This window comes from Mytilus galloprovincialis, chromosome 1 (assembly GCF_965363235.1).
Source record: "Mytilus galloprovincialis chromosome 1, xbMytGall1.hap1.1, whole genome shotgun sequence".
In the NCBI taxonomy this organism is placed as follows: domain Eukaryota; kingdom Metazoa; phylum Mollusca; class Bivalvia; order Mytilida; family Mytilidae; genus Mytilus; species Mytilus galloprovincialis.
Window position 1 is genome coordinate 42,263,143 of NC_134838.1, and position 72,089 is coordinate 42,335,231.

At 31.5% G+C, this 72,089-nt stretch overlaps 2 protein-coding genes across 4 annotated transcripts; one reads left to right on the forward strand and one right to left on the reverse strand.

Annotated features, from left to right (window-relative positions):
* Positions 1–20,016: 20,016 nt before the first annotated feature.
* On the reverse strand, positions 20,017–28,390 carry LOC143075078 (large ribosomal subunit protein eL20-like). Its single transcript, XM_076250365.1, has 5 exons — positions 28,346–28,390; positions 26,424–26,603; positions 25,457–25,586; positions 24,789–24,898; positions 20,017–20,276 (listed from the first exon to the last, which is right to left on the reverse strand). The coding sequence occupies exons 1-5, from the start codon at positions 28,361–28,363 to the stop codon at positions 20,184–20,186; spliced, it is 531 nt and encodes a 176-aa protein (XP_076106480.1). The 5' UTR covers positions 28,364–28,390; the 3' UTR covers positions 20,017–20,183.
* A 129-nt stretch (positions 28,391–28,519) lies between these two features.
* LOC143075068 (exportin-T-like) lies at positions 28,520–54,037 on the forward strand. 3 transcript variants are annotated; one of them, XM_076250351.1, is made up of 27 exons: positions 28,520–28,626; positions 29,638–29,765; positions 31,378–31,463; positions 31,963–32,089; positions 32,647–32,865; positions 36,419–36,502; positions 36,643–36,912; positions 37,369–37,448; positions 37,772–37,967; positions 43,228–43,290; positions 43,990–44,061; positions 44,838–44,966; positions 45,448–45,552; positions 46,030–46,149; positions 46,543–46,637; positions 46,918–47,083; positions 47,770–47,912; positions 48,393–48,523; positions 49,106–49,260; positions 49,668–49,857; positions 50,181–50,248; positions 50,979–51,027; positions 51,492–51,607; positions 51,909–51,956; positions 52,359–52,430; positions 52,838–52,891; positions 53,903–54,037. In XM_076250351.1, the coding sequence occupies exons 2-27, from the start codon at positions 29,706–29,708 to the stop codon at positions 53,927–53,929; spliced, it is 2,925 nt and encodes a 974-aa protein (XP_076106466.1). In that variant the 5' UTR covers positions 28,520–28,626; positions 29,638–29,705; the 3' UTR covers positions 53,930–54,037. The 3 variants fall into 3 exon arrangements, with proteins under 3 accessions (XP_076106466.1, XP_076106455.1, XP_076106446.1); XM_076250340.1 differs by having other exon boundaries at positions 28,622–28,704; positions 45,484–45,552; XM_076250331.1 differs by having other exon boundaries at positions 28,623–28,704.
* Positions 54,038–72,089: the final 18,052 nt, after the last annotated feature.

A 72,089-nucleotide genomic window follows, 5' to 3' on the forward strand; every position in this document is an offset into this window, starting at 1 on the left:
GCTATACTATCGTATGACTGAGGCTGCAAATAATCTTTGCATGTATTCTCTGGTCCGAATTCTTTTTTCATAGTCAGAAAGAAAAAAAAAATGAAGCACGAGCATCAGAGACAACACGGAACAGTACTATACCATGAACAGATCCAATGACAATGGCATAATTGAAAGTTATTAAAATATTTATTGGTAAAAATGAGATTGCTTTGATTATCTTTGGCCATGTATGTGAAAGTTCAATAATGTAGAGTCTTTTTATGATTTCTCCTTTTCTTGTGAAAATAGTTCATCATCATCCAGTCTGTCTATTGTTCCGAAAGAGCTAGCAGATTCGATGACATCTGAAAAATATATATACTAGTGAAAAATTAATAAGCTAAATTCAATGTAACTTGAATTCATAATTAATCCATTCAACTCACCCATAATGCTAAAACTGACAACAGCAAACATATCAATTGGCGTCAAAATAATAAATAAGAATAAGCAAAAAGAATAAAAAAAATTAAAAATAAAAATAAATACAGATTATAGAAAAGTTACAAATTGGAATTCAATTGTTTGTTACAAAAAGAGTGGAAATGGTGTATAGAAAAGAGCGTCCTGCAATAAATCCTTGCTTAAGTTCACTTTTGTTGTTGTTGACGTCTCTACCATTTTATTTGTACGTTTGTTTTCAGTCAATTGTGTAGTATATCGATGGTGTATGTATACAATCTACCAATTATTGTAACATAAAGTTTATGTATGTTTGGGTTGCTCACATAATTTTGTCAATTTTGTCATTATGACAGAATTAGAAACAGCTGTCATTTAAGTGGGAGGTTTAGCTAGCTATTGATCCATTTTCCTCGGACAATGCCTACCAAGAACATTGCATTTTTTTTTCTTTTATTTCTTCCATTGGTAGATATAGTCGAGCATGTGTAGTTTTCAAATTTTATGAACTGCCCTCTTTTTAAAAAAAATACATTTGAGTTCGATATTTTTGTTAATACGTTTTTTTTATTGTGTAGGATGTATATAAATACACAGCCACATCTGATATGCCGTGTAGGATTTGTACCAAACTTTTTTGCAATCACTTATCTTTATTCAAATTCTCTCACGGTTTCGCTTAGACCTGTTAAAAAGCAAAATGTATGCCTATATTCAAGATTTTCCATGGCAGTCCGTTTTCTCGCCCTTCAAACTAGTCGACTATCTTGCAGAAGTAAGTTATTGTATTCATTCGTCCAAAATATGCATGAACAATTTGCCACTGCATGTTGCAAGCAACCATGCAATTGCTTGCTTACGAGGATTTGAAGATTAGAACAGCCTCCTTGTGCCAAATTAAAAAAAAAAAAAAAAGATGAATTATGAAGCAACTAAAAATTTGTATTGCCCTTTTTGAGATCTGATACCACTGATAAAGTAATACTGTCAGGCAATTATAGTAGCACAGTTAGCATTTAAAATATCTTTGTAAAGTACTTAATGATCGAAAGTAATTAATAGTTTACCTTTCATATACATTGCATCAATTTCATCTGTTATATCTTCTCTTTCTTGAAGCTCAGTATAACTTTGTCGACTTTTTTGTCCTTTTGCAGTAGGCGGACTACAACAGCCACAATATTTGTATAGGAATTGCAATATGCATATTTCACAATATTTTATAGTGTAAAACAGAACACATGCGACACCAACTAGAAAACAAACAATTCCAAGGACAGCTGGCAATATCCAAATCAGATCTTTGTGCGAGTCTGGTTGTTCAGTGGTCGAATGGTACCCATATTCTGTAGTTGTGGTCATATTTGCTGAGTAAGATGTATTTGTTGTTTCATTGATTATGTCGTGGAAGGACGTATTTGTTGTCCCATTAAACATGTCATGATAAGACGTATGTGTTGTCCCATTAAACATGTCATGATAAGACGTATTTGTTGTCCCACCAAACAAGTCATTGTATATATCGGTTGTCGCGTTTAAAGCGATGTTTTCTGTTGAATTTCCGAACATTTTTGAAAACTCTAGGTCGAATTAATCATCTGAAAACAAAGAAGGAAAGTTCATAAGGTAATACATTGTCTAAAACAAATATATAACAAGGAATCTGGCATCCAAACACGATCTTTATACATTCTTATATGATAATCACTTATACTATGTTATATGAAATACAGAATAAAAAACATCACAAACTTGTAACACCATATTAACGGGGTTTGCATTTTCATGTTGAAAAAAAGGTTCGTGCATGCTAGTGAATTCCGGATTGGGATACTCCGTTATGTAGCATATTTGAACTATAAGAATTGTGCTGGTCACAGTCATTGTAAAGACCTGTAAGTTGCCCTGTGTCTTTTTCTCTTCGTTTTTATCACATGTATCATGAACACATTACATCCAATTTCTTTCATTTCATTTCGATGTGAAAGCTTTTTTAGTTTGTTTTTGTAAAACTATTCACCTTATATATATTCCTTTTTTGAAGGTTTCCTTGCTCTTATTTACAGTCTTTAATAAAAGTAGATTACGTGTTACAGAGCGATGCCAACGTGGCACTTAAAGTATCACTCTTCTATGCATTTTACCCACGCCTGTAAAAATACATTCTAAGACGCTACCTAAACGATAATTTATGAAAAACATTAAATTAACTTACTTTTCATGGTTTTTATATTCGTTGTTCTACAAAATCCAACTGACAGGAAGGTTTTTCAAATGTTATGGTTCGTCATCAATGAACCGTTTAGATGTCTGCTGCACGTATGAAATTCGATCCATGCATTTTTTGCAAAACAAAACACTTTCACACAGAAAAACCCAAACAAAAATCAGTCATTACTAATTATACATGACGCAATTTGAGTCAAAATATGAGACAAGTGGCGAAGTCAAAAGTACATCTGTTCACCTGCCGATCGCATGCTGATAAAAAAAGATACCCTTGATCATCATCTATCAATAATTAGCTTACTCAGCAATTTATCAATCTTTGGATATTGTTTTCGCTATTAGATAATATATTTGATAACTCATTAATTTATCAAAATTTTGACACGTTTGCTTTTGTGCACATAGGCCTTTCGCAATTTTTTCATATGCGGTCATCAAATATCAGGAGTAATACTTTATACAACGCATGCCTTTCTGTATACAAAACTCACCAGTGACGCTCAAGTTATAAAAAGATTAATTGCTAAATGAGTACAAAGCTGAACATTGAGAATCATTAATTCCGAAAGATTTTGTCACATGCAGCTAAGGTAATCTATTCCTTGAGTAGAAGATCCTTAGTACAAATGTAATTCGAAATATTCGAAGTTTTGTAAATCTATACTATTAAACGAGAAGACCTCATTTTGTGTGTCGCTTCTCTTCTTTCCACAATAAATTAATCATCATCCCTCTATGTCCTATAGGTACATGGCATAGTCGCATTTGTCATTCATTCATATGATTATTCAGATTGAGTTATTTTGGGAGAAAAACCGAGAAAAAAAGCGTCCGGATATTATTCCGACATTGAACGAAATTTTAAGTCAGATTAGACTTCCGGTTTGCGTTTTCTTTATACTTTGAACACACATTTACTACGAATAAAGAGTATTTTCTATCTGATATCATTTTCAAGTTAACTATCCATGGTGGTCACAGAGTTTATTACAGTGAGTTGCTTGTAGGTGTTATGGTAAAATTTTACCTATAGCTCAACCTGTTTTTAAAATTGTCAACACAATAGGGACATTTAAATTGACCAGTTGGGATTGTTAGATTTAAATATACCTTGATTCTACCTGTACAGATTTTTATTCACCTAACCCAAAGTTTCAGCATGCTTTTTTCCTGAAGATTTTCTTACCTAGGATTATTCTATTAAAAATTGATAGGGAAGAAAATAATTTGGTTTTCATTGTTTTAAATCCCTGATATATTTGATTTATCTATTTTTTACCTAAAATTCTAAATCAGTAAAAGATTAAAATAAATATGTATTACTATGTTTGAAAATTTAAACTGTTTTTACACCAAAATGCTTCTTTAAAATTCGAACCCTTATACATAGTATTGTCCAGCTGCCAGTGAAACAAGAAATAGCTGTTCAGGGTGTTTACAGTTTAAATTTTCAGAGGGATATGTTGTTCTTTTCTTCACATGACCCTTCAAGATTCTCATTTTGGATTATTATTTGCAATGTTTTAAATCTTTTGGTGTCATTGTGCATACAATATTGGATTTATTTTATTTGAATTCACTACTCAGACTTTTTATAGCAATTTTGCTTCTTAAAATGTGATGTGTTTCTTTCAAGATTTTATTGTCATGAAGGACATCAAGGAGGAAATAATTCATTCAAACCGTTTTGTGGGGCTTACATATGATGTTGTACATATAAAATTCGAAATAATTTTGGAGTATACCTTGCTTTGTTTTTTCTTTGAAATCTATTATAATATTAGTGGGAGTTTTGTGCATAAAATGCTGTGTTCACTAAAGGAATTCAATTTTTCATACGATGGGATTTAGTTATGTCAAAGATTTAAAGATTTCAAAACTGGAATTCAAGTAGGAGATATAGTGTGAGTTCATCCAACATGTTTCTGTGGCTTTAAATGTGATTTTTGAAATATTCATTATTAATTTTGGGATCTATTACAAATTTAAGATGATTCTCTATTTAAATGGGATCTTGGAAATGAAATAAAATGTTAAAGTAATGCAGTGGATATAGTCTAATCTAGTGATAAAGTGAAAAATAAAAGTAAAATATTCTAAAATATTCCTAACGTGAGGAAATGTTTTTTAAAAGTGAATGTGAAATTGGAAATAGTCATTATAAAATTCTGAATCAAATATTGTTTGATTTGGAAATTATTATAGGAAATGAAATAAAATGTTGAAGTAATGCAGTGGATATAGTCTAATCTAGTGATAAAGTGAAAAATGAAAGTAAAATATTCTAAAATATTCCTAACATGAGGAAATGTTTTAAGTGAATGTGAAATTGGAAATAGTCATTATAAAATTCTGAATCAAATATTGTTTGATTTGGAAATTTATTATAGGAAATGAAATAAAATGTTTACTGTGGATATATTAAAATCAGGTGATATATAGTAAAAATATAAATAAAATATTACAAAATATAAGTGAGGATAACTATTTGGAATATAGTAATGGAAATGATTCTGAATTATGTATAGATTCTGCACCTGTTAAATTAGGATGTATATAATTGGAAGTTAATCAGAATTTATACTATGGATTTAGAAAAAAATCTAGTGAAGTAGTGAAAAATGAATAAAATTGGGAATTATTTAAAATCATTGGAATTCTGGATGAGATGTCAAATATTAGTGTAAATAAATTAATGAAATTGTTTATTCAAATATGATTTTGAGGTTTCATTAAAGTGAGTGAAATATTACGACTGGATTATTTAGGGTATTAAACACTGCTAGTAGTGGCTATGCAAACATTTAGATGAAATGTAGTGCATTTTAGGTCATGCAATTTTAAATTACATGTAACTGCAAGAAAATAAAATATATGATATAGTCATTCTTGTTTGGCTTGATCACTCATAAGATTTTGAATGACAGTAAAATAAAAATTTCTCAATAGAATAATCCTAGGTAAAAAAAAGTTCAGGAAAAAAGCATGCTGAAACTTTTGGTTAGGTGAATAAATTTTTTTACAGGTAGCATCAAGGTAGATTTAAATCTAACAATACCAACTGGTCAATTTAAATGTCCCTATTGTGTTGACAATTTTAAAAACAGGTTGAGCTATAGGTAAAATTTTACCATAACACCTACAAGCAACTCACTGTAATTGAGAGTCTGTATAATATATCAATGACCGCTTGCCCGTGGATCGATTAGTAAAGTGAGAATTAAAAGTAAAAAACAAATCCAATTTATTTATAGTAATCATGGTAATGAATGTACATAATATACAAATAAGCGCTAAAATTATCCATGTGCTATTAAAATTAATAGAAACCAAAGGGGAATTTTTAGGGAAAAAAGAAGGATCCGGGCTAGAAAAACAACTGTCATGTCCCAATGTACCTATGACTTGATACCTTTTCTAAAATTCATTATATCTTTTACAAAAATTTGTTGATTTCAATAAAAGAAGATGTGGTATGTTTGCCAAAGAGACAAAAATGACACAGAAATTAACAACTATAGGTCACCGTACAGCCCTCAACAATGAGCAAAGCCCATACCCCATAGTCAGCTATAAAAAGCCCCGAAATGACAATGTAAAACAATTCAAATGAGAAAACTAACGGCCTTATCTATATGTACAAAATATGAACGAAAAACAAATATGCAATTTATAGTAATGAATGTACATAATATGCATTTAAGCGCTAAAATTATCTATGTGTTATCAAAATTAATAGAAAATAAAAAAGGGGGAATTTTGGGGAAAAAAGGATGAGCTGGGCTAGAAAACAAATGTCCTGTCCCAAGGTACCTTTGACTTTTGATACCTTTTCTGAAATTCTCCAGTCATTAAATCTTTTACAAAATTTCATTAATTACAAAATAAAGAAGATGTGGTAGGATTGCCAAAGAGACAGTTCTCCACAAGAGACAAAAATGAAACAGAAATTAACAACTATATGTCACCATACGGCCTTCAACAATGAGCAAAGCCCATACCGCATAGTCAGCTATAAAAGGCCCCGAAATTACAGTGTAAAACAATTCAAACGAGAAAACTAACGGCCTTGTTTATGTTCAAAATATGAACGAAAAACAAATATGTAATATTTAAACAAACGACAACCACTATTTACAGGCTCCTGACTTACATGTTCATAATATACCAAATATATGTTCACGCTGTAATTAATAGAAAAAAATGGGAATTTGTGAAATAAAGAAGAAGGGATAAAAAAGATATTTTCCTGTCCCCAAGTACCTATTCCGGAAATTTTCAAGTCATTAAATCTTCCTACAACACTTTACATACTTTCAACCACGCTCTGAATGCCCGCGATTTCGCGGGTATGTTCTAGTAGTTATTTATAATTGAGAGTACAAGACCATACATAAGTCAGGTAGCAATGTTAACATGTATATATTCGCGCTAAATTCCCGACATTCTCGGGGCCGGCAAAAGTTTTAATATAAAAAATATCAATTACTTTAAATGTCAATCGAATAGATATAACAGAAAATTAAATAATTAATTGTCTTTCTAAAACAAATTCAAATAATTCACTTATTAATTTTTCACTTTTAACGAAGTCTATTCAAATAAAATTGTCAGCTATCAGTTCACTTTTCTGCTTTTGGCTAGTCCATTTCTTGATGTTCTCTCGAGCTCGGACAGATGCCTCTAGTTTTGGTAGAACTCTTGTCAATCTCTCTGTTGAAGTATCATCATTTTTGTCTTCTAAATTGTTAATGTTTGTTCGGATTACGAGCGGGTACAGTTGTACTATAGGACGTGATCACGGTACGTCCTGCACTAGTTAATTCGTATTATAGCTGCTCGTGTAAAACCATCGTTTCCGCTGATCAATTCATCAACAACGGCAATGTTCCATCGGTTTTTCGGCAATTTATCATCTTGGACTTGCACTACATCTCCAACTTGAATAGTTTGTAAATTGTTTCCTGTTTGGCGATATGAAACTCTCTTAGCGTCGTTATATACTCGGATTTCCACCGGTTCCAAAAATGCTCCATTAAACTCAAATGTTTATGCTGTTCTATTCACGGCAATGTACTCAATATTCGGTTGTGGATACGGCGTTTAAGTTAAAGCTCACCTTGGTCTGTGCATGTGCATATTAAACAAAGGACACAGATGGATTCATGACAAAATTGGGTAGTGGTGTTGATGATATGTTTGTAGATCTTACTTTATTGAACAAACTTGCTTCTTACAATGATCTCTTTCTATAATGAAATTGTCCTAGAAGTGACAGTGTAAAATATTTTGTAAAAATGAACAAAATTTATGAAAATTGTTAAAGATTGACTATAAAGAACCAGGTGCTCCGCAGGGCGCAGCTTTATACGACCGCAGAGGTCGAACCCTGAACAGTTGGTGCAAGTATGGACAAAACATTCAAGCGTGATACAGCTCTGAATTTGGATTGTGATCAAATTTTTGACATTACATGGTTTTTTTTTACACAAAACAAATGTCAAGATTTTACAAATCAATTAAAGATTTCTTCTTCAAACTTTTTAAATCTAAAATTAAATAGTTGACACAGCATAGGTTTCTGACACAGAATGAATGTGGTCTAATGAACTTAAAAGTTTTTTTTTGCCATTGAGCAATTCACTATGCTGTTGAATATTAATCCTCTCAAAAAAATGTTTGAAGAAATTTTCTTTTTATTTATGAAATCTGAAATGAGAAAAATTAACCCCCCCCCCCCATTTTTTTCACATCCCCGTTTCCCTTTTTCCAAAACTGATATCAATTCAAATTTCTAATGGAGTTTGCAACAATAACTACTCTTTTAAATACATTATAAAATATTAAAATGTAAAATAAAGTGCTTGTTATCACTGAATGGTAAAGATTGGTTGGTAGTAAAAGTGAATATACATTGTTTATTGTATAAAACAATAAAAAAAACTTCATCAGCAACATTTTATATTGGCAAATTTCCAATGAAGTTATTTACAGAAAGTTATTGGCAAATAAAAATAGAAAATGACATCATAGTCATGTCTGGCAAATGTCCAACATACATTATCTAAAAACATTTTAGATAAGATAAGGAAAAAAAGCTTCATCAGCAACATTTTATATTGGCAAATTTCCAATGAAGTTATTTACATAAAGTTATTGGCAAATAAAAATAGAAAATGACATCATAGTCATGTCTGGCAAATTTCCAACATATATTATCAACTACTATTCTATACAAAGAAAGATAATTCCAATTGAAAATTAATTGCTATTGCACAATATTGTGCAATTAGATATTTCTTGCTATTGTGCAATACTGTGCAATTGAAAATTTCTTGCTATTGCACAATACTTCATATGGAATCCTGATTTGGACCAACTTGAAAACTGGGCCCATAATCAAAAATCAAAGTACATATTTAGATAAAGCATATCAAATAAGCCAAAGAATTTAATTTTTGTTGAAATCAAACTTAGTTTAATTTTGGACCCTTTGGACCTTAATGTAGACCAATTTGAAAACTGGACCAAAAATTAAGAATCTACATACACAGTTAGATTTGGCATATCAAAGAACCCATTTATTCAATTTTTGATGAAATCAAACAAAATTTAATTTTGGACCCCCATTTGGACCAACTTGAAAACTAGGCCAATAATTAAAAATCTAAGTACATTTTTAAATTCAGCATATCAAAGAACCCCAAGGATTCAATTTTTGTTAAAATCAAACTAAGTTTAATTTTGGACCCTTTGGACCTTAATGTAGACCAATTTGAAAACGGGACCAAAAATTAAGAATCTACATACATAGTTAGATTCGGCATATCAAAGAACCCCAATTATTCAATTTTTGATGAAATCACACAAAGTTCAATTTTGGACCCTTTGGGCCCCTTATTCCTAAACTGTTAAGACCAAAACTCCCAAAATCAAACCCAACCTTCCTTTTATGGTCATAAACCTTGTGTTTAAATTTCATAGATTTCTATTTACTTATACTAAAGTTATGGTGCGAAAACCAAGAATAATATTTATTTGGGCCCTTTTTTGGCCCTTAATTCCTAAACTGTTGGAACCAAAACTCCCAAAATCAATCCCAACCTTCCTTTTGTGGTCGTAAACCTTGTGTTAAAATTTCATAGATTTCTATTCACTTAAACTAAAGTTATAGTGCGAAAACCAAGAAAATGCTTATTTGGGCCCTTTTTGGCCCCTAATTCCTAAAATGTTGGGACCAAAACTCCCAAAATCAATCCCAACCTTCCTTTTGTGGTCATGAACCTTGTGTTAAAATTTCATTGATTTCTATTTACTTTTACTAAAGTTAGAGTGCGAAAACTAAAAGTATTCGGACGACGACGACGCCAACGTGATAGCAATATACGACCAAAAAATTAAAATTTTTGCGGTCGTATAAAAATAACTCCTTCAGGGGTCAATTGACCACTTTGGTCAAGTTTACCAATTTGTAGCTCGTACTTTGCTGTACATTATTGCTATTTACAGTTTATCTCTATCTATAATTATATTCAAGATAATAACCAAAAGCTGCAAAATTTTCTTAAAATTACTAATTCAGGGGTAGCTTTCTAACAAAATGCCCGATTGATCTGAAAATTTCAGGGCAGATAGATCTTGCCCTTCTGAACAATTTTTTCTACAGCCGGTTTTCTCTAAATGCTTTGTGTTCAGAGATATGACCCAAAAACTGCATTTTACCACATGCACTATGTTTAGCCATGTCGGCCATCTTGATTCAGTGGCGGGGTCATCGGACACATTTTTAAACTAGATACCCTTATGATGATTGTGGACAAGTTTGATTAAATTTGTCTTAGTAGCTTCAGGGGAAGATTTTTGTAAAAAGTAAAATCACAAAAATACTGAACTCAGAGGAAAATCAATTCGGAAAGTCCATATAATCACATGGCAAAATCAAATAAATAACAAAACGCATCAAAAACGAATGGACAAGAACTGTCATATATTCCTGACTTGGTACAGGCATTTTCAAATGTAGAAAATGGTGGATTGAACCTGGTTTTATAGCGCTAAAACTCTCACTTTTACGACATTCGCATCAAATTTAATAATATTGATAATGACAAACAGACACAATCGGTAAAAATGTCAAAAATAAAGGTACAAAGTCTTAATTCGGTAGGTTACATTCGTGAAAAGGGAACCGGATTGAAGTTACGACATAAGGAACATATCCGATATCATCTTTATAACAGATATTCCATAACGGTCAAGCATCTCGTGATGGCGTCCGTAAAATTAACGAAGTGGTGATTTCAGCATCCCAACGCTTCACTATTGGGAAGCTGAAATCATCTCTTTTGTCGTAAAATTTTGTTTTCAACCGACCCTCATAGTCAATTTCTAGATATACATCCTAATCAAGTGGCAAAATCAAGAGCTCAAACACATCAAACGAAGGGATAACAACTGCCATATTCCTGACTTGGTACAGGCATTTTCAAATGTAGAAAAATTAAATAGTGGATTAAACCTGGTTTTATAGCGCCAACCCTCTCACTTTGATGACAGTCTCATCAAATTCCGTTATATTTACATTGATGCGTTAACTAAACAGACACAATAATTAAAACAGTCAAAATATGGGTACATCAGTCATCATCGTATAACAATTTTAAAAGGAACAATTTAACAGAACACAACCAGGTGCTCCGCAGGGCGCAGCTTTATACGACCGCAGAGGTCGAACCCTGAACAGTTGGGGCAAGTATGGACAAAACATTCAAGCGTGATACAGCTCTGAATTTGGATTGTGATCAAATTTTTGACATTACATGGTTTTTTTTTACACAAAACAAATGTCAAGATTTTACAAATCAATTAAAGATTTCTTCTTCAAACTTTTTAAATCTAAAATTAAATAGTTGACACAGCATAGGTTTCTGACACAGAATGAATGTGGTCTAATGAACTTAAAAGTTTTTTTTTTGCCTTTGAGCAATTCACTATGCTGTTGAATATTAATCCTCTCAAAAAAATGTTTGAAGAAATTTTCTTTTTATCTATGAAATCTGAAATGAGAAAAATTTAACCCCCCCTTTTTTTCACATCCCCGTTTCCCTTTTTCCAAAACTGATATCAATTCAAATTTCTAATGGAGTTTGCAACAATCACTACTCTTTTAAATACATCATAAAATATTAAAATGTAAAATAAAGTGCTTGTTATCACTGAATGGTAAAGATTGGTTGGTAGTAAAAGTGAATATACATTGTTTATTGTATAAAACAATAAAAAAAAACTTCATCAGCAACATTTTATATTGGCAAATTTCCAATGAAGTTATTTACATAAAGTTATTGGCAAATAAAAATAGAAAATGACATCATAGTCATGTCTGGCAAATGTCCAACATACATTATCTAAAAACATTTTAGATAAGAAAAGGAAAAAAAGCTTTATCAGCAACATTTTATATTATTATACTTCACGTTAAAATGCCATATTTTGATTGGCTAATACGAGGGTGTCATTTTACTCTATCACATAGCTGAGAGGGTGACAATTTTTTTGAATGTTACCCTCTCGTCTCAACCAATCAAAAATCGACAATTTAAAGGACAATGGATTGAATTTACATCAAGTAGTTGAATACAATGCTTAAGTTTGACGTTTTGGATCAAATTTTATTATTTAACTGTCAAAATAAAAAAACCCAACATCTTGTTGTTTACATTTCTAATACTCGTAACGTTGTTATGTACGTGACGTCATAGAAAATCCTTTTGAAATAAAATTTATCTGTAAAAGACAAAAATGGTAGGACGTTTAGTATAATAAATTAAATAACACATAGCTGAGAGGGTGATAGAGCAGATTGGTACCCCTTGAAAAAGCATTGTCAACCTTGGCTTCGCCGCGGTTGACAATGTTTTCTCGGGGTACCAATCTGCTCTATCACCCTCTCAGCTATGTGTTATTTATATATTGGCAAATTTCCAATGAAGTTATTTACATAAAGTTATTGGCAAATAAAAAAAGGAAAATGACATCATAGTCATGTCTGGCAAATTTCCAACATATATTATCAACTACTATTCTATACAAAGAAAGATAACTCCAATTGAAAATTAATTGCTATTGCACAATATTGTGCAATTAGATATTTCTTGCTATTGTGCAATACTGTGCAATTGAAAATTTCTTGCTATTGCACAATACTTGATATGGAATCCTGATTTGGACCAACTTGAAAACTGGGCCCATAATCAAAAATCAAAGTACATATTTAGATAAAGCATATCAAATAAGCCCAAGAATTTAATTTTTGTTAAAATCAAACTTAGTTTAATTTTGGACCCTTTGGACCTTAATGTAGACCAATTTGAAAACTGGACCAAAAATTAAGAATCTACATACACAGTTAGATTTGGCATATCAAAGAACCCATTTATTCAATTTTTGTTAAAATCAAACTATTTGGACCCTTTGGACCTTAATGTAGACCAATTTGAAAACGGGACCAAAAATTAAGAATCTACATACATAGTTAGATTCGGCATATCAAAGAACCCAATTATTCAATTTTTGATGAAATCACACAAAGTTCAATTTTGGACCCTTTGGGCCCCTTATTCCTAAACTGTTAGGACCAAAACTCCCAAAATCAAACCCAACCTTCCTTTTATGGTCATAAACCTTGTGTTTAAATTTCATAGATTTCTATTTACTTATACTAAAGTTATGGTGCAAAAACCAAAAATAATGCTTATTTGGGCCCCTTTTTGGCCCCTAATTCATAAACTGTTGTGACCTCAACTCCAAAAATCAATCCCAACCTTCCTTTTGTGGTCATAAACCTTGTGTTAAAATTTCATTGATTTCTATTTACTTATACTAAAGTTATTGTGCGAAAACCAAGAATAATGCTTATTTGGGCCCTTTTTTGGCCCTTAATTCCTAAACTGTTGGAACCAAAACTCCCAAAATCAATCCCAACCTTTCTTTTGTGGTCGTAAACCTTGTGTCAAAATTTCATAGATTTCTATTCACTTAAACTAAAGTTATAGTGCGAAAACCAAGAAAATGCTTATTTGGGCCTTTTTTGGCCCCTAATTCCTAAAATGTTGGGACCAAAACTCCCAAAATCAATCCCAACCTTCCTTTTGTGGTCATGAACCTTGTGTTAAAATTTCATTGATTTCTATTCACTTTTACTAAAGTTAGAGTGCGAAAACTAAAAGTATTCGGACGACGACGACGCCAACGTGATAGCAATATACGACCAAAAAATTAAAATTTTTGCGGTCGTATAAAAATAACTCCTTCAGGGGTCAATTGACCACTTTGGTCAAGTTTACCAATTTGTAGCTCGTACTTTGCTGTACATTATTGCTATTTACAGTTTATCTCTATCTATAATTATATTCAAGATAATAACCAAAAGCTGCAAAATTTTCTTAAAATTACTAATTCAGGGGTAGCTTTCTAACAAAATGCCCGATTGATCTGAAAATTTCAGGGCAGATAGATCTTGCCCTTCTGAACAATTTTTTCTACAGCCGGTTTTCTCTAAATGCTTTGTGTTCAGAGATATGACCCAAAAACTGCATTTTACCACATGCACTATGTTTAGCCATTTCGGCCATCTTGATTCAGTGGCGGGGTCATCGGACACATTTTTAAACTAGATACCCTTATGATGATTGTGGACAAGTTTGATTAAATTTGTCTTAGTAGCTTCAGGGGAAGATTTTTGTAAAAAGTAAAATCACAAAAATACTGAACTCAGAGGAAAATCAATTCGGAAAGTCCATATAATCACATGGCAAAATCAAATAAATAACAAAACGCATCAAAAACGAATGGACAAGAACTGTCATATATTCCTGACTTGGTACAGGCATTTTCAAATGTAGAAAATGGTGGATTGAACCTGGTTTTATAGCGCTAAAACTCTCACTTTTACGGCAGTCGCATCAAATTTAATAATATTAATAATGACAAACAGACACAATCGGTAAAAATGTCAAAAATAAAGGTACAAAGTCTTAATTCGGTAGGTTACATTCGTGAAAAGGGAACCGGATTGAAGTTACGACATAAGGAACATATCCGATATCATCTTTATAACAGATATTCCATAACGGTCAAGCATCTCGTGATGGCGTCCGTAAAATTAACGAAGTGGTGATTTCAGCATCCCAACGCTTCACTATTGGGAAGCTGAAATCATCTCTTTTGTCGTAAAATTTTGTTTTCAACCGACCCTCATAGTCAATTTCTAGATATACATCCTAATCAAGTGGCAAAATCAAGAGCTCAAACACATCAAACGAAGGGATAACAACTGCCATATTCCTGACTTGGTACAGGCATTTTCAAATGTAGAAAAATTAAATGGTGGATTAAACCTGGTTTTATAGCGCCAACCCTCTCACTTTGATGACAGTCTCATCAAATTCCGTTATATTTACATTGATGCGTTAACTAAACAGACACAATAATTAAAACAGTCAAAATATGGGTACATCAGTCATCATCGTATAACAATTTTAAAAGGAACAATTTAACAGAACACAACCAGGTGCTCCGCAGGGCGCAGCTTTATACGACCGCAGAGGTCGAACCCTGAACAGTTGGGGCAAGTATGGACAAAACATTCAAGCGTGATACAGCTCTGAATTTGGATTGTGATCAAATTTTTGACATTACATGGTTTTTTTTTTACACAAAACAAATGTCAAGATTTTACAAATCAATTAAAGATTTCTTCTTCAAACTTTTTAAATCTAAAATTAAATAGTTGACACAGCATAGGTTTCTGACACAGAATGAATGTGGTCTAATGAACTTAAAAGTTTTTTTTTTGCCTTTGAGCAATTCACTATGCTGTTGAATATTAATCCTCTCAAAAAAATGTTTGAAGAAATTTTCTTTTTATCTATGAAATCTGAAATGAGAAAAATTTAACCCCCCCTTTTTTTTCACATCCCCGTTTCCCTTTTTCCAAAACTGATATCAATTCAAATTTCTAATGGAGTTTGCAACAATCACTACTCTTTTAAATACATCATAAAATATTAAAATGTAAAATAAAGTGCTTGTTATCACTGAATGGTAAAGATTGGTTGGTAGTAAAAGTGAATATACATTGTTTATTGTATAAAACAATAAAAAAAACTTCATCAGCAACATTTTATATTGGCAAATTTCCAATGAAGTTATTTACATAAAGTTATTGGCAAATAAAAAAAGGAAAATGACATCATAGTCATGTCTGGCAAATTTCCAACATATATTATCAACTACTATTCTATACAAAGAAAGATAACTCCAATTGAAAATTAATTGCTATTGCACAATATTGTGCAATTAGATATTTCTTGCTATTGTGCAATACTGTGCAATTGAAAATTTCTTGCTATTGCACAATACTTGATATGGAATCCTGATTTGGACCAACTTGAAAACTGGGCCCATAATCAAAAATCAAAGTACATATTTAGATAAAGCATATCAAATAAGCCCAAGAATTTAATTTTTGTTAAAATCAAACTTAGTTTAATTTTGGACCCTTTGGACCTTAATGTAGACCAATTTGAAAACTGGACCAAAAATTAAGAATCTACATACACAGTTAGATTTGGCATATCAAAGAACCCATTTATTCAATTTTTGATGAAATCAAACAAAGTTTAATTTTGGACCCCCCATTTGGACCAACTTGAAAACTAGGCCAATAATTAAAAATCTAAGTACATTTTTAAATTCAGCATATCAAAGAGCCCCAAGGATTCAATTTTTGTTAAAATCAAACTAAGTTTAATTTTGGACCCTTTGGACCTTAATGTAGACCAATTTGAAAACGGGACCAAAAATTAAGAATCTACATACATAGTTAGATTCGGCATATCAAAGAACCCAATTATTCAATTTTTGATGAAATCACACAAAGTTCAATTTTGGACCCTTTGGGCCCCTTATTCCTAAACTGTTAGGACCAAAACTCCCAAAATCAAACCCAACCTTCCTTTTATGGTCATAAACCTTGTGTTTAAATTTCATAGATTTCTATTTACTTATACTAAAGTTATGGTGCAAAAACCAAAAATAATGCTTATTTGGGCCCCTTTTTGGCCCCTAATTCATAAACTGTTGTGACCTCAACTCCAAAAATCAATCCCAACCTTCCTTTTGTGGTCATAAACCTTGTGTTAAAATTTCATTGATTTCTATTTACTTATACTAAAGTTATTGTGCGAAAACCAAGAATAATGCTTATTTGGGCCCTTTTTTGGCCCTTAATTCCTAAACTGTTGGAACCAAAACTCCCAAAATCAAACCCAACCTTCCTTTTATGGTCATAAACCTTGTGTTTAAATTTCATAGATTTCTATTTACTTATACTAAAGTTATGGTGCAAAAACCAAAAATAATGCTTATTTGGGCCCCTTTTTGGCCCCTACTTCATAAACTGTTGTGACATCAACTCCAAAAATCAATCCCAACCTTCCTTTTGTGGTCATAAACCTTGTGTTAAAAGTTCATTGATTTCTATTTACTTATACTAAAGTTATTGTGCGAAAACCAATGCTTATTTGGCCCTTACTTCCTAAACTGTTGGAACCAAAACTCCCAAAAATCAATCCCAACCTTCCTTTTGTGGTCATAAACCTTGTGTCAAAATTTCATAGATTTCTATTCACTTAAACTAAAGTTATAGTGCGAAAACCAAGAAAATGCTTATTTGGGCCTTTTTTGGCCCCTAATTCCTAAAATGTTGGGACCAAAACTCCCAAAATCAATCCCAACCTTCCTTTTGTGGTCATAAACCTTGTGTTAAAATTTCATTGATTTCTATTCACTTTTACTAAAGTTAGAGTGCGAAAACTAAAAGTATTCGGACGACGACGACGACGCCAACGTGATAGCAATATACGACCAAAAAATTCAAATTTTTGCGGTCGTGTAAAAACACCTATCTCCAAACACATTCATTGATATGTGTGTCTGACATCAGAAAATTTTATACGTCACATAAATTTGTCGTTCAATGTGCATACAAACAATTTTAAAATTTACCTAGGCAATGTTAGCGTATAGGTTAAAAAATCAAAAGTATGTAAGAATAAATTTCAGAAATAGACCAAGATTGAAAATAGTCCAAAAGATTACAAAAAAATGTTAAAAAATGACTTTAAATGGCACTAACTCCTTAAGGGGTCAACTGACCATTTTGGTCATGTTGACTTATTTGTAGATCTTACTTTGTTGAACATTATTGCTGTTTACAGTTTATCTCTATCGATAAATAATAATATTCAAGATAAAAACCAAAAACAGCAAAATTTCCTTAAAATTACCAATTTAGGGGCAGCAACCCAACTGGTTCTCCGAATCATCTGAAAATTTCAGGGCAGATACATCCTGACCTGATTAACAATTTAGTCCCATGTCAGATTTGCCCTTTAATTTCAAAGATATAAGCCAAAATCTACATTTTACCCCCATGTTCTATTTAAGCCATGGCGGCCATCTTGGTTGGTTGGCCGGGTCATCGGACACATTTTTTTAAAAACTAGATACCCCAATGATGATTGTGGCCAAGTAGTTTCAGAGAAGATTTGTGTAAAAGTAAACGACGACGGACGCAGTGATGAGAAAAGATCACTTGGCCCTTTGGGCCAGGTGTTCTAAAAAGGTTCAATAAACTGATTATTGTGTGAATCTCCAAGGACCATATCTCTGCCCAAATCATACTGAAACAAAATTCGAACTAGATATGTTACTGCCTACTGGTCATGATAAAAAAAATTATATAATATCGATTATCAAATCAACATCTTCAAGCATGACGAAAAAAATTGCAGAAAACCGATATATTTTAGTGAATTTTCCAAGACCAAGGATCACAACTCTGCACAAAATCGTCATATGAAACAAATTTAAAACTTAAACTGTAACTTGTCATGATAAGACTTTATACCAATTATCAAATCAATATCTTCCAAAAAAATGTGGAAATGGATTATTTTAGTGAATTTCCCCAAGTCAAAGCACCACAACTCTGCACAAAACTATCAGACCAGAACAAAATTCGAACTCGATCTGTAACTTATGATAAAACAATACATCAACTTTCAAATCAATATCTTCAAGCATGAAAAACCGATTTGCGGGAACACAGTGCAGGCTTTTTTCACATCAACCACTGGATTGGGATATCCTCAGGGAGAAACTCCATCAGCAGTGTCTTTAACCCAGTGCATATGAATAAAAGTTATCAGTCTGGGAACAGTATATCTCATTTATGTACCTGGTCAAGGATAGCAAAGTCAAATGTTGCTAAGCTACGGTTTTGCATTCTGAAGCCCATGCTTTGAAATCAGTTCCTTTGAGCTATTTTCAGAAATCTAATATTTTTTATTGAACAGTGAAGGAATATCCAGTTCATCTTTTGTTGAAATAAGGAGGACAGATAAAAAGTGATGGCATAAACTCACATTGGTCTTTTTTTTATTCTGCAGGGACAAACATATTTGTCATAGAGATAGGACATGTGCCTAGCAACATTTGGGTCACTGACAACAGATGTAGCATGTGAAAAAGATCAGCTTATCCTTTCATGAGCCTCTAACGATGTTTGTGTTGCTAAGTTTTGGTAATCTATTTAGTGTTTTGTGTTCTGTTGTTAATTATTTCTTTTTTTTTGTCATGGTTTGTTTTGAACCTAACATATCCCTTTGGTTTCATTCCTCTCTCTTTTATTGCAATGGAAACAAAACATTTCCCCAGTTGACTAGCTTTACTGACGTGACATATTGTTGGACAATGTTCTCTCCCATTGAAAGAATACAATAGATATTGTTCTTAGTTCAGTTTATACACTAAGGGTTAAACGAATTATTCATCTGTAGAAAAATTATCTCCTGTATAGGTGAAAATGCATGAATCAACTTTCAAAACTGCATGTGAAGTATCAATAATAAATTGTCAAACTGTTCCATATTAAAATTTCTTGACAAAATTTTCAGAAGTTCCTATTGAAATTTGCGTTTTAAACCATGTTAGATAATTAAAAACTTGAAAATAGCAATTTATGAATTAAAGCCTTCCTAATTTGAAATCTAAGTTTAACATCTGTTTAAACACAACAAATTTTGATGGGAACAATGCTAAAAGATTTGTCCAAAATCAAGCTTTAATGAATAAATTGAAAATATATAATTGATATTGAATCAATACAATACATGCAGATTTGTAAGTTGACACACACATCTTCATTTTTTGTACAATTACTTCAACAGACAAGGATAAATCAATATGCCCGCTTCCATCATAATGGCAATTAATTGGTGTTTGACATCCTATTTCAGTAGTTTTATTAATGATGTGCATTCCTTATGTACCATGTATGTGACAATGCAATCTCTCTCCATACATCCTTCACTGTAAATACTCTACACATCAATAACAAATGATTTTTTTTTTAAAGTTTTTTTTTATTTGTGTACAATAGTGCATTGTCCACCTCAGAAAGTTGTATGAGGTCTGCTTGTCGTGAATCTTGGACGATTCAGTCTTCTGTGAATTCTGTGTGTCAGTGGGAATCTAATCTTTGAGTTCTGAAAAAAAAAATACAACCAGCTATTAATATGCATTATTCAACAAGCTATCAAGTTTCACAGCAGAACTGTTATTTTAGACTGACTGATCAATCAAAACTGTGTGAAAAATTTCAGATCCTTGCTAATGACCTTGGGTAAAGTTGCAGTTATGTTGTTACAAATGTATATAGTACATATTCAGTGTTTAACCCATATATTTTTCTGTATCTAGAGCCTGTAACATCCATAATTCACTTCACACTGACATAAGATACTCAGGGAAGGCGACTGGTTTTATTAATGTAGCACATTACTTCTGGCTTTATCTAACAATGTGTCAGCAAGTCAAGGGAACGTGCAAGTACTGTACAGTGAAAATATCAACCTCTCTAAGTGCAAACTGGATGATTTGAATAGTAAGAACAATCTTTATCAAACAAAATGTACAGCGCAATTTCAATAATTGGAATTGATATCATTGTCTTGTCATAGATAACTATCATATAAAGTAGCAGCTGTAGGACTGAAATAATTTCCGATAATTAAACAAATTTCTGTATTTCCACTGATAAGTCAGGAGCCTTTACAGTGTATTGTACATTAAATTACTGATCTGTAACATCCTTAATTCACTTCACACTGACATTAGTTAGACAGGGAAGGCGACTGGTTTTATTAATGTAGCACATTACTTCTGGCTTTATCTAACAATGTGTCAGCAAGTCAAGGGAACGTGCAAATATATTGAAATCCTCTTGTGTGGTTCAATTCCACTTAACATGTCAACTAATTAAAATTGCAATTGAATCTGAAACAATCATTGAATATAAGCTCTTCATGATCAATTCAAAGAACAAAATGTATGGAGTAGAACAAATTTTTCGGTGAAGATGGGAAATGGGAAGTTTTTTGTTATTTTTTACATGACAAAGAACAATATTTTGATAACTGACTTTGTGAAATGGAAACGACATCTAGTAGACTATAAGAACTATTTAAGATCTCAAACTCATTGCAGGACATTTACCTTGTCCAAAATGTGCCCTGCACTGTTGTTTACTGTACAAAACATAGAGAGACAAAAAAAGAAAGACTGTTAACCACTCATTCTTACGTCCATTAAGTTTAACAATAATCGAGGAGATTCTAAACTATTTTGAACCCGTATCTTGTATCAGAGAATAGTATATTTCTTTTTAAAACACCAATCTGCCAGTTATACAACAGAAAATAAATCTGAGGAAAGCAATTTAAAAAAAAAATTTTCTCAATTGTTGTTTGATGGTCTGTATCTTACTGTCCATTATAAGTTATACATTTCACTTCTGATCTGTAACATCCATAATTCACTTCACACTGACATAAGATAGACAGGGAAGGCGACTGGTTTTATTAATGTAGCACATTACTTCTGGCTTTATCTAACAATGTGTCAGCAAGTCAAGGGAACGTGCAAATATATGGAAATATTTTCTTTGCGCTGATAAGGTTCAAGGCCACTGCCAAAATCAAACAATAAACTAAAACTAGGACAATTGACAAATTCTTTACAAAAACAAAACATATTGGATAGGACTTGTGAATTCTTTTCAACAAGGGTGAAAAGGGAGGAAATTATTTTTCAATTTTGATTAGACTTAAAATAATATTTTGGTTTTTAATACATATATATATTCATGAAATCAAAATTCATGTTATAATTGACTTGACTGTCCTGCCATTTAGTGTTTTTGTTACATGAGCAAACAAAAACAACAGACTAAAATTCTAAGACTTGGAAACAATTTATCTATGCAGATTTGAAAATTTAAAATCAATTATACCAAAATTTGAATATCAAAACTTGTACTGTTGATGAACAAAAAGGAAGACAATCCATAACTATTTTTGAACATACCCTCTTGTCATAGAAAACAATCATATTAAGCATTATCTGACTTCAAGCAGCAAGTTATGGAACTTAAAATACTTCTGTTGCGCAAAGGAACTTTTTTAGGGAGTTTCTTTCCACTGTTAAAGGCAGGGGCCTCCAACCAATTATTGTATAGTACAAAGTACTTTATACATTCAACTTCTGTTCTGTAACATCCATAATTCACTTCACACTGACATAAGATAGACAGGGAAGGCGACTGGTTTTATTAATGTAGCACATTACTTCTGGCTTTATCTAACAATGAGTCAGCAAGTCAAGGGAACGTGCAAGTACCGTACAGTGAAAATATCAACCTCTCTAAATGCAAACTGGATGATTTGTATAGTAAGAACAATCTTTTTCAAACAAAACGTACAGCGTAATTTCAATAATTGGAATTGATATCATTGTCTTGTCATAGATAACTATCATATAAAGTAGCAGCAAATTGTAGGACTGAAAATAATTTCTGATAATTTAACAAATTTCTGTATTTCCACTGATAAGTCAGGAGCCTTTACAGTGTACTGTACATTAAATTACTGATCTGTAACATCCATAATTCACTTCACACTGACATTAGGCTCAGACCAACCCAAACATCGTCGGACCGCAGGTCATGACCTGTAAAAAACTTAAAGGTCCGCCACCATCCTGTGAACTACAGGACCTCCTGTCCTGTACATTTTTTGCAGCATGCAATATTAAAATTGGGAAAAATGTGTTGCTTTATCAAACACAAAATATGGTTTTCCTCCCGAGATCAATGAAAAGCATTTGTCTTTATATTAATTAGGATCGCGGAAATACCCTAGTCATATATATAGATATATATGGACAACACAAATAGTAACCCAATCAGAACACAATAATATAAAAAGCAGCCAATAAAATCACGCTTCCTTTGACACGCGGCGAGATTTTCTTGTCAACTATTTTATGCATTCCCTGAAAATCGGCATTTCTAATATGACTTCCTTCTTTTTAAAAACATATTATAAGACAATTTTAAGGCTCACTGGCTTGACCCCTACTGCCTAAACCCTTTCAATTTGAATATTTTGAAAATTTTGTATCTCGATTGTCATGTCCGTAGCGTCAGTTTCCGGCATTTCTTTTTTCCCCGGTTCATTACGCATGCGCCGAAAACACATGTTGTAAACAATAACATGAGTTTCCTCCGTTTTTATGATGGGGCCGCACGTGCCTGGTCAAAAACGGAAGGCCGATGATCCAAGTACAGCACGCCAAAAAAAAAAACCAATATTGAAACAGTCCAACTTTTTTTCCTTTATCATGGATGGTTCCACTGACATCAGCGGTGATGAGCAAGAGTCGGTATATACAGTGTTCTCACAGAGGCAAAGTGACTGAGAGATTTCTTCACATTGGCTCACCACCTAGCACATGCTCAAAGGACTTGTACCAATACCTGATTCAAATTTTTGAATCAAATGGAATAGACAGAAGTATGTTCATGTATGGTATTAGTACTCCATTTTGTTTTAATTTAGCAAACATTAGTCTTTCATAAACATGCAAAAGTGTAGTACAGGATAGTAGTTTTGGTTACTTCATTTATCATAGTCAAAGGCACTCAGAATGCAGGATTTTGCATCTTATTTTTCAAAATTTTTCTGGGGGGCATGCCCCCAGACCCTTCTAACATGTTCGCAGCGCTTTGTGCTGCTCACCGGTGATAATAAGTAGGTCCTGTAACAGAAATGAAGGTCCTGTAAAAAATATTTACTACTGGACCTCATGACCTGTTAAAACATTTTATGTTTGGCTGGGTCTGTCATTAGGTAGACAGGGAAGGCGACTGGTTTTGTATCATTCATACTCATCTGTTTAAGAAATCAAAATCAAAATGGTTTAATCATTGTTAATGTAATGATGCAATTTTACATCATTCCTAGCACACTTGACACAATTAACTAGTCAGATTTAAAACTTAGGAGCCCTTCTTTAAACTTGCTCAAAACTGATCTTTAATAATAATATAAACAATACAACATTAATACTAAAATGGAATGTCCTATTAGAGATTGATGAAGTATCAAAATAAATGAACAGACAGCGTGACAATCAAAACTTGTACAGACCTGTGTGGAACAAATATACTTAATATCTATACCTTAAAAAGGTTTGTAAGACGGACACTCCTAACCTCTTATTAAAACCTATGGTCTATAGGGTTGATTAAGTTTATTACAATAAAAGAAAGAGATTCCAAGCCTATTTTGAACAGTGAACAAACACATTATCTATATATTAAAAACAGCAAACAGAAAGTTATACCAGTGGTTAAACAACAAAATTCATATTTTTTGGGGGGAATTGTGACATCCATTATTCACTTCACACTGATGCTAGATATTCAGGGAAGGTGACTGGTTTTATTAATGTAGCACATTACTTCTGGCTTTATCTAACAATATGTCAGTAAGTCAAGGGAATGTGCAAGGATAGCGTATTTATGATTGATCTGATCAAGATGTTTCACCAGAAAATATGATCGACTGTATATGTAATTATCTCTTTCTGTGACATTTTTTTGTGTTTCATAAACTTTTGGAGAGAGGAAGTAGAATGGACATTGATACTTCACATACATGAAATTGCTTGACATTGTTTCTTCTACATTTGGAAGCAGCTACTTCTTCAACTTTAATGATCTGTATTGTTGAGGCTCTAGCTCTATGTCTGGCTCCCATGTCACGATCTGTAATCAAATGAAGTGTGTTTTATTTACTGTAAATTTAGAAATTATTGCCAGGTTTTTATTATTGCGAATAATACAACAGAGTTGTAAACGCAATAATTAAAACTCGCATTTTGTAATATTTTAACTGAATTAAGCATGACTTTTCCCAAAATGGCAATCATAAATGCACATTATAATTTCTGAATTTACAGTACATCACAATATTGAAGAAAAATATTCTATTGGTTTTTTGTATTCTTTTTACCACAAGATACCTCTAATAAAAAGTGTACAGTATTCAGTATTTACGGTTAAAATAAAATATATCTTGCTTTCTTTTGGCTTTTATAAAATTGTACAAGACCAATTTTAACTAAATTCTCTATGGGCACTTTTTTATGGCATTAACTTATGCCTGTGTCAGTGTGTACTATAATTTTATACTTCTAATTCTGATTTATGAACTCGCCCCAAAGACTACCTTTTGGCATTAAAAAATTCCTACATGAGCAATTTTCAACTTTATCCACTGTGTTTATTGCATCTGATGTTTGGACTTGGAAATTATGGACTTACAACATTGTGTTACTGCACCAGCTGCTGTCAGATCTCTATACTCTCTGTACATGTTATGGATACCACTTCGGGACACATATCTCAACCAGATACCAATGTTCTTTACTTTAACTGGCTTCTTTTCATAAACCTACAAAACAGAATATAAAATTTACTATCACTTTTGATATCATAAATTATTATTTTTTCCTTAGCAAAGTTGATTATCAAACAGTAATAATAGTGACGGATTACAATGCAAAATATACAATTTGTATTTTTCAGATTATAAAATATCAAGATATTAAAGTCAATATTTAGTATAATCTTTTGCGATGTCAGATATTAAGGTATCCTAGCCTTGATTCATCAAACGATCATTTAGATAGGCATGTACCATGATGGATGTTCTATGAAAAGCAAATAACATGACTTCTCTAAACATTTGAAAACATTTAACATTATTCATTTTGTCAAGTTCTAAGGTTCAATATAGATTTTTTTCTTGTTTTTTTTCCACTATAGTATATTGAACTTATCAAGTTATGCTTCAATTAAAGTTCCCTTGTATATCAGAATCTTGATGGCACATTTTCAGATAAATGAACCACTAATTTCTTGTTTGATATTCAACAATGAAGACAATTATTTAATATGTGCAAATTAACAAATGCCACCCAAAATGACTGTTGAGACAGTCAAATTCTTGCTCCAAGATCTGAAAACTTCATAGTTGAAGGTTTCAAGATATTACATGGTTACGTTCAGTTCTCCAATGATGGTGTGTTACATCCATAATTCACTTCACACTGAGATATTCTACAGGGAAGGCGACTGGTTGTATTAATGTTGCATATTTCTTCTAACTTTATCAAACACTTCAGTTTGTAAGCTAAGGGAAATTGCATGTTACAAGCAGAGGTTTGATGATTGGCTCCAATAGGTGGTAAACTTGCAAAGGAGAAACTATAAAACAAGTTTTTCTTACCTGTTGAACAGACAAGATTTCACCACTCATCTTCTTCATTTTTCTCAACTGAGAAACAAAGTACCAAAATCTAGATTTTGCTGTACATTTGTCTTGTGCAAATATTTTCATCTGATAGAGTGGTGGAGCTCTATTTTTGTCAGATGGCAGAGATCTGCCAATGACCTTGTACTCCTTTAACTGTTCGAAAGGAAAAAAAAATAAAATTGTTAAAATGTATGCACATTTGAAAATATTGAATAGGAAGTTTCACTTTGTTCATATCATTTAAGTATTTTGTTATCATGTGTTTGTGCATGTTGGAGTTCATTTCAATTAGATGCTTGTGATGTAAATAGCAGTCTAAATTTGTTCAATCATGGTCTTAATGCTAACTCATATAAGACATCTTAAATTTTTGTAAGCAGTTGGTTTGAAATTCTTAAAAAATATTGCATTCGAATTGAATTATACTTGATACAAAAAATACATGGTGCTATTTTCAGAAAATACTATGCTAATTAGTATGCTAACATCTTAACATTAACAAACATTTGAACATTATAATTGTCATAAATATTCATTCTATAAAATTAGATAAAATTTGCTCTAATAAATACCAAAAAATATATACCTCCAGTCTGCATGGTTATAAATTAGTCACTAGTCCGATGCCCAGACTAGTAAAACTTTGTTTGGACCAATAAGAAATAAAAATGCCCTAAAACTTGAGTTATTGTCCAGAAACCTAATGTGTCTTAAGACATCGAGGACATACCATTATACAAACCAAAAAAAAATTTCCGGCCATTTAAAAAGAAGTCCCTGTATACTGGGATCTTTTAACACCAGAAAATAAGGAATATGTCACTTTACCTGACTTGAGCCCAACCTGTTTATTGTAAAAGCAGTAGTATATAGTTACTGTCTAATGAATAATAAGCAATGAAATGCTAAAGCTTGAAAAGTTTAGAAGATTCCTGAGGGTCACAATACAGTTCTGGTTTCAGACAGGCTGTTTAGCGGTGGTGTTTTCCCCCATGATAAATTCCCATACTGCATTGTCCAATATAAAAGACCCTGAAATGCTGACTGGGACATATTCTGTACTCTGCTTCATACTTTTCTTATATTTTTTTATTCAAAAAAATTAATATAAAATTAATGAAAATAATTGATCGAACAACCATGGCCAAATGGGTGTTTGACCGAATGTTCCACTCTGCATGCTTAACCACAAGTTTGTAAAATTATTCTCTACAAGCCAACAGAATCCAATTAAAATTTAAAAAAAATTGAGCATCTGGCTTGTGGACTGAAAAGGTAAGTGAAGGTAGCGGAACGACCCAAGGCCAAAACTTCTGGAAAACTTTCTGGTTATTTCTTGGAAATATGTGCTCATTGAGTCATTCAAAAATTTTCAGTGGTCTTTTTTGGACTTTAGGATGTCTGATGTTATTCATGGTTTTTTATTGTCCATTTAATATTTAATTATTTTTTCATTTGTGCAGAACAACTTTGTATTCCTGTCTTAAATTGACATGAAACATAATTTTTAGTAAGAAAAAACTATTTTCTGTGGATGTGAGAAAAGTCTGTTGACTGTTTTTTTTTAAATTATCTGTCATATTTTTGACAATGACATTCTTATTTAAACACTTTTGTTGAAAAGAATATGCTTAATATAATATAACACATCCCTTTTGCATTATGATATGTTTGAAAACTATAGTTCTCTCAAAGTGGATATAAATACTTTTACCTGAATACATATGTACCTCCCCCTTTTTTCAAAATGCAACTTTAAGCCGATTGTATGAACAAAATTTTACTAAAAATAAGAGAAAAATGAATGAAAACGAACTAGAGTTTATGATGTTAATACAGTTTATCATTTGAATTTTTGAAATAGTGTTTAATTATGGAAAAGAATCGCTGTATACCTCGCCTAGGACTTTCATGGCGAACACGAGGAAAGAAAAGACAACTCTCGTGCATTTTCACGATGACGAGAAAACTGCAAGGAGTCAAATTATTTGTTTTTATCACAGACATGAAATTTTTTTTTAAAGAGTATCATATTTTGAAAGCTCAAATATAAAATTATATTTTAATTACGAAATATTTTTGAAAACGTTACAACGTGATCTTGGAAATAAATATGGCGACTTTGGGGTGACGAAACGTGGCTCATAGAAATGCAATACCTTACTACATATATCAGGTAATTTGACAACATTACATCACTATTTAAAAAACGACTAAATTGCACAAAACTACATGTATCTTTCAGTGGAAAAAAATAAGTGTAGTTAAGCTAAAGAAAAGAAATATATGGTTCAGTACTAGAACAAATTGCGTATAAATTTGTAAACAAATCAAGCTCTTCAAATAATTTTATGAACGGAATATAAATTTATGAAAATTTATTTCATGAATTAAAGGTAAAGCAAATTTTCTTTCTGAACATGATAGCATTATAAAATAACATATGTTCCAATACAATGATGTTCTGACAACGTGGTAGAAAAATGGAAATTTTTTTATAGTGATAGTGGACTCAGACTTGTGAGTTTTGTAGTCTTACTTTTTGAGTTAGGAAAGTTCTTTTTTGGCTCAATTGGTAGGTATCAGGTTCGTTCGCGCCAAATACACTTTCGCACTTAAAAGAAATGAAATTTCTTAAAGAGATTTTTTTTCTCTTTATAATTTCATACATAATTAAAAAATGGTCATTTGAAAGAGGAAATTAGGTGCCAGGAGATTGCGAGAATGCAGGATTATGCTCTATTTATACCAAAGCTTACAGCTTGGTGGGCGTCTGGTGTCACCGAACGCATGTTACAGCCACGTCCTATAATTGTAATTTAGCCTACTACTTAATTTCAAGAGAAAGCCCTGGCGCAGATGTGGGGATTTGAAAAGTCTGAAAAAAAAGTTAACGATTTTATTATATTTCTCGATTTTTTTTGATTTTTCTACCGTAATTGGGGAATTCATGCCATATTACCTTAACAGTTTTCATGCAGAATGCCTCGAAAAATAACAAAAAAATTATAGGTTCTTGAAAAATGAATATTCTTTAAAAGTATTAGTATGATCCTTAAATTTTTCCTGAAGTCTTCCCTGTTCTTCAATTTGTCAGTCTGAGAAAAGGGAAAAGTCAATCCTCCCTATAAATCTAAAGTGTCTTATTTTTTTTTTTGTTAAATTGAAATTCTATCATTTATTACAGGATGCACATTGTATTTTATAAAACCAAGAGGACATTTGTATGACTGTTACTATTATCCATTTGTTGGAATGGATGAGGAAGCATTAAGGGGTTTAAACCCTGTATCTGATCCACAACTACAAAGGAGAGTAAGAATTATAAACATCTAAAAGTTTAATAATGTTTAACCTTGCAAAAACAGAAATGTATAATTTTTGTCTCTACTTGACAGAGTCAAAAAACGAGACATACTGGTATGTTGTTTACGGCAACGGCGTCAACAATGTATTAGTTTGTGATTTGGTCTAGTTTATGGTGAACCACAAGTGTAGGTCAATCATATTTGGTATGCAGTTGTATAAACATTGGCACATCTCATTTCCATGGAGATTATTTGGCCCTGCCCCCTCAGTCATGGTCTATTGACTTTGAAACTTTTGCTTATTTTACATGTATTAGTTTGTGATTAGGTCAGTTTATGAGGAACCACAAGTGGTAGGTCAATGATATTTAGTATGCAGTTGTATAAGCATTGGCATATCTCATTTCCATGGAGATAATTAGGCTCCACCCCTCTTAGTCATGATCTATTGACTTTGGAAAATTTTCTAAGCTATAATGTATGAGTTTGTGATTAGGTCAGTTCAAGGGGAACCATTAGTGGTAGGCCAATGTTAATTGGTTTTCAGTTGTATAAGCATTGGCACATCTCATTCCATGGAGAATATTTGGCCTTGCCCCTCAGTCACAGTCTAATGACTTTGAAACATCTTTGTTTACATGCATTGGTTTGTGATTAGATCAGTTTAAGGTGAACTGCTAATGTTAAGTCAATGTTATTTGGTATGCAAATTTATTGGCATTTGCAAGAATCTTTTCCATGGAGATTATATAGCCCCACCCCCTCTTCATGGTTCATTGACTGAAACTTTTACATACGTGTAATTTATAAATGTACAAGTTAATGTTTGTATTAGGTTTGGGAACGACTTATAATAAGTCAATGGTATTTGGTATGCAGTTGTATTAGCATTGGTACATCTCATTTACATGGAGATTGTTTAGCCATGTAACTCAGTCATGGTTCATTGACTTTGAATATTTGCATAACTTGTGTAAGATGTTAAAGTATTGTTATTTTGATTTCAACATTTGCATTTCAAAATTACAAAAAGGCAAGACATATCTCTGTGATAATAGTTTATGAACTTTATGTACAATGAATGTGTTTTGCACAATATCAATAGATTTTTCTTGAAAAAAATTGTACATATATATTTTATCTTTATCAAAATATTGTTAAAAATTTAGAAAGGGAAAGTTAAAAAGTAATGATTTGTAGTTTTCTTTGAAATTGCAAACACTTAAAAATAAACCAAAACTATTTAGTGTTTAAGGTCATTATAAAATGAGCCTAGTGGGAACTTTAAGGCTTTGGTTTGAACAAATTGATCTTCCTTGAAAGAATTTAAGATCCATCTACAGCGTTAACAATTTAAAATGGTTTTCTCTGTAAATCTAATAGAATTCTTTTACAACAGTCAATATTTCAATAGCAAGGCCTCTGGATCATTGTACAGGGCAACTTGTTTTCACTGCATTAAATACAGAAATGTTTAAATGGATAGGAATGTCTTGGCCAAAGTCCCCCACTATTGTGTGATTTATGTACTGAAAAAAGAAATAGAAATATAGTTAAAATAGCAGGTTATAAAACCAGTTTTTAAAGCTTTATTTGTTTTATACATTTATTTATCACAGGCATTGCAGTACTTTGAACAATTAAAGTCTTTGGACAGTGGATGGAAGTTGTGTGCAGAAGCGTTTGTTAATGGATCTTATCATGGGTAAGGTTAATTATCAACAGATTCTTATTGCTATGTCTAGCATATAACATACCATATATGATAGGGAGTAGTGGTTTAAGTGTCAGTGAGACAGCTATCCAACAGAGACCAAGTGCTGAAATGGCATTGAGCAAAAACCTATATTGCATAGCAAGCTATTAAAAGGTCCTAAGAAGTAAAATGTTTATGCAGCTTAATAGATATTGTTTAATTATGCTACTTCAGCAAGACTTTAAGGTATTTACCAATTATTAAACAAATTTAATTAAAAACAAAATATGCAGAATTTGATATACCATACTAATTTAATATGGTGAAATTGCAATCATACACATAACAAATAGTAAATTAGCAAGACACACATATTTGTTCCTTTTGAAAAAAAATAATGGCATATGGTATGATTTGCAGGTATGATAAAATGCAACTTTATGAATTTAAATTAAGCATTGATTGAATTTTGATTTATTTGTATTGTATACTATTACTTACTTTTCAGGAATGATCATGTGAAGTTTTTCTGCTTACAAGTGATTGAGAACTATCTAAAAACAGGATACAGTCAGGCTAACCTTGATGACCACCAGAATATTAAGTCTTTTATTGCTAGATGTCTACAGTTACAGGTACTTGAGTTTATGTTTTTTCAACAATAAATAAAAGTTTAAAATATGATGATTGTGTTTGGTGATTTGAAGTTGTCACATTATGGTATGAACTTAGATTGGAATATGGTTGGTCATGCAAAGTTGTCACTTATGATATATAAATATTAATTCTTTTTCATCCTGTTTATGTTTTTTATATTTACCTATGGACTACATGCATATTGCCAATTTGAAATAAGGTAAACTTTTTTTCTTCTTCTAAAAATGAAATATTAAATGAACTGAGTCGAATAGAAATCAATCTTGTGCAAATGAATAACAAAACATTTTTAACTTATTTCAGGTGGAAAAAAATATCTAGGCAAAGTTTGTGACTAATTGAAAATTGAGTTGATATAAAAACCCTACAAAACAGATCAACATTTATCTTTTATTTAGTATTTGAATATTCCAAAATCACCCAAGTACTTAAAAGTGTACATGTATTGTATACATGCACTTGCATAAGGCAGATTTCCATCAGGTGTAGCTCAAATTTTATAATAGATTGTATATGTTGATGTTATATTTTTCAGGGATCTGAAGGCACTCAAGACAGAAGTTTCATCAGGAACAAGATAGGTCAGATTATCTCCCTTGCATTTGTTCAGGATTACCCTCACAGGTGGCCATCTTTCTTCACAGACTTGTTACAGACAGTATCACCAAACCACCATTCAATAGATATTTACTTGAGAGTTCTCCTGGCCATAGACAGTGATGTGGTAGACAGAGAGATTGTACACACAGCAGAGGTAATTTCATACAGTTGATTTACAATATTTATGCTTTAACTCGGTGTAGTAATTTTTGCCATTAACAGATACATTGAAGCAAAGGAAAGATTTGTCTCTCCCTGTACAAGGTTATTGAAAATTAATCTTTTAAATGGTGCATTGAACCAAAGATTAATTTTAGGATTCTAAAAAAAGGGATTCTTATTTAAGGATTCTTTTACAACGTGTATCATCAGTACACAGGGATTAAGCTAGGATTTTGAGGGCTTTAGTCACTTTTGCGCGCTATTAAAATCAACCTTATTTTGTGTAAAAGCAATGGACCAATGATGTATATTACTAGCTTCATCTTTTGACTTAGTCAGATTTTAAGGGATGAGGCACCAGCATGATTGGCAGTTATTGTATGATTTGACTTATTGGCCATTATTATGAAAGATTCTGACATGGAATCCAGAAATTTAGTTCACAATTTCTCTTCAGTTTGTTCCAGGGGTCATTCCTGATAAACAAAAGTTGGATTCTATTTTTTTTAAACAAGGAATCACAGCAGAAATTGATTTGCAATGATTATTTCACTGCATAATCATTATCCTTATAAAACGTCTAAGTCGATATTTGGAAATCATTTCTATCAAGTTGGAAATGTATAAAATCCTTTTTGGAACGATTATAATGACTGAAAGGAGGTTGTAAACAAATCAACAATAGATTTACTTCTTTCGGTTTTAAAATGAAACGAAAACGGGAAGTGACACGTGAATAATAAATTCAAAACGAGTCCGGATTCATCAGGAAATTATCATTTTTCGATTTAAATTCCTTTAGTAAGAGATATATATTTGTCTCTCTTGTTTAATTGATTCTAAATGATTTCGTATTTTACGTTTTTAATGTCTATAAATAGTCAAAAGAACACTTTCACGCATGCGTAGAACACAATACAGGAAGCACCTGTTTAAAACATTTCTCGTGAACTTTTTGAATAAACACATTAAAGTTCTTTATTTTAAATGGAAATTGTCGAAAGTTTTTGATGAAAATTTAAATGAAATATGATGAAAATGCCTTCGAATGACGAATCTACGACAAACTAACTTCAGATTGTGATCGTTTGGGAAATATTGAAATTCAAATGCGAACTGTCTGGGTTGTTACATTTTTGATTAAATGACGAAATTATACTCCTGGTTGTTGAAATGCCGACGGACTGATTTTCCTGGGGAAATAACTATGATGGTCATTCAATTATGGGGTTAATTATTAAATTACGGATAAGTGACCCATCTGATGGCGATAAGCGGATTAGTTAACTTGTAACACCTGTTGAAAATGTTAATTACCTGGAGGTCATAAACTTGTCAAAAACATAAAGACAGGTAGATTTATAGTTTTTATTGCGATTTTTTTTTTTACACTTTCAAAATTAAAGTGACGAAATTGATTTGAAATACTTTCGTCAATGAGAAAACACTTTTGTAAAATACGAAAGTGACAAGCGCTAGCAAAATCACTGCAGAACACCAGATATAGGTACTAACCAAGTGGGCATGATTGATTTTAATCTTACACGGTAACGAAAATCTTTGTTTTGCTTTATCAGTATTCAATGTACATTTCTCAACATTTGAAATTCCTGCTCCCAAATTTTTTGTTTTGTGATTACTCATTCCTTGAAATTTTTTGGGTAATAAACAAGCATGAAAATAATGTTTTTGTGTATGGTGTTTACTATGCACCGTACAGAATGATTTATGTGGTCAGCTAAGCAACGTACACAACGCTTCTTTTCAGTTTAAAGTACAGTGTTCTCCCCAGGATTTTTGGATAGCACCAGGGTAACGCGCGAAATGAATTTTACAATATTTTGTTTCGCGTTGCGTCGCTTATTTTTTTCTTGTTAGTTTTTGTCATTACCTTTTTGCCTTTGTTTTGTTAACTGTGGTACTGTGTTATATAGACTTTGGGTCAGAACATTATTGGTAGAAAAAGTAAATCAATAAAACAGTTTGTAACTTTAATATCTTTGAAAATGTATACTTTAATATCTTTGAAAAAGAAAAGAAAGCACAATTAGTCTTTAAACTTAAGTCACTTCTTATATTTTGATCAAGCCATTTTGTCCCAATACTTGTAGTTACACTACACTTCCCCATGTTAGATTTAACCATAACAATGAACTTTGAACAAGATTAATTTTTGATACAGAACCTAGAGTAAATTATAAACTATTTTCTATTCTTTTTAACATCAAAAAATTTATTTTTCTCATGCATATTATTTATAACTTTAATTTATTTTATAGTTAAAATACTTTGTTTCAAATGTATAAGCAATTTTAATATTTATAGGCATTAAGATTGTCAATCATGAATTTTAGTTAAATCTACCATCTTAATATAAAATGTCTGTGTATCAATAAAGGTATGATTCTCTAAAATAATTTGCAAAACATTTTTGTTGGTATGTTCTAAGAAAGTTTTTATCCTTAATGTAACATTCTAATATAATTTTGCATTCAATTTATACTTTAATTTAATTTTAAATGAGAAATTATATGTCAGGAGCATTTATTTGTAATAAGCAAAATCAGGGGAAGTAACTCCACAATTAATTTCTAACAGGCAAATTATTTTAACTAAAGACTGGCGTAATAGAGTTCATTAACAAATGTCTGCTTGTCCCTATAACAAAATTATGATCTCTTAATTAATTAAATCACAAGAGAATCATGTACATCGATTAAATCCAATCATCAACAAGGTTAACCTCAACAGGTAAATCGATCACGTGGTGTAAACAATCTAGTTGTCAATACTGGATTAAACTGGTTAGAACTGGTCAATTTTCATGTAAAATTTTAACCCTCACTGAAAGTTGAAGTAATCTGAAACTCTACCGATTTTAATACGATTTTTTTACCGAAAACTTTAGCACCACGGAGAAAAATTATACATCGCGGCAAGAACGATACCACCGCGGTAGAAAATTATACATCGCGGGCCCGTGGTCCTTTAAGGGCCTGGGGAGAACACTGAAGTATCGAAAAATAACATATGTATGAGAGTTTTCAGTGCCAATTATTGAAACAGCTATACTTATTACACACACACATTGGCCTTCTATCAGAAAAAGAGTTGCAATGAATAAAGAATCATATCGGATGAGACGAGCGTCAACTTCTTTGACAAGTATTTGCACATGTTTTTAGTAATCTTTCTTGTTTTGGGAAAATAATGAGACATCTCTAATCATCAACCTACGACCAAACCATTTCTTATAACAACAATTATGTTTAGATTGAAGTACACATTGATATTATGTGAACAAAACAAAGATTTTCATTACTGTGTAAGGTCAAAATCGCTCACGCCTGCTTGGTTAGTACCTATATCTGCTGTACGATCATACGCTGTGTTATGAAGGCAGAAAATTGAATTGAACAAAACTGTAATTAAGTGCATTTTAATTTTTTTGTTTAAAAAAGGTGAATTTATTCTTACTGTTCTAATTGAAAAGGACTATTGCTTTAATCAAGTTTAATCATTGCTTTTTTTCTTGTTATTTCCAGGAGTTTCAGAGAAATACATTGATCAAGGATGCTATGCGAGAACAAGCTAATGGACAGTTAGCAGGGACATGGTATGAAATTTTGGTAAGTCTTTTGTTTCTAAATAGAAGTTTGATATAGTTTTAATAATATTTAGTTGGTATTTTATTTTTAATTTCTAAACTAAGGTAGAAAAATAAGTGGATGATGTATTTAATTATATTGTTTGCCATTCTGTATTTCAGACAACTTATGAGACATCCAACCCAGAAGTTGTTTGTATGTGTTTAGACGTCATTGGGAAGTTTATATCATGGATTGACATTAATCTGATTGCCAATGACAAATTTGTGACTGTTCTGTTAAACTTCATGACCTTGACCTTGATAAGAGAGAGTGCTTGTGATTGTATAACAGACATTCTGAACAAAGGAATGGATCCAATCGTCAAAACAAAGCTGGTGGAGTCATTTACTAATGTGCTTGAGGAAAGAGGAATCCTAAATCCAGTAGAGGTAGGTTTATCATAATAGTATTTTTAAAAACTAGATATTTGCAGCAGTGTTATAAACGGTGGGTGGTTGACGGAAATTCAGTTGTGCTACCAAATATAGAAATGCATTTGCAAATTTTGTGTAAAAGGCAGATCATTGAATTACATTGTAGCATGGCAAAAACACTGTCTAGTATAAAATAGTAGTTCTGCGTTCTAGCTTAATCCAAAATGATGAAAGTACTTGTTATTTAAAATAAAGAGATTACTTCACGATTTTGAAGCATCTTTTTCTTGATTTTACTGCATAAGTAACTCTCAAACATCAAGCGATGCACAAATAATTGAAAATTTGTGGAGCTACATGATATGAACTTATTGAAATTTTGAAAGTAAAATCAGTATTAGAAGAGAAAGTGCTTTCTTGAAATGTTAGCCATCACAGCAGATATTGATTTTAAAGTCCTTTTATTTTTAGGATGAAGAAGGTGATTTTCTTGCCAAATTATCAAAGCTGGTAAATGCAATTGGTGTGAACTTAATACTGGCCTGGCAGAAGTAAGTTTAAGACCTATTTATTTGGTACATGCTTCAGCTTAAATGTTTTTGAAGTCAATGTAAACATTTTAAAACATATAGGTGAATATGAACATTTTTTACAGACAGAAACAAATTTTAGGTCAAAGGGTAAAAATGTTGATCATTTTAGGAGGGATGTAAAATCTGGTGTATTGATGAAATAATGTTAAGTGCAAAAACAAATTTAATTGAAAAAACAGTTTCATGGTGAAACATGTTTAATGCAGTGTTTAAATCTTATTATATAAACATGGAAAATATTGACATAATTGTTTATGCATTATCAAACTGCTTTGAACTAGGTTGTTGAAAACAGAGGACAAGGAAAACACTGAAGCAACCTTACAGGCCTTAGAGAGTAAGGTGCCACTGATGTTTCGCTTTCTTAGTGACGAGGATGATGATGTTTCTGGTGCTGTAGCTCAATTCTCACAGGAATATATTGCCTTGTTAAAACAGATGAAACCACTGAGCCAGAAACAGAGAGAAAATATGGAGGTAGGCTTTTTATAAATTAAAAGAGAAACTAGGGAATCCTAGATTTAATTGCAATATTAATTAGCAGTGTTTCAAATAAACACAGAAAAAAAACTTTAAAATAAAGAGATGGAAAAATCTTGCTGTATTTTTTGCCCCATTGCTTGAAGAATTTGTTTTGGGGCATTTCTGAAGAAAAAAGTGCATGTGAGTTTAATGATGTACAGTTATCATTTGTCCATTAAAGATATAGTCATACATTTTTAATCAATGCATTATTGTACAGATTTCAGAGTGTTTGTTTCAAAACTGGTTGTATTGTCCAGATTTGACCTTTATTTTTTATGCCTTGACACTAAATGTCCAAGACATTTAGATTTACCCATGTCACTCATTGTTCTTCTGAAATCCATCTTTAACTTGTGTGGTTTTGGCCATTGGAATTTTGCAGCAGGTAGGAATATGTCTTCAAACATTTTTTGAACAAAAAGGTTCTGATAGAAATTCAGGAGTTGAAATATGAGTTTAAATAACCTACTTTCTTATGTGAAGAAAAATCATTTTACTTTACTTTATTTATTTCCTCAAAGTGGCAGTGAGTGTAATGTCTAAAAACAAGAACTCATTTCTGTGAATACATTGTAAACACATAATTTTAACCAAGTTTAAGTGTGTTGCATTATTTAGAAACTTTAAATACTGAATTTGAGAGGATTATAACTGAATCAATTTATGATATATAAATATACAAAATATATATGTTAGATTAATATCTCACAGTGTATGATAAATATGGAATTCTGTATTCAATTGCGTTCCACAAATACAGTCTCTTTTAAATGTACTTTTTTGGTGGATTTTGTGGACCTTTATACCCTTGGTAATGATTGCCACTTGTACAGTGATTGAACATCTTTAAGTGTCAGATATAGATTGTAACCAATATTTACTTGAAAAAAAGATGAACAAAAGTTGGTATAAGTTTAAAAAAATGGTACTGCAGAATTGTGATTTCCATAGCAAATATATAGAACAGCTGGAATGTAAACTGGAAAATGTATTGCATTCTGATTTATTAAAGAAATGTCATGAAGATGATTTTCCAGCTTTTAACCTTGAGCACAAAATTTTAACTTATTTAAAACAGTTATTACATGTGTTTCTGACTTTTGTGAGGCCAGTGTTAACATGGTTATTACACAATAATAATTTTTATTATAGATGTCTACGATTTCCTGTAACCCAGGATGTTGTGACATCAATGAATTGGTAGAAGTGCCAGTTTGGAATACCTTTGGAGCCCTGTCTCAAATGCGAGATGGGCCACATTGCTTTGGAATTCACAAATCTTTTGATAATGATCAAAGTGACATAGGTGCCTACAACAACGTACATGATTTAGTAGTTTCTAATGACTCTGATCATAATAACAGACACCAAACTCATTGCTGTATATCTTCAAATGAGAATAATCAGGCAGTTTTATTTGAAAAGGAGAAATGGTATTTTTCTACACCAGTAAATATGACAATAGATAACAACAGTTATACGATTGTAGAAAAATCCACTGAGACAAACACAAACAGTGACAGTGGTATTTGCCTTGTAAATGAGAATTTATTACCTGTAAAATCTACTGTACCAGATACCATCTCAGAATGTACTTTACAAGAAACAGAATGGAAGAGTCAAATTAAAGGTTTAGAGAGACAACTGTATGATAAACAGTTTGAGTTGAAAGACAAAAACAAGAGATTTTCAGACTATATTTTGAGATTAGAAAAGAAGTTGGCAGAAAGGGATAGACAGATATCAGATTTAAAGGATACAATTATAACCCTTGAAGAATATGAAGAGTTGCCCAAGTGTGGAGTAAGGAGTTCACATGCCTTAGATGGTTTTCAACACCTCTGGGAAAAATTTAAGCCACACTCCAAACAGTCCAGTGAAAGATATTTTGGGAAGGAGCCTTCTGGCAAGGATGATGCTCAGAAATATGAAAAGAACATGAAAAAGGTTGTTGTTCAACCGATATCTAAGGAAAAGACATGGATATCTATAACAAAGAATGTTGTCAGTTCCTACCAAGGGGATTTATACCCTGATCAACTTTATAGTAACTGAATTGCTATCATGGAAACTTTAATCCTTGAAGGAGTTTTAAGTCGATTTTCTATCAGAACGAGCCATAATTTCTTTTTCCATGAAAAAAATCTAAAGAAAAAGGTATGATAAGGCCACTTTTGATCTCTTTGAATTATGATTAAAAAAAAAAATTAAAAAATTCTATCACATGATAATTATGAGTAAAATTTTTACTTTTTTTGTGTTAGGCTTTTGCTCATATCTTGTTTTGCTAAGAACTAAGTAATCTTTTGTAATTTCATAGGTTAGACTCTTATCATACCTTTCCCACCTTCACTGTTTACTTTGAGGATATTCTAGACTTTCAATGTTGACAGATTGTATGATTTATTATTTCATGTATTTTGATACTTTTGCATGATTTGTTTAGAATGCACCTGTTATGAGATGTAATGCACCAGTAGCTTAAAGGTATGAGTTTACATGTACAAAAAAGAGTTATTCTGGAAAAGAACTGTGTTCCTTCCTTACCATTGTTACAAATATGGTTCAGTCTGTGGTTAATTTTTTTTATAACATCGATAACTTTGTCAAACCTTCATCATGTTCATAGATTTTTGAATTTTGTGTAACTTTGACAGAAGCTTTTATTATGATAAAAAAAAGCATCTGCCGAAAATACTTAGATTTTTTCCAAATTGAAAAGGGGCATAACTCGAGCCCTATAAAAGTAAATGACTAAATGCTCAAATTTAAACACTGAATGTTGTGGTTCTTAGCATTGTGTATAAGTTTCATAAAATTTGCATGAGGTGAATTTAAGTGGAGTAAAGAAACGAAAAATTGGCAATTTTCTAAGTTATAAAGGTCATACCGGTAACTCTAGAATGGTAAGTGACTCACTGACCAAATTTGAACTCTGCAAGTTTTGGTTCTGAGTATTGTGTATGAGTTTCACAAGATTTGGATGAGTATAACTTAAGATGAGTATAGAACTGAAATGGAAGGGGAAGGACAGAAGAACTGACTGTCATTGAAGGTAACACATAATGCCCCTTTTATCTATAGGCAAGAACATTAAAATTCTGCTTGAATAATATCTACAAAAGTAAGAGACTTAATAAAAAAAACTTGTATATTGGATTATCGCTTCCAGTCCTTGTTATTCTTACTTCAACATTTGCAATACTATCAAACAAAAATTACATACAGAAGTGTCGGACAGTTTTTTCTTCACAAATACAAGTTTCAGTATGTTTATTTTTTATGCCCACCTACTGCCTATGATAGTAGAGAGGCATTATGTTTTATGGTCTGCATCTGTTTGTCTGTCCATTGGTCTGTTCATCCGTCCATTGTCCTGCTTCAGGTTAAAGGTAGTTTTTGATGAAGTTGAATTTCAATCAACCTAAAACTTAGTACACATGTTCATATGATATGATCTTTCTCATTTTTATACCAAATTAGAGTTTTGACCCCAATTTCACTGTACTGCCGAAAACAGAAAATGATAGAGCAAGTTGGGCATCTGTGTTCTATGGACAGATTCTTGTTGTTAAATGTTCAAGTTAAAGTTTTTGGTTTGGATAAGATAGTTTTTTGATGAAGTTGAAGTTTTTGGATAAGATAGTTTTTTGATAAAGTTGAAGTCCAATGAACTTGAAACTTGATAGGCATGATATTATATTTTGAATTTTATTGCCAAATTAGAAATTTGACCCCAATTTCACGGTCATTGAATATAGAAAATGAAAGTGTACTATGGACATATTCTTGTTATTTTTGAGAAGGTTTATGATGTAGTTATTTAATATTGTGGATAGACATCAGTTGTAGTCACCTACGATTTTTGATATATGTTTCATGTGATAAGACATTTATCAAAAAAATGGTATAAGGTGTTTTTGGTTGCATACTACATTTCAACCCTGAAATGCATTGTTTCAACTTCATTTGTTTATAACTTTTTGATTCCACAGTTTTGTTTTCTCTTGAAGTAAACATGTGATGACTAGATCCCACTCTAAAGGACTAATGTATTTCCTTTAAATCAAAAGCTAGAGCAGGGATTCACTATATAGGTATTGGTCTTCAGGCTACAATGCTGTTATTGGTGTCAGCAATAGTTAGTTGTCTGCTGAAGTTAGTTTGAAGGAACTACATGTACTTGTGATAGATCAGTGAAGTTACATAGCTATCAGTACATATCAATTTGACAACAATTTTGAGGTCCTGCCCCCTAGGAAATGGTCCAGTGACTTTGAATTTTTTAGCAATTTTCAATAAGTTTTTTGCTTTAGTTAGCAAATGGTTAGTTTAATAAGAACTGCATATGATATTTTCTTTAATGTTTCACTACCAGTACTTTTAATACATATTAGTTTTAACTTTATTGACCTTGAAGCCTTGCCCCCATAGGTTATAGTCCAGTGACTTTCAATTTTTTACCAATTTTCAATACAAAGTTTTCTTCTTAAGTTATTCAGTTTGATAGGAACTGCTTACAATAGACATTGATATGTTATTCAGTTGGATAGGAACTGCTTACAATAGACATTGCTATTTCTATAAAGTAACTTTACTGTCTGTACATCTCAGCCCACTAGTTCATGGTCCATTGACTTTGAATTAATTAGCAATGCTACTGTCTTTCAAATTGTCTTTTTCTGATTTTATGACCACAGGGGAAAAAAATTCTCTGTGTCATCAGTTTATATAAACTACTTCACATTGAAAAATAGTGACTATATGTGTCCATACACTTTTTTTGGGGTTAATTTTAGTATAGTTATTGTTTCAACTCCGAATGTTTTACTTTATTCATGATTTTGTTATGTCAGATTATTGCAAGTATTTATATTGTATATTTACTTTACAAACTATAAATGTATATATTGCATTATGTAAGACATTTTAATAAAAAAAATATCACAAATATGTTTTTGTTGGTTGTATTTTTAATAGTAATGTTATGATTACTATTATTGAAACATGGTCATTATAGATGGATGGCAAAAAAAGTTTGTCCATGTATATAATTATAAACTAGTGTTTACAGATTTTGTCTTTTGTTCATTGAACATGAGACAAGTTTTTCAACTTGGAGTTCAGTAACTCACTGATTGAAAATATATTTACAGAGAAATTCATATCTGTTTCGTAATAATGTATTTAACCCAGTTTGCTTTTTTTTCAGGGACTGTTGTACATTGTTATTAAAAAAATGACCTATGATGAATCTTATGATTTTGAACACGAGGTAAGTAAACTTACAGCTAAACTACTAAAGTGTATACTAATTTCATAGAAAATAAAAATGGGTTTAGCAATGTTAGTTGAGCACTGTATCTTTTAAAGAAATGGGAAAAATGATATGATGGCACTTAGAAGAACATATAGTCTGTAAAATTTAGTTTTTGACTTTTTATTTACACACTAGTTGCTGCATGAGATCATTTTAGCTGTTGATGGTTTAGCTATTCCTGACTCCTTACTATACACCTAATCGCTATTTATTCCATTCCGTATAAGTTCTAAAATTACACAACTTTTTCATCCAGTTGAAGCTATCTGGAACCCTGTTTAAACAATTCACCATACATGATACTTTTTAATGAGACCTGTTTAAACTACCGTAAATACTTCAATCAAAATATTTTTTTACTTCAATTTTAATTTGAAAAAAGTGGATCATACTCTATTAAAGTTTGTCGATGATCGCTTTCTAAAGTTTTTCCTCCCTCAGCTCACTACTGATGACCTCTATTTTCGGTGGCATGACCCAAACAGGAAGTTGTATAAATGACTGTTTTTCCCGGATTGGACTAAATAATGATAAGGTGTATTGTTTTTCATTCAGACACTGGATATGAAAAAAGAGCTTACAAAATAACCTTCATTTGTTTTACTAGAATTAATTTTAATGTAAAAAAAATTCAAATGTTCATATATTTTTCAGGGAGAAGAAGAAGCCATGTTTCAGGAGTACAGGAAACAACTGAAGACTATTTTTAACAATTTAGCTGCTTTAGTAAGTTTATTCAACCTATAGTTTGTTTGTCAGTCTTTGAAATGCTTAATGTAAAGCAGGATTCAAAACAATTTTAAAAGTATAAAATAGCTTTTTTATTTTATATTTTTTATTTAAGAATAAAACAGTTGTAACACAAGACTTAATTCAGACAATCAGAGGATAAAATAGTGACAATTTTTATTTAAAGCATGAAGTATGTAAAAAACAAAAAAATCAGATATATTAAAAATTTTTATCCCGGAAATCTTGAATATTTATACCCCCGCTTTAAAAAAGGGGGGGTATACTGTTTTACCTCTGTCTGTCCTTCCTTCAGTCCGTCCGTCCCATGAATATTTTTCGTTGTATTTTTCGCAGGAACTACAATACAAGGATTTCTGAAATTTGGTTTCAGGGTTTATCTAAGTCAGCTATACCGTGTGATGCGTTTTCAGATTGATCACTTGACAACTTCCTGTTTACTGAACACTTGTATGATTTTACACGTGATAGCCAAGTTGAAAATTTTCGTCACATTTTTCTCAGGAACTACAATACAAGGATTTCTGAAATTTGGTTTCAGGATTTATATAAGTCAGCTATAACGTGTGATGCATTTTCAGATTCATCACTCGACAACTTCGTGTTTACCGAACACTTGCATATTTTTACACTATTAATATTATCCACTTGCGGCGGGGGTATCATCAGTGAGCAGTAGCTCGCAGTTTCACTTGTTGTTCCTGTTTCTAAAAATGGAAACGAAAAAAAAATACAATTTTGTTTTATTTCAGGATGCTCAGCTAATAATAGTAACAGTTCACAACATTTTGACACAGACTTTACCTAACTGGGAAAGAGTGGACCAGTTAGAGACTGAATTAGCCATAAGTCTGTTGTATCAACTAGGAGAAGCACTGCCGGTAAATACCCAACAGAAAACAAGTTTTATTTCTTGACAAATATAGATCCAAGTTTTGTACATCAAATTGTGTTACAATTCCATTGACAGAATTTTACAAAGAATTGAATTGAGCCCTTGAACTATGAAAATTCATACTTTGACTCTTCAAGATAAAGTTTATGTTCTGTTTCAGTTGACTCGTCTCTTCATGATAAGGCCGCAAATAGGGGCATCCATGTGACAATAACACATCTAGTTTTAAATGATTTTAAATTTTGACTTACACAATCAGATAGAAATACTGTTGCCTGAATTTCCTTGCAACATTGAAAACAGTAAATTGTTTTGACATTGAAAAATTGAAAATATTATTGAAAATCATATGGTTGACCAGGTTTGAAGTGTCCATACTTATATTGATATGGACTCCTAACGAGGTGGAAGATTAAAAAATGTTAATCAATAACCATACATTTATTCATTGCTCTTTTTAATTACAGGAAAAAGAAAATGACAACAGAAATTTTATTTTGCAGGCTACACAAGGCCAACATTTCAGTGGGGATCTAACAAAGGCATCTGTTTTACAGGAAATGATGAGACTGGTAAGGATTATTTGAAAATTTTAATTGGCACATAAATAAAAACATTTATTCTTTTCTTAAGTTATGAAATAATATCTTGTAGTTGTAGAAACTGTATGAGAAAATGATCATTTTGTTTTCATATTGTGCATATGAGAACCACCATTTGAAATGATATAGAGAATTAGCATATGAATAAACAAAATGGACAGCCATGTTTTAGCATATAACATATTTTGTGTAATAACTAATTTGCCTATTCAGAATCTAATGCATTCTGGGTAATATTCTGAAAGCGAACACCAAAACGTTGTGATTGGTTTGTAACATGATTAACAATAGAAATTCAACCAATGATGTAACATTATTTTCATTTTGGTGTACGAACAATGATATTACCCATAGTCCTTTAGATTCGGAAAAGGCGAATAGATTATATGTTTTTGCCTTATGTTTCTTATGATAATTGTTGAAAATGTAAGTTTTATTTATTTTCAGTTGATAACTAGTCGTGTGAGTTGCCAGGGTCACATGTCTGTCATGTTACAGTTCTTTGAGACAGTAGTGAGATATGATAAGTTCTTTAGTGTAGAACCTCAACACATTCCTGATGTACTAGTATGTATTCCTTAAAACAGATTGATAAGTTTGATTTATGATTCTACATTATAGTTGTAAAGGTCTTTTACATGTGCAATGAAAAAGTGATCACTTCAGACCTGGGTCAAAAATATTGGATGTTTGTCAATACCTATTTCTTCATGTCGGCCAAATAATTCAGTTTCATTTACTTTGAAAAACTATGAATATTAATGTTCAAAGAAATACACTTTCCAATCAAATATGTTTTAACATACTTTAGTTCTTGAATGTATAAAAATAACAGTATTTGATCTTTTTTAAAACACTGATATTGTGTAGTTTTGTTTCTCATGAATGTCGTGTATATTTTTGTGTTGTTCATTATTTATTTTACATTAAGTTAAAATATTGCTTTCCTATTTTTGACAGATGGCTTTTACTGATGAAAGAGGATTTCGACATCGATCAGCTCAAGTGAGAAGTCGAGCATCATATTTGTTTTCAAGATTTGTTAAAGGTGTGAGGTAAGCTAAATTCTGGCCTGTGATTCATAAATGTGTGTGCAGTAGCAATATACCATCAGTAATGCTTTTTGGTTTATTGAAGATATATGGCTGATTATAAATTATGTTTCTTATGTTAAACTTGGGTCTTATTTGTGAAAGAAAACTATCAGTCTGACTGTTGTTTTTTCTAGTGAAATAAAGAAGAATGCCTTTAATAAATTAGCAAGAAATATGTTAACAGAACAATAAGAAATTCTGTGTCTCCTCAAAAATAAAATGATATTGTTATATTTTGCAGGTCTCATATCCATAACTATGTTGAGGAGATTTTGCAGAGAATTCAAGATCTACTGGTACTGAATACACCAGACAATGGGTACCAGCATCTTTTGTCATCTGATGATCAGTTGTTTCTTTATGAAACTGCTGGAAGCTTGATTGTTTGCAGTAATCTTCCAAGTGAGGTAAAACATTATTGTTTTTATTATGAATATTTCCAGTGTACAGTTTTGGGACAGAATAAAGAAAATCAACTTCTCCCCCACACATCTTGCCAGGGACCTCATCCTCAACTATGGGATGGATTTTCATGAAATTTCACACCACACCATTTGATAATTTACATGAAAATAATTTTTGATTAATTCTTAAAGGGAAGATAATTGAACTTATTAATTTACAGGATTCATTATTTGGCTTGTTTTAAGCATATAACATTGTGCAAGGTAAATTCTTCACCATTTATAACCATCTGATTTATGTAAGTATCTCATCTGACATAGGTTACAAACCAAATAAACATACAAATTAAAAATCGGAAAAAAATGTTATTCACAATTTACTTTTGACTTTATTACCTGGCCAATGGATTTTGATAAAACTACAAATAAGAATAGTACAACACATACATATGTGCATGATAATATAATTAGTGTCCTGCATTTTGAAGCAGATACAATTAGAATTGTGTACCAACTTACTCTCTCATGAATTCTGGTATAAAAAATGGAAGTACTTTATGTCTGCATGGAAAAAGTAACCAAAATCTGTGTGAAAATGATATTTCAGTCATTTGATGATGTTCAGTTTAAATTTTTTTTGACGATATTTTTACGTTCTCATCTTATCTCTATGTTTATTTTTTTTCTAGAAAAAACAGACTTTGATGAAAAATCTGTTATCACCTATAGCAACAAAATTTGAAAGTTTATTAACCAAACTAGTAGCAGAAACTAATCAAGAAAAACAACTTGCTTATGCTCAAAGTATCAACACTGCCACTGCTCTTGCAAGGTATGTATAAATGAGCCAAACTTACCATGCCTTAATACTTTTGTTAAAGAAACTTGGCTTTTCCAAAAACGATCATGGTAGAGGGGTGGGAGGCACTCAAATTGATTAATTGTGTGTGGTTTGCATTTCCTTAGAATTTATAAAGAATTATAAGGAAAGTGATATTTTTATAGTACTACTGTTTGGGATATAAATATTTGCATACACCCATACCCATCACTTAATTCTGTAACAGCCCTTATCCATTTTAATTGTGAAAATAAATGTGTTCACAGGTTTTCTGAAGCTCGCATGTTGAACGTTGAACAACTACAAATTCCCAAGTAAAAGCATTATAGAGAAATGAAGGTGAAGGTGCTTGCAATATTTTTTTTATTTTGACAGTTTTAGTTGGAATTTGTTGTGTAAAAAAACACCTATGATTTAGAAAAGTAATTTTAAGATTGTGGAAAATATATTGAATATTTGTTGTCTTTTCAGTCGAGTGAGTAAAGGATTTTCTAGTCAACAAACTATGCAGGTGTGTGGATGTGTGGATACGTTTACAGATCTGTTAAGATTGTTTTTACAAGCTGTTAATGTTCCAATTCACAGACAATTAATTCATACTGGTAAATATTACAAAATAGTATTGATAATGAGGTTATCTTAGGCGTTACATGTTTGAAAAGACAATAGACCTTCAAACTGGGAATACTGACATTTAATAAAGTTATAACTATTGTCATCCAAAAAAGATAATGGAATTGATAGTCTTGACAGTAAAACCTTGATAGCTATTTCTTTTGAGTTATTTTCCTGTTATGAAGTTGAAGTATATTGAGATTGTTTGGGACATTGTTTATTATGAAATAAGTGTAGAATTCATTCAGCATTGTTTTCTTTAAGTCAGATGTGATGTTAGAAACAGTATTATATCTTTTGACAATGCTTTGACTGTTGGAAAACTATAGAATAATATTATTTTGAAGTCCGTATGTCAATTACGGTGCTTTGATTATTTAAGATGAGTTTTCTGTGCGGCTGGATTTTTAATTCAATAATGTTTAAAATCATTAAAAAGAGAACCAATCTTTTCAGATGGTTATGATGTAGATTTTTCAATGTGCTGTGATATTGAAATGTTTAATAATACCTTGTATCTTTTATTTTCTTTTGCATTTTTGGATGAATTTATATAATTTTATTTTCAGGGGTGCGGCAATATTTACATAGAATGGTTGTGTGTATGGAGAAAGAGATACTTCCTTTCGTTCCTGTAGTTTTAGAGAATTTATTAAAGCAGCCTGATGCAAGGGAATTACATGATTTTCTTCCCTTGATGAATCAGATGATTATGAAATTTAAAGTGAGTTGTAAAACATACATGTTAATATATAGAGACATAAACCCAACAAAATAAAATCTTTTTATCAAAGTGAATATTTAAGGGTCACCATATGGGTTTCAATGTTGAACTTTCTAAGCAGCAAAAACTTCATTGCTTGGAGTCTTAGTCTTAACATATTATATATTAATTCAACTATAGAAGACCAGATAGTTTATACATAAATGTGCATATCTGGATATTTTAGAAGCGACTCCTCATTATAGAGTACTATTATATAGCAACTTAGATTTATTTTACCACCAGTCTAAAAAAAATGGTATAAGGAAAATTTCATAATTTTAAATATCAGTTATCAAATTATTGTTTTATTTAACTTTCCTCATTAATATTAATAATGGGTTTATATGAGATTTTCTTCTCTTTAGAATGCCATATCCCCATTTCTACAAGAGGTGTTCATGCCTTTAGTTAGTACCATTTATCAGGTGTTGACGACTCCTACTGATGAACTGGACCAGGTGACAGCTAACGATAAGAAGATGTTACAGAGGAGTTATTATTTATTTATATGTACAATAGTGGCTAATGATGTTCTGGATGTGTTGAAAAATCAAGGTAAGATATAGGCAATGAAGATTTATTTTGCTTATGAGTTACAGATTACAGTATGTATTACAGTATGTACTACTGAAATTAAAGTTGTTATAGTGTTGTTTTTTTTTAATTTATGTTGAAATTATTGTCAATAAAATTTATCTGACATTTCTTTTTGTGGACTGTTGCAAACTTCCTTCTGAGAAAATGTGTTTAGCACAATGCTGGGGTGATCACATTAAAATGTCTAAGCAAAATATGCATGTATTTTTTGCCACTGGAGGAACACCAATCGAGTATCATTTAAACAATTATAAATTTTATGCTTTCTTATTACTTTTCAGACATGCAGAACTTAAATCAGGTGTTAATTACATTTATACAAGGTGCTGTTGATATTCCTGATCCTCAGGTATGTACTGATGTAAAAATAAGACGATATGGTACGATTGCAAATGCAACAAATATCTGTCAGAGACCAAATTCTAAGTAACTTAAGTCACTGTACAGCCTTTAACAAAGAAAAAAAACCCTTACTGCATAATAAACTATTTAAGGCCATGAATATATGGTTCATTAAAGAAAGGTTAATGATAATTGAAAATTGTAATCGTAAAAGGTGCTGTATATTTGATAGTACTTGTAATACAGAGATAGATATAGGTAGATGTGGTGTGAGTGCCAATGAGACAACTCTCCATCCAAATAACAATTTAAAAAAAGTAAACCTTTATAGGTCAGTGTACGGCCTTCAACACAGACCTTGGCTCACACTGAACAACAAGCTATAAAGGGCTACAAAATTACTAGTGTAAAACCATTCAAACAGGAAAACCAACGGTCTAATTTATATAAGATAAAAAAAACAAGAAATGAGAAACATGTATAAATATATCACACAAAATGATATTTCAAGATATTTTATGGATTGTATGAGGATTCTTTTAAACAGACCATAATATTGCTTTAACAGCATTTCTTTTCAAAGCAAAAATAATTGTCCATTTTTAACTGGGTTTTTTAAAGAAACTAGAAAGTATGCATTCATAAATAAATACAACCCAGTACAATTAAACCTATTTTACATCTCATTAGTAATAATTGGTTTGTATTGTATATGACAATAATTTTTCCAATTTCAGAGTCAGAAAATGTGCTTTAATATACTGAGAAAGCTGGTTGATTCATGGGGTAAGTCCTACAAAACTAAAGAAATGAAAATGAAACAAATGTAAAATATAAATTTATCTAATGAAGTATACTGGAGATGATATGATACTAATGTATTAAACATAATTATATAGTTATGCATATTGATCATTGATCATTGATCATTGAGGTCATTACAGATTTTTATACAGCAATGAAACAATTTTGCAAGACCATACTGAAGGACAATAAAAAATCAAATGTCAAATGAAAGGCAACATAATGGCCGAAAGAAAAATGATAAAGAGACAAGTTACAGTCTACATATTATACATCACACTTAAATATAATGATAAGACATACAGCCTTCTAAAATACAGATGAACTCAAGTACTCCAGAAGGGTTAAAAACAAAACAAAAATACTCTGGACAAGGATACATTTTGCAAAAAATATTTATTTAGTTGGTGAATATTTTTTAAAGAAATTTGTCTATGTATTAACAGGTGGAAATGATGGAATGGCTGGTTTTGTTGATTTTATGTATAAAAGTATTATTCCTGCTTGTCTAATGGCACCAATGAAACCTAGCTTTGATTTAAATGATGGACAGACATCTCTTGTAAGTATGAATTACATACACAAATTGAATTTCATGTGGTTCATTTAATTTAAATTGACATAATCAAATCAAATTAAATTAGTCAAATGAATGTTGTTTAATATGAGATTTTATGTAAAACGTATTTATTTTTATTTCCTTTGTTAAAACCCTTAGTATTTATCATTGTTCCTTTTGAAGTCCTTTTATGTATTATAAATTTGAATTTTTAGAAATATTTAATAGAAAGTATGTGTTTGCAACTATCAATAGTGAAGTTTTTATTTCATACGATAAAAGATAGTTTCGTTTTCTTTTACAGGCTTTAGGTGAATGTTCAAATTGTTTGAGAGAAATTTATGGAAAGAGGGTAAGTGGTTTAATATTAGAATGCTCCTTATAAAATTTTCTGCTTAGTTTCTACACACGCATATTGCAAGAGACCTTAGGGTGGAAGATTTGGCAGTTATAAAAGAAAAACACAAATAAATCCTGTAATGAGGACAATTTTGTGATAAACGATTACAGTTGAGTTTATACGTAATTGTCTGAATTTTTTACTTTTTTTTTTATTATTTTCTAAAGTATTCTAATTAATAGTTTTATATGTATGGCTGGAATTAATAAGAGCAGGTCTTTGTATCACCATTAAATAAATAAGTAATAAAAACAGGAGAAATATATTATCCTTTAACATTTGAAAACAAGTTCAATATATGGATAATCTTTTTTTTTTGTTTTTTTTATGATATTGATTTTAATATGTTTGCAGGGAGATGAGATGATACAATATTTACAGTCAGAATACCTACCTACATTACAGTTGTCACAACAACAAACAGAGGTTAGTCATCTGATGTTAAGTGTAGTATTTTGATTTAGTTTTTGGTTACTGGACATTAGTAATTGAATTTGAACCATTATTCAGACTCAAATATGATATTGTTAATATTTGATTTAAAAAAATATAATAAGTGACAGTCCATATACAGCTGGGGAAAATAAATTGGTCCTTCTTTACACATATTTATGATTTTGTTAAACTACTTTTCATTAAAATATTTGATTGATTTGTAACACTTAACTTAAAAAAAAATTGTAGTCTACAAAAAAAAAAGAAAAAAAAAAAGCTTTAGTATAATTGTCAGTTTGATAACTTCTATTTGGTTCACTAAATACATACATTCAGTTCCATTATGTGCTTATCAATTCCAGATGAACTAAATAACTAAACTGTGTTTTAATTTTCAGGAGTTTTGTCAAGTGTTAAAAGCAGACAGCAAAATGTTTAGGACTTATTTTAAGGTAAGATTTATATGTTTTTGAAACAAATATAGTGCCAATGTTAAATATATGAAAAGTTTAGAGAGAATTATTTCCTGCTAAATTTTCAATGGCTTATATCTCAAAAACAAGCACACGAACCATCCATTTTTAACCGGATTTTTGTGACAAAAATGTCGGTTATTGATTTGGGGATGTACGGCGGGCGGCCGGCAACCAAATGTTGTCCGTGCATTTACTCATGAACCGTTCAACCAAAGCTTTTCAAATTTTAATATGTTGTTACAGACAACAAAATGAAGGTCAAGTTCAATAATGACGATTTTGACTTTTACCGTTCAGGAGTTATGTTTCTTGAAAGAGTGAAAAATGGCTTTTCCAGTCGTGTCCATGCATTTACTCATGAACTGTTCAACCAAAGCTTTTCAAATTTTAATATGTTGTTACTGATGACAAAATGGAGGTCAAGTTCAATAATGTCGATTTTGACTTTTACCGTTCAGGAGTAATGGTTCTTGAAAGATCGAAAAATGGCGTTTCCATTCATGTTGTTGCATTTACTCATGAACCATTCAACCTAAGCTTTTCAAATTTCAATATGTTGATACTGATGACAAAATGGAGGTCAAATTTGATATTGACGATTTTCACTTTCATTGTTCATCAGTTATGGTTCTTGTGATATTGGCAGGACACAAATAAATGTTTATACATCCGTTTGCTGTCTTTGTGACAGCCTCTTGTTTTCTGCTGTTTTAGTTTATTTATATACTATTAATTCATAACAGTCTTTTAAAAAGCTTGTTATTTTTAATCAGAGTAGCAAACATCCTTAAACAATTATAGTTGAAATTATTGTCTTCAACAGTAGACATGAATATATTAAAAATAGTTGATTATACTAATAGATGAAAATAAAATGTTTACTTCTTGTCATTTGCAACATTTGTAAAATTGTACAGCATAGTTAATATGTAGGATACAAAGATACCATATCTTTATTTGTAATGATATTTGCTTATTTCTTTACAGAATTTCTTTATGAAGGCTAAGTCATGACGAAGGATAAGAACTGACTTTCCTGTCAGTTCATAAGTTCATGTAAATTACAGTATTGTGTACGTGAGAGAGAAAAGGGGAGAGACAGATAGAGAGAGAGAGAGAGAATCAGGTGGACATTTGTTATATTTGGCATTGTGAGATGATCTATAAATAGTCTGTGATTGTAAAGATATTATAATGACTTGTGAATGTGACACAATATAATTGTGTTTATGTTTGAAATATTACAGGAAAACTGCAGAAAATATTTAAGGATTATGAATGTTAATTTAAAAAAAATATGTTGTGTCTGTTTCATCCCATAAGAATGTGATTGAGTTATTGACACTGCTGTTCATTACTAATTACAAAAGTCACTACATTAAATAACAAATTTCAACCATTAATGCAATATATGTGTTAAGTGCTTTAACAACTAGTGCTATTTTCTTACAATTTCACATTGCAAAAAGAAAAAGAAATCACAAAATTATTATTTCTTATGTAACATACCATATATTTATAAATTCAATGTAAATATTCAAATTTAAGATAAATATTCTTTTTTAGTACCAGAATTTCTTCATTCTTTCTATTCATATTTCAGTATGAACATAAAGTTGTCACTAACTAATTTTCAAGGGCAGTCATAAACCATTCTAGTTTTACTTGAGTTTTACAAGGTCTTTTTATAAAGTTTTAAATGTGAAGTGAGGAGAATGCAAGCACAATATACATGAAGTCATGAAATCCTTCATTATAAATATGCTATTTCAGTTACCGTATTACTTTTTAAACTTTCATCTTCATTCAATTGTTATAAATACCTTAGGAATGCATACTTGTGGAAAAATTTATTAATAAATTGACCTTGTAGTTCATCATGCATCAATGTTGACACATTCTTCAGAACATTATCAGTTTCAGACAAAACTTAATTCTTAATAAACGTAGTCAACACCAGTTTACTTTTACTTGAGTTAGATAAGTTAATCTTATAGAAATGATTTATTTTAAATAGTAAGCAATGTTAATGCAAGCACATTACAAAAGGTAGTAGCCTTACACAAAGTGTCTAGTTCATTCGTCAATAGAAAAATAGATTAAATGACATGTAGACCATTTGTAAATAGAAAAATAAAATTGAGTAGTTTTTTTATTATGAAAGTTTCAGTCACAATTTTTCTAAATATACCATTAAAAGATGATATATGTGTTATGATTATCATTATTTTTCTAATAAAAAAAAGGCTAATAATTGAATAAAAAAATCTATTGAAAATGATAAACTTAACTGCTGCCAAGGATTGGGTGTGAACAGAATATCTCATTTAATATCCTGTAAGCTCCCTCAGTAGTCCTGGACATGTTACTTAAAAAAAAAATTGCAGGGCAAATGGGCCTGAAAAAACGCCCCCCAATTTCTGGTCCCAAAAACTAGCATATGGAGTGCTATCATATTTATTTTGAACCAAAGAAATTAAAGAAAATGTGACACAAGATTGACAACTGAATTAAATTTCATTAGACTAGTATTGACTAGGTCTGTTTGTATCAGAGTAAAATTTCTGATTGACAATTTATTTTATCATGCAGAAAGGCTAATTTAGGGATTGGGTAGACCATTAAGGGTGGCTTTATATAATAGATTTATTGCAGGATGAATACAAATCTATATGCAATCACAATTTTTAAACATTGAAAAATAATTTAGTTTTAAAATAGATAGAAACTTAGAACAAACTTAATTTGTTGTACTTTCATGTGCCAATTATAATGAAAAAAAGTGCTTATATCATAAAAAACCCACTTCATCTATTTACTGATCATGAAGGAAAGGATTATGTTTAACAATGAAATTCCATGACATTTTATGTACTTGTTAAATGAGTTTAATTGTATGTTATGGTCTATTGAGGTTATATTTGTACATTGTATATTTGTTTGGTGCAAAAATTTGTAAATTTGACTCTGAAAGAGCAGACTTGTTGTATATGCCTTATTGTAGATAATTGAGGATAGGTGTGTGTGTGTGTGTAATTTTGAGAGAGAATTGTTTGTTATTGCTTATGTTGTAAACTTTACAAAGGTGCAGCAACTTTTATGTCTGTGAATTCATTTTTTGATATGATTTGTTACTGAATAAATTAAGATTCACCTATACCACATACCAAAGATTACAAGGGGACATTTGATTTAAATTAAACTTTTACTGAAAATTTAAAAAAGAAAAAAATATGTGTACGACTTTTGGGTAAATTTATAAACTTACTTTTATGACAGAGGTTTAGAACATTGTTTAATCATGGGTTTTCAAATTGGATTCTACAAAACTCATAGAATAGAATGATGTACACTTTTTTACTACAATGTATAGGGATCAAGAATTAATTATTGTAAAATGTCAATTTTGAACATTGGAACTTTATATTTAAAAGACATAAGTATAGATAGGCATATAACAATAATATTTTATATTTTTTTAATGGTTTTACGGATTTAATAGATAGGTTTGTAGGAAAAAGTACACACACTTGTTGAATACAAGCTTTTATTTTACAATGATTTAAAAGATTTCCTCAGTTTTTTTAAAACTCTTGTGTCTGTATCCTCCATCTAGAATAATGAATCCCTTAAAGTAGACTAAATGACATAGATTTTATAATATGAGATATTTTTCATATTACACTTGATATTGAATTAATCTTCATATACACACAAAAAAATTTGTTCGAGAGGCAATGGCATTGGTGGAGGGTTGATATAGAATCCGGAAATTAATAAAAAGAAAAAAAAGTTTAATATTATACTTATCATTATTGTTCTTCTAGACATACAATCACAATTATTTAAGCTTTTTTAAAAAAAAAAAGAAATCTAATGTTCAGAAAAGCTGCATGAATAAAATTCGACTTGGTTAAAAAGTTGTTGCATCTTTGTACTTGTTAACATTGGAAAGTTACTTTTTGTGAGTATGTGAATGCTGATGGACAAAATAATGTGTTATTTATTGTTATTTAATTCCAAGCAAACTTTATAAAAATACCATTGTGGTGCTGCTTAAACTGTTACAGATTTTATTGTTAATTTATATATGTTCTTGAATCATTCTTATAAATTTGTGAAAACATTGGTTAGAACATATCAGATCTTTAAAATTATTAACATTGAATATACTGAAAATATCTGGGTTATTGTTAGATAAATGGCCTTGTATGCATAACCAGTTGGCGATTATTTTATTTATAAATTCTACAATCAGACTGACATTTTTGACAATACTATGTTCGAATTGGATGCTAGTACAAATGTATTGTCATGGCCTTTGTAATGATTGATATGCAATCTGCAGCAGAATACAAATGTTTATCATGCGACTATGTGTTATCTTGATTCAAAAGCAAAAAATCTGCAAAAAGTCATTATTTGACAATGTTTCACTCTTACTTGCATGGAACAGGACATATGTTTCCATTTAAATGTGAGGTTTAATGTGTATCAAAATGGTGTTTTAAGAATATTCATAAAATTGTAAAAGCAAATTCCCATAATTTTCATTTTAGCAAAAATGCTACATTCTTAGCTTATCTATCAGTACTTATTTTTTTCATTCTCTGTTAAAAGACAGATTTTGATTCAAATATGAAGTTCAATAATTGGTAAATGTTGTTTACTTCCCAACATTTTGAAAGCTAGATAAATTTTGATTTTAGCCTTAATAAAACTGATTAATTTTTAACTGAAAAACTGATATCTACTTTTTTAAGGGTTCAAGTATTGCACTGTTTCAGTTTCTTACATTATTTTTCCACGGGTATTTTCTTATACAAGTATTCAGAATGAGCTCTTACATGCAATATTTAAATAGTCTGTGTTCATATCAACTTATTGGATGAAATTAATCAAACTGGTCTTTTTAGTCTGATAGATTATTATTTTTTTTTAAACGTCCTGGCTCAAATGACAAAAGGAAGATGAATATGTTGACAATAATAGATAAATATTATACACCTTATTGTTTTCTGGTAATAAGCTATTTGCATTAACTTTTATTTTATTTTCAATATTATATTTGATAATATCTGGCCACTACATGAAATATATTAAAACGAACCACTTATCATGATTAAAATTGAGGTATTAAAATATAAGATTGGTAAGAACATATTTTAAAGAATAATACAATGTATGTTTCTGGAACATGGTAATAATTATAAATTAACATTTTCACACTACAATACTGCTTTCATGATTGAAAATAAAATATTAAAACCTCGACTTCTTTTTGTTTCAAGAATGCAGATGTTTAGCTGTAGAAATTTGTATTACTATGAGAATTTTGGTCAGAATTAAAAAGCATTAGCAGATACATGTGGTAAAGGTCAATGAGACAGCAAACCAACAAAAACAAGTCTCAAAATGTCAAGGTCATTAATGTATCATTTTCAACTTGAAGAATGCATAGGCTTGCACATTTGGTGAAATGACAAATCAGAAAGCAGTTCATACAAGCAGATATATAAAAATATTTAAGAAATGCACTAAAACTCAAAAGAATAGCCCCTATCAAAGGACATACATCTGAAAAAACTCTAAAAATCATTTTATGCAACATAAACATTTCAAGAAATATTAAAATTTAAAATAATACATTATAATATATTTTTAACATAAGAATAGTTGAGTCGAGAAATTATGTGAAATCTTCTAAATAAGAGAGGTTTTATATTTATAAGATGCACTTGCTATTACAATTGGTGCAAAGTGATCGCCTATGGAAGCCACAGTTTGAAAAAAACAATGCAATAATTGCATTACTAACAAAGAATGATTAGCTGTCCGATATTTTATTTATTATTATAGGCAAAACCTATTGGGCAGAAGATTTATGGTCCAAACAGACCAACTGCTTTAAATTTGGTTATTTAGACCAGAGCACAAACAAGGAAATGTATGTCATAAAGTCATGTCATGATGCATGAACCTCCATGAGGTAATAGTCCAAGCATGTGGCATGATTACTGCCATGAACATCCCACCTTTAATAGAAATAAATGAACAAAAAAAATAATTGACAAGGAGCTAAACAGAGGTAGAAAATACTTGGACCGAAAATTATTGGTCAGATTTAACCGTAGTTTACAGGCAATGTTCGAATCATATTATTAGGCAAACATATATACCTTGACTAGAATCACATCTGGGTTAATCACATTTCCTTGGACATATGTCCTTATTATGGTACTATTTGGAAATTCTCATGCACAACTCTCAATATGTGTTTTCAATAACCACATCATTTTCTGAAGGTCAACAAAAATAAGTAAAGTACGATAAAGACTTCTTCCTGGTGGTCAAGAATACATTCTATCCAAAAGCAGCCAAGTATTACAGACTATGCCAAAGATGATGCAGGATTAGGAACATCATCTGTTGTGGGTAGCTGTTCTGAAAGCAATACTGATAGTGTATCAACTTCTTCATAAGCAAGAATGGCCAGCAGGATGGGCCACTGTTTATTTGCGTACTAACTACTTGCTCACCACACAATGAATCCACCATAACCACTTATCAACAAAATCAGCTGCTGCCGAAGATCAACACTCCTTTAGATACTTCGTTCTCGTTGCCCCATCATAATTTGATTTCCTCATTGAAGAATGTCAACCCTTCCATAATGCCATCTGGTCAAGAAACATCACATTTGCCAAGAGTTGAATTAAATAGTGTTTCGAATTGCTGCCATTGTCTCATAATATACGGGAAACAAATCTGCAATATACAAACGATGGACTTTCGGATTTCTCTAAAACAACGATGATTGGTTATTTAGTTATCTTTAGCTACTGTAAGGAATGTTATCATGAAAAAACGTGGTATAGACGAGGTAAACTTGTTGCGGAGTCGTTGATCCACCGTCTTCAGTTATAAACCCCCTTTAATCTTATTTGAATGATGTTCCATGGAGTCAATCAATGTCAACCACCACATTCTCCATCTCCGTCGTTGTCGATCGACTTAACAGAACCACCAACCGCTCAAGAAAACAACAGACACAGGACATGGACACATCCCCACTACCAATCCTTTGGACACTCCCCACCACATGCAAAGAGAAGACGAACTGGTTTGAAGAGCACATATATGTATTTTTAGATATTTTTTCGTGGTATTTCTCATTTGATTTATAACATACTTAAACATATATCCAAATTACAAAGTCTAAAATAACAATGCATGGACTCAATAATTTGTATCAACATTTCTGTATTTTTGTTAAGTTTACCTCATCAAATTAACCATCGAGATGACCTCAGAAGACTGCCGAAGGAAATAAAACCCAATATGAATAAAAAAAATTAAACTGATGGCCACCAGGGGCCGGTTGTTCATCATTTGGTTAAATTTAACCTTCTGTTAAATATAACACAGGGCTAACACATTTAACCCACGTTTACATAACCAAGGGTTAAAATTCTGTTGTTCAAGATGATTCTAACACTTGTTTATGTATCCGCTGTTTAAAAAAAAAATAACCTTTGGTTTAATTTGCTTTAACCAAGGGTTCAATTTGTTTTAAGCAAGGGTTCAATTTGTTTTAAGCAAAGGTTAAATTTGGCCTAAAGCCAAAGAAATTAGTGCAGCCATTTTAAACATCATAAATTTATGCAAAGACATTGGAAGTGGTTTGGAGCTCGCATAAAATCTCAGAGCAATAGACAACTGCTCCTCCACTGTGAGTGCTGTCTTTTTCTAGTTCCGCTTTGAAGATCTTTTTCTAGTATAGCTCCACCAAAAAAAAAGTCTCCATCTCAAATCTGGGTCTTTCTCTCATTTCTCATTCTGGAATATTGAAAAAAAGTTGTGCTGCCATTTTGAAACTTTTAACCGTTTGTTGAATATTTAACCCAGCCCATAAAGGTTGGTTAAATATAATATCTACTTTAATCAAGGATTTAACAGAGGATACAATTTAACCACGGGATAAACAACAGAAAATAACCAAGTGTTATGATATTTAACTCTTGATTAAAATTTAACCAAGAGATGAAAAACTAGGTCCAGACGCAAATGTAGAAAATAATACTCCATTACCTTTAAACTGTGTATCGTCGAAGTTTAGATATGATCCCTGTTATTATGGGGGACCCCAAAATCGTCCAGGACAGAGAGGGTAAAAACGTTTTGAAACTAGAGGCTCTAAAGAGCCTGTGTCGCTCACCTTGGTCTATGTGAATATTAAAGGAAGCAGATGGATTCATGACAAAATTGTGTTTTGGTGATGGTGATGTGTTTGTACATCTTACTTTACTGAACATTCTTGCTGCTTAAAATTATTTCTATCTATAATGAACTTGGCCCATTAGTTTCAGTGGAAAATGTTAGTAAAAATTTACAAATTTTATGAAAATTGTTAAAAATTGACTATAAAGAACAATAACTCCTAAGGGGGTCAATTGACCATTTCGGTCATGTTGACTTATTTGTAAATCTTACTTTGCTGAACATTATTGTTGTTTACAGTTTATCTCTATCAATAATAATATTCAAGATAATGACCAAAAACAGCAAAAATTTCCTTAAAACTAACAATTCAGGGTCAGCAACCCAACGAGGGTTGTCCGATTCATCTAAAAATTTCAGAGCAGATAAATGTTGACCTGATAAACAATTTTACCCCATTTCAGATTTGCTCTAAATGCTTTGGGTTTTGAGTTATAAGCCAAAAACTGCATTTTACCCCATGTTCTATTTTTAGCCATGGCAGCCATCTTGGTTGGATGGCCGGGTCACCGGACACATTTTTCAAACTACTAACCCAAAAGATGATTGTGGCCAAGTTTGGATTAATTTGGCCAAGTAGTTTCAGAGGAGAAGATTTTTGTAAAAGATTACTAAGATTTACGAAAAATGGTTAAAAATTGACTATAAAGGGCAATAACTCCTAAGGGGGTCAACTGACCATTTCAGTCATGTTGACTTATTTGTAAATCTTACTTTGCTGAACATTATAGCTGTTTATAATTTATCTCTATCTATAATAATATTCAAGATAATAACCAAAAAGAGCAAAATTTCCTTAAAATTACGAATTCAGGGCCAGCAACCCAACAACGGGCTGTCCGATTCATCTGAAAATTTCAGGGCAGATAGATCTTGAACTGATAAACAATTTTACCACATGTCAGATTTGCTCTAAATGCTTTTGGTTTTGAGTTATAAGCCAAAAACTGCATTTTACCCCTATGTTCTATTTTTAGCCATGGCGGCCATCTTGGTTTGTTGGCCGGGTCACCGGACACATTTTTCAAACTAATAACCCAAAAGATGATTCTGGCCAAGTTTGGATTAGTTTGGCCAAGTAGTTTCAGAGGAGAAGATTTTTGTAAAATATTACTAAGATTTACGAAAAATGGTTAAAAATTCACTATAAAGGGCAATAACTCCTAAAGGGGTCAACTGACCATTTCAGTCATGTTGACTTATGTGTAAATCTTACTTTGCTGAACATTATTGCTGTTTACTGTTTATCTCTATCTATAATAATATTCAAGTTAGTAACCAAAAACAGCAAAATTTCCTTAAAATTACTAATTCAGGGGCAGCAACCCAACAACGGGTTATCCGATTCATCTGAAAATTTCAGGGCAGATAGATCTTCACCTGTTGAACAATTCTACCCCATGTCAGATTTGCTCTAAATGCTTTGGTTTTTGAGTTATAAGCCAAAAACTGCATTTTACCCCTATGTTCTATTTTTAGCCATGGCGGCCATCTTGGATGGTTGGCCGGGTCACCGGACACATTTTTTAAACAATGGAATGATTGCAATTGTACATGTCTAGCTGACAGGTGTCATCTGACCTTGACCTCATTTTCATAGTTCAGTGGTCAAAGTTAAATTTTTGAGTTTTGGTCTATTTTTTCTGATACTATATGCAATAGGTCAACTATATTTGGTGTATGGAAATATTTTATGATCTATATGTCAGTCGCACAGGTTCTATTTGACCTTGACCTCATTTTCACGGCTAATTGTACAGTGTTAAGTATTTGTGTTTTGGTCTGTTTTTCTTAATCTATAAGAAATAGGTCAACTATATTTGCTGTATGAAAGAATTGTTAGCTGTACATGTCTGCCTGGCATGGTTCATCTGACCTTGACCTCATTTTCATGGTTCATTGATCAATGTTTAGTTTTTTTGGTTTATGTTGAGTTTAGGTGACAGTTGTAATAAAGCTTTATATTTAGGACTATCAACATAATATCAATGATTAGTAAAGAAGGCGAGAAATTTCAGCGTGTGCACTCTTGTGTAAAAATGGTCTAAACGGGAAAATCTGATAAAAAATCTCTTGATTCTCAAGTTCTTATCTAAATAAATGTATGAATATTGTAGATAATAGAATAAACAAGAAGCTCTCAAGAGCCTGTGTCGCTCACCTGACTCGACTTGGGTTTTTGAAATCATATAAAAAAAGATAAAAGTCATAACCGATACTTAAATAATGATTGAGGCCAAATTTGGTTAATACTGCATTCCATTCTGTGGTTCTCTAAAAGAAGACTTGTATTTCTCATAGGGTCCTATGTTAAACTAAGTCCCCCGATGGCAAACATCTTAGATGATGGATCGGCTCCAAAGTTACAACACTTGGATAGAACCTCATAAGGAACATTCATGATATGTTTGGTTTTATTCCATTCAGTGGTTCTCTAAAAGAAGACTTTTGTATGTATTTTCCATAGGGTCCTTTGTTAAACTTACTCCCCCGCTGGCGGTCATATTGGATAATGGATCGGCTACAATGTACCAACACTTGGTTAGCATCTCATAAGAATCATTCATGCAATGTTTAGTTCTATTCCATTCAGTGGTTCTGTAAAAGAAGACATTTGTATGTATTTCCAATAGGGTCCTATGTTAAACTAAGTCCCCCACTGGCGGCCATCTTGGATAATGGATCGGCTACAAAGCAACAATTGGTCAGCACCTCATAAGAAAAATTCATGCTATACTTGGTTTCATTCCATTCAGCTGTTCTCTTAAAGACATTTGTATGTATTTCCCTTAGGATCCAATGTTAAATTAAGTCCCCCGCTGGCGACAATCTTGGATAATGGATCTGCTACAAAGTAACAACACTTGGTCAGCACTTTATAAGGAACATTTATGCTATGTTTAGTTTCATTCCATTCAGTGGTTCTCTAAAAGAAGACATTTCCCATAGGGTCCTACGTTAAACTATGTCCCCTGCTGGCGGCCATTTTGAATGATGGATGTTCAGCACATCATAAATGAAAAAAAGAGGGACAAAAGATACCAAAGGGACAGTCAAACTCATAAATCGAAAACAAACTGACAACGCCTGGCTAAAAATGAAAGAAGACAAACAACAGAACACACGACACAACACAGAAAACCAAAGAATAAGCAACACGAACCCCACCGAAAACCAGGGTGAATCGGCTACAAAGTAACAACACTTAGTTAGCACTACATAAGGAATATTCATTCCATTCAGTTGTTCTCAAGAAGTTGAAATGTAAAAAGTTAACGACGATGGACGCTAAGTGATAAGAAAAACTCACTTGACCCTCCAATTATGATAATAGTTAAATCGCGTTTAATTTACTCCGGGTAACTAGCCTTCTAATTAAAATTTGAAAAATCCCGTTACTACAAGGTGTGTGTTCAACTAACAACGTGGAAGACTGACACAGACTCCTCAGCTAAAAGAATCACGACAAAAAGCCTACCTTCTATAACCTCATTCATAAACTTCATGAAGAAGCACAAATCCTACCCATCAGTGTGGTCGTGTCAACGGTCCAGTCATGGAAACAGAAGCTACTGAACTGGTTAATGATAACCTTTTATATTGTATATTTATGTATTCATGTTTAAATTCCTGGAAAACACAAGATGCATTTCTAAGGTTTACATAAGTATTCATTTAAACTGGTTGAAACATATTTATTGATCAGTCGCTTTCAATAAGAATATTACTTTTACTGTTTAGTCTAATATTGGTGGTATCATATGACGTGGCTCTGTACTTATACATCCCGTTATTGTTCTATGCTAATTTTTGTATTCGTGTCTTTCATTTTTGCTATTATGCTCGGTCTATATGCCCTTTTATGATTCTTTGTTACATATGACGGCCTCTGTACTTAAAAATCCCGTCATTGTGCTATTATAATTTCTGTACTCTGGCTATCGTTTCACAAAAAATCGAAAGATTTACGTTTACGATTCAACGTTCGCTAAGCGGAAGATTTTAGCTACGAGTGTTTCACAAAGGTGATCGTAAACATAAACGTAGCCTTACGTTTACGTTTGTTTTAAGACTATCTCTAAGTCTGTGTGCGTTGACGATTGTAACATCCGGGTAAATCGCCCTCTGCTTCTGCGGAAAATCAAAAAAATATGACTGGTCTTCGGCTGAATTAAGCAAACAGATGGATGAGGTTACCACTGTCTTCACAGTGAGAAAATCCCCGCACCCGGAGACGGACTTCAGCCTGCCCCTCAACATAAAATGACCCTCTAAGATATCTCATTACTGTGATTAATCCAAGTTTTGAATATGAATATTGGACTTTGGGAGTGCTCAAAAACAGGAGAAATATTTATGAAAGAACAAAAAATATACCTGCTTTAAGTTTCTCTCCTCTATTTTCGGACTTCCTGTATGCCATGCAGGCTAATTCTGATTAATTTGAATGAGTGAAACAGCAGCAGAAAAGACATTGACCTTTTTTGCTAATATGCCTTTTTGTGTTTCTTTCTTACATATGACGTGGCTCTGTACTTATACATCCCGTTAATGTGTTATTTTGCCATGGTTAATGTTTGCTAATATATTTGTTTGTTTTTAGAGTGATTAAGATGATAACACAATTTTGACTTCTGTACCCCTATAATTGACATGTTTACCTATTGTGTCTGTTATTATGTTAACACATCGTTGTCAATATAATGGAATTTTATGCAACTGTCATTCAAGTGAGGTTTATTTGAAATGATTGATTGTGTAGTTAAGATATAAAGGTTTTTAAATTTTTATAATCCTAAACGGGAGATCATTTGGTATAGAAAATAGAAAGGAACAGATGATTGTGTTAAAGAGACGACAATTCTGATCAAAGAGCAGAAAACATCCAAAGGAAGCTGTATATATGCATGAAAAAGTGTAGCTGCAAAACAAAAACTACTGCGTAGTTAACAAAACTTAAACAATCAAATGAAAAACAAACAAGGGGTTATTAAATTTAATGTTCAAAAGTGTCGTTAAGCTAACGATTAGTTGAGCCTCAAGACTCGTTGAATTATGTTGTTAAACAATTAAAACAACTGGTTTTTGTTTATGAACATTTTCCAATAATTCCAAATTTTTTACCAAAAATTCCTCCACTTACTGATTAAAAATGGCTGAACAACAAACCCCCAAGAAACTACCTAGATTTAGAGGGACCAACTTTACAAGCATGGAAGTTAAATTAATAAGTAGCAGAGTGGTGGAGGAGTTAGGGTTGCTGAAAGAAAATTTGGCCGGGACGTAACAGCAGGTGCCAAAAAAAAAAAAGATGTGGGCTCAGATTACAGAGGAGGTGTATGCTCTGGGGTTAGCTACAGAAATGTATCCACTGTCAAAACAAAATTTAGAACCTGACCAGGGATGTCAAGGAGAAGTTTTTCTATGAGAAAAAAAAAGAGAAGCAAAACAGGGGAAGACCAGCACCAAAACCAATCAATATGGCAAAAGAGGACATCATTAAATATATTAGTATTTCTTCCAGTCTATATTACAGACAGTCTGCAGTTAAGGTTTTTAAAACATTCTGTATTTTTACCAAACGTGGACAGAAGCTTCTTAGAATCATAAGATAGTATTAAGAGGAATATTTTTTATTGATTTTATTCCTCTTTTGTTGAGCCTGCGATTAACAGCATAAGTAGGCTAGACACTGGATTCCGCGAAACCCTTAATAATGTTTCTCTATATACTCTTTAAATTATGGTTTGAGCCATTTTTCTCTATTTTACATACTTTTTGCCAGTTAACTTATTCTCTTTATATTTGAACACCTCATTATTCTATTTTATTCATTTTTGTTCCATTGTCTCTAATATTCAATCCCGGTATTCTCTATTCCTTAAACGCCATCCACACCTTCTAGTTTAAGTGACCATATAGCCTTCACAAATGAGCAATATTCATACTGAATAGACTCCGAATGGCAAAAAAATTGAAAGCTACTCGCGGTTTTAAATGTGAACTTGCAGAACGTTTTGCGACAATACCGGCAAGGAACCGGCAGCCCCGTATTTGTTTTTGCGGGGAAATAAATAAGCGGAACCGGACCATTTATACCCATTTTACAATAGCCACAATAGTAATAGAGGATAGTCACTGTTATGTCTTATCATCTTAGATCATCTCCAAACTTAAGACTAAAGATCACGCACCCTTATTGTTTAGATTGAAAAAGACTTTTGCATATGATCCGTCGACATAATCTCCGATTAAAAAAATTTTGATCTGACAATCTTTGACCTGTGAATCTATACTTTAAGTTTAACGTGCTAGTTTTCTTGTCAGTTTAAAAAGTAATTACCTCCCTTGTTAGTGTCATGTTGTAATCAATCTATTTTTTTGTACCATCTTTATGTAATATTATATTGTACAATTTAAATTTGTGATCTGTTTAATATCTAAATGTAACAAATTAATCTTTATCAAAGATTTAACCCATTTCTCTGACTATTGTTCTAGCGATTATTTAATATTAAAAATTCATTTATTAATATTTAAGAAATCAGACTGAATATTTAATATTAAAAAATGATTTTTTAATATTAATAAATGAATTTTTAATATTAAATATTCATTTATTAATATTAAAAAATCAGCGTATTATTTAATATTAAAAATTCGATTTATTAATATTAAAAAATGATTTATTAATATTAAAAAATCATTTATTAATATTAATAAATGATTTTTTAATATTAATAAATAGGGAATAAATTCCACAACGGCTTGCCATAAGCGATGGATTATTTACATACATTGACATATGTACGCTATAAGAGTGATATTTAAATAACAATTTATATCAGCACTCGTGGTCTAGTGGTATCATGCATAGACTACTGATTTAACTGTCGAAAATACGCGTGAGTTCGAACCTATACTATTCACTCGTTTTTGAGAGGATAAAATATCGTAAGTTAAAAGTTATGATATAAGTTATCTTAAGTTAACATGGTGGTCAGTGGATTCTTGAAAAATAATCCATCGCTAGAACAATAGACAGAGAAATGGGTTAAATCTTTGATACAGATTAATTTGTTACCTAATGAAATATATAAACACTATGAAATTAAGGAATTGAAGATATTATATTACTTACTAGTACAATTCCTTGATGAAATAAACATCCATGTACACATTACACTTATTACTTTTAAGGTACAAGGCCTTTCCCTTTCCATCATCTTTTGGTTTTATGATTATGATGATATCATACTATGATCACTTAGTTAATCTTTGTTTGATTATAAATGGTCCAAATATACATCAACATTTAACTGACTCTTATGTGAATAAAGTGTGATTAACTACGACTGTAAAACCACTTCTTTGACGGTGAAACCAGAAACAAAATCGTCAACCTTAGAGTAATAATGAAATATTGATACCTCTAAGATTAAAAAAAAATATTTTGGTAGAGAAAAACATTACAAAAAAAATCATTCCGGGCACTAGACTTGAACTTGTCACTGTTAATATCACAGTTTTTTTTCTTTCGGTGCCAACGACTAGACGATCACGGCTATGAACAGCTTACATGACACATTACAAAATTGACATAATTATATATTGTACATTTGAAGCAAAAGCAATTCTGCTTGGGTTTTAGGATGCGTATTACAAATAATACTAGTTCATTACTGATTGACGATGGATGACAAATGGAAAAACGTTAGAAAAATCAAAACAAAATGAAAGGGGACCAGTTTAAACAAAATGTATATATAATATTTCAATTATGACCAATCATAGTATCTATTTTATCAACAACTGGTGTCTAGTAATGTGGTGTGATTGTGATTTTTACACTTCTTTTACACTTCATTTAATTTTAAAATGTTTATAGTAATTTTGAGTGCGTGTTGTAAATTCAATCAAACGGGCCATTGGTTTGATCATTAGGTTGCTAAATACTATATATGTAAATATTAAAGGTTTCTAAATGTTGGTAATTGAAAAAAAAGATTTTTCCAAAAAAGATTTTAAAAAATCCATATATTAGTTATATGTCTATTTGAATGTATTATAAATACTTAAATCTAATCAATATTAATTATTTGTAATGATTCAACATTGAATGAAATAATCATTTACAAATACAAAATCTGGTAATAAAAAGGGGAGATAACTACACATTTAAGTTAAATTGAACTTATATTAAGTTAAATATAAATGTGAACCGTTTGGATCTAGTCAGTTCCAGCTATTAGACAATAAAAAGACAAAATACGAAATTATTTTCATGAAATTCAGTTGATTCATTGTCAGATCATCAAACAGATAGTCCTTTTACTAGAAATGGGTTAAGCTAGAGAATTGATAAGAAGTAGTGTATTCGAAAACGATAATCAACTCGCGACTAAAGTCGCTCGTTGATTATCGTTTACGAATCCACTACTTCTTATCAATTCTCTACTACAGACATGAAGAACTGCCAGAGATGGTATTTTTGTTAATATAAATAACTGCCAGAGATGTTATCTAGGTTGACATGAAGAACTGCCAGAGATGTAGGTTTGTAAACATGTAGAACTGCCAGAATTGTTATCTATGTAGACATGAAAAACTGCTAGAGATGTTATCCATGTTGACATGAAGAACTGCTACAGATGTTATCTATGTAGACATGTAGAACTGCCAGAGATGTTATCTATGTAGACATGTAGAACTGCCAGAGATGTTATCTATGTAGACTTGAAGAACTGCCTGAGATGTTATCTATGTTGACATGAAGAACTGCCAGAGATGTAGGTTTGTAAACATGAAGAACCGCCAGATATGTTATCTATGTTGATATGAAGAACTGCCAGATATGTTATCTATATTGACATGAAGAACGGTCACAATAATATTTGCCAAGTTATAACTGATAGTGTTTCACCACCTAGTTATAATTAAAAAAATCAGTCTTATTGCGAAGTACGGCTTTGTATGTAGAAATGAAGAACTGCCAGAGATGTTATGTTTGTAATCATGAAGAACAGCCAGAGATGTTATCGATGTTTACATTTAGAACAGCCAGAGATGTTATCTTTGCAATCACGAAGAACGTCCAGAGATTGTATCTATGTAAACATGAAGAACTGCCAGAGATGTAATGTTTGTAATCATGAAGAATTGTCAGAGATGTTATTTATGTTGACACGAAAGACTGCCAGAGATGTTATCTATGTAGACATGAAGAACTGCCAGGGATATTATCTTTGCAATCACGAAGAACAGCCAGAGATGTTATCTATGTTGACATTTAGAACTGCCAGAGATTTTATCTTTGCAATCACGAAGAACGTTCAGAGATGGTATCAATGTAAACATGAAGAACTGCCAGAGAAGTAATGTTTGTAATCATGAAGAACGAACAGAGATGTTATCTATGTTGATATGAAGAACTGCCAGAGATGTTATCTATGTTGATATGAAGAATTGTCAGAGATGTTATCTATGTTGACATGAAGAACTTCTAGAGATGTTATCTATGTAGACATTAAGAACTGCAAGAGATTTTATCTATGTTGATATGAAGAACTGCCAGAAAATTATTTGCCAAGTTTTAACTGATAGTGTTTCACCATGCACCTAGTTATAATTCAAAAAATAGTCTTATTGCGAAGTACGGCTTTGTATGTAGACATGAAGAACTGCCAGAGATGGTATTTTTGTTATCATGAATAACTGCCAGACATGTTATCTAGGTTGACATGACGAACTGCCAGAAATGTTATCTATGTAGACATGAAGAACGTCCCAGAGATGTTATATATGTAGACATGAAGAACTGCTAGAGATGTTATCTATGTTGACATGAAGAATGACCGGAAATGTTATATATGTAGACATGTAGAACTGCCAGAGATGTTATAATGTAGACATGAAAAACTGCCAGAGATGTTATCTATGTTGACATGAAGAATTTCTGGTGATGTTATCTATGTTGAGATGAAGAATGGCCAGAGATGTTATATATGTAGACATAAAGAACTGCCTGCGATGTTATCTATGTTGACATGAAGAATTGCTAGTGATGTTATCTATGTTGAGATGAAGAACTGCCAGAGATGTTATATATGTAGACATTAAGAACTGCAAGAGATTTGATCTATGTTGGCATTTAGAACTGCCAGAGATTTTATCTTTGCAATCACGAAGAACGTGCAGAGATGGTATCTATGTAAACATGAAGAACTGACAGAGAAGTAATGTTTGTAATCATGAAGAACGAACAGAGATGTTATCTATGTTGATATGAAGAACTGCCAGAGATACTATTTTTGTAATCATGAAGAATTGTCAGAGATGTTATCTATGTTGACATTAAGAACTGCAAGAGATTTTATATATGTTGATATGAAGAACTGCCAGAAAACTATTTGCCAAGTTATAACTGAAAGTGTTTCACCACCTAGTTATAATTCAAAAAATAGTCTTATTGCGAAGTACGGCTTGGTATGTAGACATGAAGAACTGCCAGAGATGGTATTTTTGTTATCATGAATAACTGCCAGACATGTTATCTAGGTTGACATGAAGAACGTCCCAGAGATGTTATATATGTAGACATGAAGAACTGCTAGAGATGTTATCTATGTTGACATGAAGAATGACCTGAAATGTTATATATGTAGACATGTAGAACTGACATAGATGTTATATATGTAGACATGAAGAACTGCCTGAGATAATATTTATGTTGATATGAAGAACTGCCAGGATGTTATATATGTAGACATGAAGAATCGCCAGAGATGTTATATATGTAGACATGAAGAACTGCCTGAGATGGTATTTTTGTTATCATGAATAACTGCCAGACATGTTATCTAGGTTGACATGACGAACTGCCAGAAATGTTATC

What these genes read in the sequence shown, in the direction of transcription:
- LOC143075078 (XM_076250365.1), bottom strand. An exon ending in AAATCTTGTCTGTTCAACAG is followed by an intron (nt 25,587 to 26,423) that starts GTAAGAAAAACT and finishes TCTGTTTTGTAG; the next exon opens with GTTTATGAAAAGAAGCCAGT. An exon ending in TGGTGCAGTAACACAATGTT is followed by an intron (nt 24,899 to 25,456) that starts GTAAGTCCATAA and finishes ATTTGATTACAG; the next exon opens with ATCGTGACATGGGAGCCAGA.
- LOC143075068 (XM_076250331.1), top strand. Translation starts at nt 28,683, where the DNA reads ATGTATCTTTCAGTGGAAAAAA. An exon ending in CAGACAATTAATTCATACTG is followed by an intron (nt 48,524 to 49,105) that starts GTAAATATTACA and finishes TTTTATTTTCAG; the next exon opens with GGGTGCGGCAATATTTACAT. An exon ending in AAAGCTGGTTGATTCATGGG is followed by an intron (nt 51,028 to 51,491) that starts GTAAGTCCTACA and finishes ATGTATTAACAG; the next exon opens with GTGGAAATGATGGAATGGCT.